At 37.2% G+C, this 71,020-nt stretch overlaps 4 protein-coding genes across 11 annotated transcripts; 1 reads left to right on the forward strand and 3 right to left on the reverse strand.

Moving 5' to 3' along the window:
• Window positions 1-4,117: 4,117 nt before the first annotated feature.
• Window positions 4,118-21,644, reverse strand: dnai3 (dynein axonemal intermediate chain 3). Of its 6 annotated transcripts, none has more exons than XM_044129962.1 (23): window positions 21,571-21,644; window positions 20,699-20,773; window positions 20,499-20,528; window positions 17,562-17,746; window positions 17,176-17,280; window positions 16,804-16,911; window positions 16,512-16,708; window positions 16,245-16,361; window positions 15,899-16,095; window positions 15,636-15,739; window positions 14,379-14,468; window positions 14,103-14,192; window positions 13,139-13,255; window positions 12,302-12,375; window positions 12,006-12,159; window positions 11,797-11,875; window positions 9,765-9,886; window positions 9,463-9,523; window positions 9,013-9,143; window positions 8,016-8,223; window positions 7,328-7,419; window positions 6,258-6,380; window positions 4,118-5,144 (listed from the first exon to the last, which is right to left on the reverse strand). In XM_044129962.1, the coding sequence occupies exons 2-23, from the start codon at window positions 20,751-20,753 to the stop codon at window positions 4,980-4,982; spliced, it is 2,604 nt and encodes an 867-aa protein (XP_043985897.1). In that variant the 5' UTR covers window positions 20,754-20,773; window positions 21,571-21,644; the 3' UTR covers window positions 4,118-4,979. The 6 variants fall into 6 exon arrangements, with proteins under 6 accessions (XP_043985897.1, XP_043985896.1, XP_043985898.1 ...); XM_044129961.1 differs by lacking the exon at window positions 21,571-21,644 and adding an exon at window positions 21,458-21,560 and having other exon boundaries at window positions 20,699-20,791; XM_044129963.1 differs by lacking the exon at window positions 21,571-21,644 and adding an exon at window positions 21,434-21,560.
• Window positions 21,645-21,766: 122 nt separating this feature from the next.
• Window positions 21,767-31,437, forward strand: mcoln3b (mucolipin TRP cation channel 3b). Of its 3 annotated transcripts, none has more exons than XM_044128767.1 (14): window positions 21,767-21,929; window positions 23,190-23,457; window positions 23,526-23,693; window positions 23,999-24,152; window positions 26,320-26,395; window positions 26,501-26,597; window positions 26,784-26,883; window positions 26,976-27,088; window positions 27,513-27,662; window positions 27,782-27,883; window positions 29,280-29,402; window positions 29,502-29,708; window positions 29,828-29,958; window positions 31,081-31,437. In XM_044128767.1, exons 2-14 carry the CDS (start codon window positions 23,242-23,244, stop codon window positions 31,118-31,120), a joined length of 1,677 nt encoding a protein of 558 aa, XP_043984702.1. In that variant the 5' UTR covers window positions 21,767-21,929; window positions 23,190-23,241; the 3' UTR covers window positions 31,121-31,437. The 3 variants fall into 3 exon arrangements, with proteins under 3 accessions (XP_043984702.1, XP_043984701.1, XP_043984700.1); XM_044128766.1 differs by adding an exon at window positions 22,114-22,189 and having other exon boundaries at window positions 21,792-21,929; window positions 29,828-31,437; XM_044128765.1 differs by having other exon boundaries at window positions 21,792-21,929; window positions 29,828-31,437.
• On the reverse strand, window positions 31,365-48,514 carry LOC122838258 (G-protein-signaling modulator 2-like). The gene is made up of 16 exons (XM_044128764.1): window positions 48,294-48,514; window positions 48,164-48,205; window positions 40,532-40,753; window positions 40,266-40,401; window positions 39,891-40,030; window positions 38,840-38,963; window positions 38,355-38,470; window positions 36,228-36,383; window positions 35,730-35,838; window positions 35,389-35,551; window positions 35,118-35,209; window positions 34,862-35,038; window positions 33,791-33,950; window positions 33,153-33,338; window positions 32,947-33,062; window positions 31,365-32,182 (listed from the first exon to the last, which is right to left on the reverse strand). Exons 1-16 carry the CDS (start codon window positions 48,299-48,301, stop codon window positions 32,015-32,017), a joined length of 2,115 nt encoding a protein of 704 aa, XP_043984699.1. The 5' UTR covers window positions 48,302-48,514; the 3' UTR covers window positions 31,365-32,014.
• Window positions 48,515-49,441: 927 nt separating this feature from the next.
• On the reverse strand, window positions 49,442-54,655 carry si:ch211-262h13.5 (uncharacterized protein LOC571127 homolog). Its single transcript, XM_044128768.1, has 7 exons — window positions 54,330-54,655; window positions 53,614-53,724; window positions 52,904-52,991; window positions 52,369-52,535; window positions 51,787-51,894; window positions 50,615-50,701; window positions 49,442-50,015 (listed from the first exon to the last, which is right to left on the reverse strand). The coding sequence occupies exons 1-7, from the start codon at window positions 54,555-54,557 to the stop codon at window positions 49,530-49,532; spliced, it is 1,275 nt and encodes a 424-aa protein (XP_043984703.1). The 5' UTR covers window positions 54,558-54,655; the 3' UTR covers window positions 49,442-49,529.
• Window positions 54,656-71,020: the final 16,365 nt, after the last annotated feature.

A 71,020-nucleotide genomic window follows, 5' to 3' on the forward strand; every position in this document is an offset into this window, starting at 1 on the left:
GCTTATATAACTTGCTCAGACCTCGCAGAACAATCTGTGTGTCCCAGGATCCCTCACACAATGGCTTTCTTTGGCTGAGGAATGCAAATATGATACATCAGTGTGGCTTTCCTGAAATATTTTATTGTAACATATTTCCAATGCTACTGGCTGCCCACTATATTTTAAGTGAACTGTAACTAATTTAATTTCGACTTCATGTTCAACTCAGCAGGAAGATCTTTTTTTTTGTAGTGATGTGAATTTTATGAAAGAATCATGTTTCCAAACTGTCAATTCAAAATAAGAGCTTTAACTGTAGAAACAGTGTTTTTATGTTTTGAAGAATACTAAGTGGCTGTTAAAATGTAAACATTGAATAGAGTGCCACTCATACACCTGACTTACTTTTATGTGGAAGAGATCCAGTCTATCAAAATTTGTGTCATTCACAAAACTGCAATGGAAATCTTTTTTTTCACATCAAATGAGTCAAGTCAAAGATGAAGAAGAAGACAGGAAGTCATAAGGGGATGATGGTGCGGTATGTATTTTAATCAGTTTTGAACAAACTTATTCTCGTGTGACTTTAACTGGGTTTATTTAAGCACTGCAATTACAAAATGGTGTTTTTCTACATTGGCAGAATATCATCAAATTTTTGCATACATTTGTCATGGAAACACAGCTACTGATGCTATCTAATATAAGAAAAAAAACATATGAATGATCTTTTTTCACTTGCCTTTATGTGTTACAAACACATAAAAATCTAAAACAGTTAAATCACAACTGGCTTGGTGTGGTTCACAGAGACAAACCAGTTCTGTTCATCCCAACATCCATTTCTTATCCCCTGAGATGCTCAGACGTTGTGACCCTCGGTACACATTCCTTACATCAGTACACGTCAATAGTAGAGCTATTAAACACAACGTACCAAAGTCCCAGGATTTCTGGTGTGGTTTTTGGGGGCCCTTTGTTCCCCCGCGGTCCTGCCCCTGTACTTGGCAGCTCATCTGAGGGCCTGGGGGCAGATCTCTTGACGCAGTGCTGAGAGATCCGGCTGTTCTGAACCGCCGCGATGATGAGAGTACAGAACAGATGAAAAATTGGAAAGGAGATGAAGAGAGAGTGAGAAAAAAAAGAGAAGTGAAAGTGGAGGATGGAGGGAAGGAGAACACAGGAGCGGTGCCTCAGATCTCCAGGGGCCAAAGCCTCACATATTGTAGGCCCTCTCCTCTGTCCTACCAGCCTCTTCCCCGCTTCACCTCCATTGCTCTGTCACTCAGGACTAGACCATTTCATTTTAATAAGGCTAATCCCTCCTAAAGGTAAGCTCCTCATCACCTCTCACCCTCCCTCCCCTCCAGAAAAGAGCATTCTCCCTTTGAGCTCGAGGACAGGAGGGTTTGCTCTGCTTGATAGGAAAGAAGAATGTGAAAGGTGAGACAGAAAAGAGGCCTTGACAGCAGCTGTGCTCAGATTTAATGAGATGATTCGGGCCTGACTGGTTTGATAAACTTGCAGGTGGCGCACTGTTAGTCAAAGTTCTTCCTCTGGGCTCCAACACTGAGCTGATATGAAGCGCAGAGAGGATGGAAAGTTATGTGGAGGAAGTGTGGTGATCCAGCTGGTATTTTAGTTTATAATATTGCCTTCCTGCTGTCAGCAGAGCACTCTCCGGCTGTCAACAGAGAAACTTTGGCTGTGTAGCCACCAGCGACTCTGTCCTCTGTAGGAGCAGGTAGATATTTTGAAAAGAAAAATGTAATCAGTTGAAAAAGTAGAATGTGAATGATTCAGTTTCTGAAATATTTGTATCATTTAGAAACAAAAACTTGCACCAATAGAGTTCTTTCAAAAGCACCTTAATGCAGGACTCTGCCCCTGTCCACATTTGCAATCCCCTAGATTTAGAGAATATTTGCTCAGAATTAATATGACATTGTATATGGAAACGGTTTTTGAAATAGTTGATTATAATCAGCACAAAAACATGGGAGTTTTAAAAGGGGTGTGCAGACTTCTGAACAATATCATTCTGTTTGTTCAGATTGTTTCCTCTATTTCCTAATAAACACCTTCAGCACTGTTCCTTTGCTCAAGTTTTGTGAGACCTCATTCTTCTTGTTTATATTATTTTTTCCCACAATAGTCTCATTATGCTGTAACTTTCAGAAAACCTTGACAGGAAATGATAAAGACAAAAGAACGACTTTGCAAGACCTTGACAAAGACTGAAGAACTACTTATCAAGACCAGATGAGAAGCGCATCCTGACATGCATAAAAACGATGAACTGTTGCTGTTTAGAAGTGTTACATATTACCAAAGAGAAGACTACAAACCGCTGAGAGCTTTAAATTACAAAATGAAAAGGAGTCAAGGGGGTAACATTCCACAGCAGTGTCCTGGCCACCTGATCTCTTATGAGGTCAAGGGTCAAATAATGAAACCTACCACCTACCTCACAGAGGCTCCAAGGAGAAACAGCTTGCTGCTTTTCAGCAATATATCAAAAGCCTGATGAAATAAGTATAGATTGTTGTAGCAACTAAGGTTTACTCAGAGGAATGTCTCTTAATATGTCTAAAAAGAAAGAGAAACACAACCAAGCAGTTCCGTAATCAATTTGTAAGATTTTTTTTTTTTTGTTTGTGTAATGCATCAACTCCCTTGTACTGCCCTCTCTCTGCAGCTGGGCTCCAGCTTGGATGAGCATGTGTTGAATGTGCAGGGTGCCCCCATGATGGGAGATTTGTGGAAGTGGACCTTCACAAAAAAAGAAGAAAAAACAAAAAGAAAATACACCCCACCTAACACCCGTCCCAGCAGGAGCTGCTGAGAGGCCGGCCAGAACAATACCAAGGCAATGGCTTAATTCGCCAAGCCAGATTTACAGCTCCTCCTACACAGCACCTGCTTGCTTTGTTTCCCAGGATCTCACTAGGAAACTTTGAAGAAGCGGCGATAAAAATTGAACCCCAGGCAATCCATTCTGTACTGACAGCCCCTTTAGTTACAGATCTCTTTTTTATGTTTGGGAAATCTCTTGGACGTAGATGAAGAAGTCAACTGAGGAAAATCTGACATCATGAATGCCCCCCTCATGCCAGTGGGAGCCATTGGGTTTATTGCTGCGCTGCTGACCATTGTCCCAAACATTAAAGAGGCGGCCAGCCCAACAGCTTCTCTACACGTCTCTTCACAAAAGTTTTTGCTGCAAAAAAATAAAAATAATAATAAAAAGGTGCAGGTTGTTACATAAGATTCAGCGCATCGGCCATAAAAACAATAACTAGCCAGTGAGTGTTGGATTGCAGGCGGTGCATTCCTGAGCTGGCCCACAGAGAAAGTGAGAGGCACTCTGAAACAGATTTCCCAGAGAGGTTTGAAGAGGAGACGACTGGAGAGCAGAGGCCCCTTTTGTCACCGGGACCTCGTTGGAGCCTCAGGGGCCATATGGACGCCTGTCTCTGTGCACCCTCACATCAGCCCATTCTTCACCCTCCTCCTCTCTCTGTGCGCTTCGTGACAGGGCCGTCCACGTGAATGAGTCATGGGCAGAGTGAAGCAGAGCCCGGCTCTCCGCAGAGCCGTTTCCCTCTCTGCCACCCCCGCTTCCCCAGAGTCTGTGCTTGTGCCGTTCATTGATTCTGTCAACCCTTGTGCTCTCCTTCTCCTTTTGAGCGATCGTGAACACAGTGTGAAAACTTGCCAATAGACAGCTGCCCCTACATTATGCAGAATTTGACCTAAAGGTTTGCTGCTTAGCTTTTTTTTTATCAACATGAAGAAGAAGAAGAAAAACTGATGGAGACAGAAAACAGACTCACAGCATCAAACTTCTCAGTAATACCCAACATCACAGAAGTAGATCAGATTTAATTTACCTTTGAGTCACAGTTACTGTGATAAATCACCTGCCTCTCTGGTCGTTTAGAGATACTTGATACAAATAGGCTCAAAACTACTCATACCTCTGGAAGAATTAGATTAAAAGCCAACATATATTTTTATGATAGAAAATGACAATCATCCCCCTGAAGAGAGAAATAATGTCTGCTTTTATTTATAGATAAACATAAAACAGAGTATTAGGGCCATAGTAAGAAAATTAAAAAATAAAATACAATTACGAGAATACACTCGAACGAGAATGAAATCATAATATTATGGGAATATAGTGGTAATAATGCAAGAATAAAGTCATAATATTACCAGAATAAAGGCATAATATTCTACATGATCCAATCATATTGAGTTACATTCTAATTAAATCCTGGTTACATTGAAATGCAGACAAATAAATTTTATAAAGTGAGTTATATTCTGAGTTTAACAGGGAGAAGATCAAACTGGAAAGATTTCACCTCTTAATTTTAGAAATCATGCCAATATTATTTTGGATAAGATAGATGGTTTTTACTGAATAATCTGTGCTTCCTCATAAAGAATTAGTGGAGAATGGCCTTGAAGTAACAAATGCATGGAATAACTTTTCAGCATCACTCTGGGACAGGATGTTTCCAACTTTCAGAGTATTCTGGAGGTGAAGAAATGGCTTAGAAAATTTATTTAAAAAAAAAAAAGTATTTATTGAAGAACAGAAAAACTACACTTTAATGTTTAATTGGAAAAAACCCTTAACATTGTAAAGAAATCTCCAATTAAAATTAGCTCTTGAAGTTAGCTTCCAAACCAATAAACAGAGGGTTTTCAAAGCTCATGAAACAAAGGCATCACAATTTATAATAAATATGAGCCATAAAGCTAACCAGAGGACACAGTTTTACTTCTGAATAAAATATAGATGTTATAAAAAAAAAGTTATGGTTATTTACGAAAAGTATTTCGAAAACAACAATAAAAATGCAAACTTTGACATTTAGGGGTAAGAGACAAAATCTCTATACAAATAATGTCAAAACTGGACAAAAATCAGACAATAAAACAACAAGCCTCTGCTTTGTATATAAAAATATTTGTGTAAATATTCATGAATGTGGGTGATTTTGGGTATTCTGCATGTCCGACTCTACAGCAATGGGCCACATGCCCATGTCCTGTAAGAGTTGTTCCTCTAGTATCAGGTCATCGCTGTACTCCGTTAAGTCCAGACGATGAATTTCTTTTGGGGGCGTTTCTGATTTTTCAGGTTCCTGGAGACACAGGAAGATTTGAAATACAGTCAATCAGGTTTATTTCTATAGCACATTTTAGCAACTAGGTCGTTAATTTACATACACAGCTCTACATTAAGATGTAGCCAGGTGACCCTGAAGCCATCCAAGCACTGAATAAATTCTTAGAACAGATAAATGTGTGGATGTGCCACAACTTCCTCCAACTGAACAGAAACAAAACTGAAGTTATTATCTTTGGACCTAAGAGGAACGACCTAGAATCAATGCACGGCTTCAGCTATTACAACTGGAAACCAGTGATCAGGCCCAAAATCTGGGTGTAGTGATGATTCACATCTCCCCAAACAAACCAGAGATTCCAGTCAGACAAACTGCAGATTGATTAAAGCTTACCAAGTGTGGCTGGGTGTGAATGCACCCTTGGATATCAATTTTCTGCAGAACTTTTATGCTAATTATCAAATATAATTTGGGTCCTTTGTTATTGTTTTTCTAGTAGAAAACCAAACTATTCTACTAGTATGTTTCCTCCCTTCCTCTCCACATATGCACATAATGATAAAAAAAAAACAACAAAAAAAACATCTCAAGAAGAATAAACATGGAAGTTAACTTGCAGCTCTCCTTTGGTAGAGAAACAAACATCACCTGCCTTCATACTGCAGCTGCTATATGAGACGGAAACACTTATCCCTTAATAGATTTAGCCTATATAGTTAGCAAAGAGCTTGCCAGACACTGCCTGGTAATACATACACTATCCTCTGTGGTCAGTATCAAATAACATGAAGAATGAATTAAACATGAGGCTAGGAAAAAAGAAGAGACACTGATAAAAATGCAGACACACAAAGAGGGCCAGGCTGCTGCCTCTTTTTTCAGAGTGTACTGACAAATGTTTTATTTGACTTAAATACATTTAAATGTTGCTCAAAATGTTGTTGGAGAGCACCGTGGAATCTTAAATAACTGTACTATGTGCTTTTCCATACAGCTAAACATATAAACTTGTTAGCAGCTTCACTTCAACAGATTTTTTTCTGTTCTGCATCTTCTCTATCTATACCTTCTTTGTTCAGATTTCTGCACAAATGACAAAAACTGTTCAGGACAGAAAACATGTCTTACCATTTTCATTTTTATCCTGAGTTCATCCTCCTCCTTTTTCTGCTTAGTCCAGAATTCTTCCCTCTTTAAATAGTCCTTCAAACTATCTACTTCAAGATCAAAGTATTTCTTCATGCTTAAACTCTGCAAATAACCCCAAAAAAATCAGATTTACAAATTCATACCCCTTCAATTGTTTAACATTCTTTTAAGTTGTGACCACTAATGTCTGTGCATTTTATTGGGATTTTATGTGACAGACCAACACAAATTACAGCACAATTTTGAAGTTAAAGAAAAAGGACAAAATAATCCTGCCACACCCATGTTTCATGCTACTGTTTCGTGTTAATTTTCTTCCACAGGTTCTTTTTAGATGTAGGTCAAAGCGTTTAAGTCAGGTCTCCAACCACAGGTTCTAATTTGACATTTCTGCTGTGTTCCCAATGTAACTTGTGTCAAACATGCCTGTTAACTTAGGTTTTGGGAAGTTTAGAATTGTTCAATTCTCCTCTTGCAGAGAATTGAACTGTACTGCAAATTGTTCAAAGCTTAGAATATTGCTTTATAAGCTAAACCTATATTAAACTTCTTCAGAAGTTTATTCCTTAGCTGTCTGCTGTGATCCTTCATCCTTTATGATGCTGTTTAGTCACTAATGTTCTCTGACACACCTCAGATCTTCACAAAGCAGCTGTGTTTATGAGATTAAACCACACACAGGTGGACTCTATTTCCTGATTAGAGGACTGCTGAAGCAATTGATTGCACTTGAGTTTAATTATTGATATCAGAGTAGGAGGGGCTGAGTACATGAGAATTTTGTTCTTCACGCAACATTTTCCTTCAACTTCAAAATCATGTGCTATTGTTCATAGGGTCCTGTCAAAAAAGACAATAAAATACATGAAGTTTTGTGTTTGTAAAAGTGCAAACAGTAAAAAACGTCAAATGGAAATGTATATTTTTGCATGGTTATGGTTAGGTGAACAATTATCGGCTGAAATTTGAACATGTCATGAGAAAGGTTTCTCAGAGCTATTATTATAGATTTTTTGAACAAACAAACCAGTCTAGTTGTGCCGCCTCACCTCATGCCTGGAAGGAAGATAGAGGGCCTTTGGTATTTCAAAAATACGAAGAACCCCAATATCATCTGCAACAGCCAGGAAGTGCTGCTTGGCTGGAGGCAGAGAACAATTTAAATAAGCAGCCTGCTGACTTATTGAACACGGAGCTAAACTTTGAGAAAATAAACAAAACATGTAGAGGTGTAATCTGACAACAGCAGTAGAAATAGTAGTGAAAAATATCTTTAAATAGTCAATTTAAGCTCCAACACAGGTAGGAGCTTGGAAGTGATATTCCCAGTTGAGAAACACACAAATTAGCTTTCATTTGATAATTTCTGTCATTCATGCCGTCAATCATGCCATGGTACCCTCTGCTTACAGCCTTCCCTTTTCTCTCTGCTACGCTACAGCTTCTCCCCATCAGCAGAGTCTGTTATGAATGCCCAAGCGTGCACACAAGCATGATTGACAGCTATGAGACCCTCCTCCTGGTTCTGATTTGGTTGTTTTTGCATTTCTTCAGACACCAACAGGAGCACAGAGAGGAGGTGGACAAGCTTAATTGTTTCTGAGATTATCTGTCTCATATTATACTGTCACGACATCATGTCAGTTTTAACAAATATGTAAAAAGAAAACATCTTTTTTTCAAGAAAAGCTACATTTACAAGTTTTAATGTAACTGGAAACGCATGTGTTTTCTCACCCGTGAAACTGCAGGCTTTCATGCAGGTAATCTTGCTTTTGCTGATATGAGGGTGGAGCTGTAGAGGTTCACTGCTGTTTTTTAGCAGGTCCCATATCTCAACACTGCCATCTGTTTTTCCAATGAAGAAAACTGCCGGTCGGGACAGCGACCAGCATCCCACAGTGCACTCCTGCTCAAAGTATTGCGATGCAACCAATGGGCCATCCTGCATGCAGCAGTTTCAGGGAAAAAGTGAATGCAACTTTATCTATTTTAACAGCATATCTAAAGTTATTTTTTGGGAACTTGGTCAGTTATCTGTATGCTCCCAAAGCCCTCTGTCAAATACCTAAATGGTGTTTAGTTGTTTTACTGTAGATATGCAACATACAGTAAGTTAAATGAAGCTAAGGAGCAAATATTTTACGTTACACAAAACATTTTGTACTATGTTACTTTTCAAGGTGCTGCCACTGAGAGAAACATTAACGTTCTCTACAGAGTCAATCTGTAAAGTGGATGTGGACTGAAATTGTTTGTTCTCATCGGAAAAGCCCATTATAAATATCAAAGCCAAATATTGTTTTATAGTTTAACTGTGCTTTAACCTTCTGTCTGCTTTGTTCCATAACCTTTGTCGTGCTGTTATTATTTACCATTATTCTGGAGGTATTTTGAGAATGAATTACACACAAGTCAGTTCTAGCTGATAGCTGGGTGACTTCTGAAGGCAGTCAGATCCACTGGATTTTATTTAGGGGTATCAGGGCAAAACTGGCATAAGCTCACCACATTCTGCAGATTATAATCTCAATAAAACACACAAAGAACTGTTCTTCTAACGTGACAAAATTTGTAAAATTTCAAGAGGTGTGAATCCTTCTGCAAGGGACTATACAGTACATCAAAATTTCCCCTACTGTTAAACAATATAACCAATATAACCTGGTACGGTGCATGTATTTACTCTGGGCACATAATTTATGCTCAGTGGACTTGTTTTTAGTGTAGTTACCATGACTCCCTCTTTCCAAATGGCAAAGTTCCAGCCTCCTGTTGACAAAAGAATGTCTTTGAAGAATGGAGATCGCTGCACTGTGTTCACCAGCCAATGATGGCTGTTGAAACACGCGAAGGGTTTGGAACCTGGGAGCGCAGCAGCACATTATGAGAAGAGGCATGTTTTACTTGGCAGAACACTGATTGTGATTTCCAGTCTCAGTCACAATAAATGATGAAGACAAGTCAAACTTCTGCAATCCTATACATTCCTGAGGGTAATTAAAGTTAGCATGGCTGCCAAAAGGGATATAGGTGTCAGATTTATTGTTATAAAACTGAAAAAAGTTTAATAGTTCAGTTTATTGTGATGAATGTCTTGGTTTGATAAGAAAGTGCTTACACATGGTAAAGAATATATTGTTTAGGCCCCTTTTAAACAACCTAGAAATATGGCAGCACTCACTGTGCGGGCGCCCAGAGTCGTCGCTTTCCAGTTTCCAGTCAGAGTAAACGATCTCTCCATTCTGGCAGTGAAAACATGACAGGTTATATAAGATTCACCACAGAATAAACCTACACATACCTGACAGTTTCTTAACCATTCAAAGCCAATGTTCTGTCATGATCTTAGCTTTAAAAAAAAAAACTTCAGCAATTTCACAAAACATTGTAACGTAAACTGAAGGGAGTTTGGGAAAAAAAAGAGTTGTAGAAAAAAAAAACCCTGAAAAAATGCTGCTGTGGATTTGGTTTTTGAAGTTTTACCTCTGTCCCAACAAAAAACTTGGTATTGATGTTCTCCATCTCCTTCAGTTTTTCAGATGCAGGTATCTTGAGTTTGCTGTAGTCAGGAAGACCCTCTGTCCCCTTAATTTCTTTGTCTCTTTCTGAGTGGGAAAACAAGATTAAAGTGTGAATCACTATTCTACCATCTAAGAGAGATGGCTTAGCTCCTTAGAAGAACACAGAAAAAAGAGGAACAGTTTGAGTCGGTGGTTTATGCTTAATATAAGAAAATGACAAAGATCGGATTGATACCATTTGCATTGTACTCTCATCATTAATGACATGATGGGAGGACAAAAAGGGGGAGATAAGGAGAGGTGTATCTGGTGAGGGGTGGGAAAAGAAGAAGAGGAAAGAAGAAAAAAGCTGGGACAGAGGGTTCTCTAAAAGAAAAAAAGGAAACTAGCTAGGAAAGGATACAGCCAAATGTTTTTTATTAAGGAAAATCGTTATCCAAAGCAGCCTTTCCCCCATTCATTTTAATCATCATAATGAGAGTAAAAATAACTAACTTTGAGTAACTCTTTTAAACCACTAAATGGTCAAAGCATTGAGATTTTTGATGACCTTACTGGTCAGAAACATCAGAGTCGTTCAAGCCAGAAAATCAGCTTCTTTTGCTCAGCAGCTGATTTCTTGGTGCATTTCTGTTGCACATTTTCCGAATTCATTTCTCCATTTAAAAATGTGTGAAGAAAACAGTAAAACTATGTTGCACCGTGGCAGAAATTGATTCAGTGCTGCCCAAGGACATGGCTGTTTAACTGTTACACAGTGACCGTGAAGTCTGCTGACAATAACGTGGAGTGTAAAAATCATGCAGAGTATATCTGTGGTGCTACAAATGACTGTTAAATGGCTCCACTTTTAGAAATAGCAGTGGTAGCAAAGTGATGAACACCGGAGTCAACACAAAGACTTACCTTGTCAGTAAGATAGGCAAACTCCTTAAGCTGAACCAAAATATTCATCATATTCATTAAAATCTTAATTGGTGAGTGTTTGGGTTAAGTGAACTCCCCAACCAGCCAGCTACCAAAGTGATGTTTATGGAGCCGGACCTTCGGCCAGACAAAGACAGGTCTCTTCTTGACCAGCATGGACACATTCAACCTTCCTCAAGCTTTCGGAGCAAGATATTACCAAGAGCTGACAGTGAGCAAGGCCAGTGCTTTGCTACCAGACATGAGTTTATTTTAGAAAAAAGACTCTTATTAGAGTGGTGGGAAACTCAAGGAAGACAGCCTTTCCGTGCTCATCAATGAAATCAGCTTTTCAAACCAAAACTAAACAAAATCTTTGTTAAAGGGAAAGTATTATGTATTTTCCAGGCACATAGTGTCATTTTATAGCATAATCAAGTAACTATGTTTGGCTGTTACAATATTCTATATTGTAACAGCATATATCAAATATGTCCTAAAAGAATTTAAAGCTTGGAAATTGGATCTCTGTCTCTTTAAAAACTCCTGCTTTTTCCAAAGCTCCGCCTTCAGGAAGTCATCACAACATGACTCCTCTATTAATCCTTAAACAATGTTTGACCAGCATTGCTCTGAGAAGTAGCTTGTATAATGAGCTCAGCTGATGCACAGCAGGTTAACAGCAGGTGTTTGCTAATTACTGATGGCTAGTCTGAAGGAGCTAAGTGAGAAAGTTGTAGTGGAGGGATACGCTCTAATGCTAGAGCCTAGACGTTTGAAAATTGTAGGACCGTGAAGGAGCTGCACCTTGAAGGTGTCGCTAAGTCCAAGCAGGAATTTTGAATAACTAAATGGTTACCATAAGAGATTAAAGGATTTCTCAAAAATGCTTAAAAAAAAATCAAAGCAACACTACAGTTATGTTTTTGATGAGGGAAAAACATTATAACCTATCATAAAGGTGAAAAAAGTCAATTTTACACAATACTGCCCCTTCAAATAAATGTTAAATTTGTAAAATTTCTACATTTCTATTGTAAAAGTTTTAAAATGAATACAAAAATGAAATATCTCTCCTTTGGCCCTACCTGTAGGAACGTTGAAATTTTCAAAGCTGAACTTCATAGGAACATATTCTCCTTTGGTCTCAATCTTTGACAGTGAAATCTGATAAATGACACAAGATAAAAGATCCGTGATTCTGCATCATTCTATTGCCTTTCATATTTCAATTCCTTATGGAATAGGGTGTATATTAAAATTATCTTAGGTTCACAAATTCCCAAAGCTAAAGTACTCTGAACAATGGTTTCCATGTCCTGTCAAGGTGTTTGAAAGTTTCCGGAACGCTGCAGGTCGTCAACGGGGTCTTTTGGTCGGCTGTCGGTGTGCTCTCCGTAGGTGTGTTCGTAAACACAGCTGGAAGCCTCACGTCCCAAAAACGAAGAGTGCTATGGACAAAATGAAGTAAAAAGGTCAAACCAGGAAATGGACAAACACACACTGAGATGGTGCCTTGAGTTCCTTTAAATCTATCTTTCAAACATTTTGTGTTTTTCAAAAGATGGACAATGTTTTATTCCTCAGGCCTACCAGTCAGGGGAGCAGGTGATAATCTGAACCGAGACTTTCTGCTTGTTCTCCACTGGTACGCCCATCGTAGTAACCTTATCAGAGAAAAAGTTACAAAATCAATATCAAAATATAAGCCTTGCACAAACCAAATAAAATGCAAATCGTAATTATCAGAATTTCATTTGTAAAAAAATTTGAAAAATTATGCATTCTTTTCCTCCTATTTCACAATTATGCTTTCTGTTTATCTAAAATACCAATTCATCAAAAACTAAACAGATGTGTTTGACAATGTGAAAAAGTTACTATTTTGCTGTACAAAATAGTAACTTTTTTGCTGTAGGATGTTTAACATCTGTATGTTAATCTACAGATGTTTGCTGTAGATTAATATGAAGTAGGATGTTAATCTTCCCCCTGAGGGAACTTTAATGCTTACGTTTTTCATCCATCTTGATGAATACAGGATGTGAAAATGATTTATGACGATCCTCTATAGAGGCGAGGAGTAGGCGCCAACAGGAAAAAAGAAACTGCAAGGCGCATGCCAACACTTTTATAAACGTTGTTTTTTGTTATCTTGGTAGTAAGCAGTATATCCCAGAATTGACTTTGAGGAACAGTCTAATTCTTCCCCATAAATCTCTACATGCACTTACATAAACAATGACTCTTTAGAGTTTACATTTGGTCTATTATTTACATTAAATATAATGCTACATTCACACAAAAAGAACATTCTTTTCATCAAGAGGACATTTTCTACTTACTGACCATACTCTAGTTTAGAACATGTCTTTATTTCAAAGTTGCCTCTAATTCTTCAACGTTTAACTGTTTAACTCTGTTCTGTACCTCGAATGTTGGCGGCAGCCACTGCACATCAGTAACTGGGGCTTTGTGGCTGCTTTCTAAGGCTGACACCGCACAGAATCGCACAACAGGAATATTCTCTTTGCTGTCGTTGAGGTCCTGGAGAGACAGCAAACACAAAAAGGCACTGTACAGTAAAATCTGACAAATCAATAAAATCAGGCAGATTGTGTTCAGCACAAAAGCCATTCAAAATGCTTCAGCAGGATATCAAAATACACAAAAGTCCAAAGAAATCAAATTTAACCCAAATACTTGATGAATGTTTTTTTTTTTTCTTCGCTATGGCACCAATATGTATGCAAGGGAAAACAAACATTCCACATGCAGCCTTCAGAAAAAGAAACAAGTTAAACCAAACTGATTTATCTGGAAGGCCGTTAACATCTATGGATGTTGGGATCCATAGATCCCAACATCCAAATTAAGCCCTTTAAACCAGCACAACTGCTATTGTTTACTCTGCAAACAGCAGAGAGAAAAGTGGTCTGATTTACCAGAACGTTATCTTGCATAAGGGGACAAACCACGGTGGTAGATGGGGAGTTGTGTAACAGCTGGCACTATGCTGTGTTGACTCAAGAGAATTAAGAGCAAACAAAGATAGAGAAAGGGAGAAGGAAGATAGGGGAGGAGTAAAGGAGAATAAAGCAGAGAGGAGAGGGATGGAGACAGCTGTTCCACTGTAGAGCCCATAAAAACACACAAAGTAAATGTGGGGACTTAGTATATGTGTCTGTTTAATTACAGCAGCATCAGTGCAGTTAACCAAAACTCACTAAGTCGGACACAATTCCAACTACGGCAAAAAACTTGTGGATGGTTAAATGCAAAGTCTGCTTCAAGCCGTAAATGGATTGAGCTTTAGAAAAGTGGAAATGAAAAAGTTAAAAAATTTACCTCAATATTCTGGCATTTGGCAAAGTCCATATATATTTGTACTTACAAACTTGTCCGAATTTGATGATTCCTTCCTACTGCTGGGTTGTGTTGCTTGTATGAAGGTGACATGAGCAGAGATGTCCCACAGCAAAATCTAAAAAACACGAGTTAACGAACAAAATGAGTCAGTAGAGGGCAACACCTGAGCATGGAACATAACACTTAATGAGAGTAGTATTTTATAGTGGGCTAAAGAGCAGACCTGTGTGAAGAAAGAAACAATTTTGAACTTTTCAGAGTATAAGAGACAGGAAAGGTGGTACAGAAAAACAAAAATCACCTGGCCATTCAAACAGCCGCCAACAATAATATTTGGATTGGAGGGGGAGAACTGGAATGCAAGAATGTCGTCTGGGCATTCAAGGAGAAACTGTAAAAAAAATAAAAAGTGAAAAACAAAAAGAAAATGTACAACAGACTAAACATAAACACTGCGATTCACAGAAACCAACGTGCAGTACATTGCAAAAGTACTCATATACTTTGAATTTCTCCACATTCTGTCACATTACAGTTTAAAAGGTCAATGTTCTTCACTATATGCCCATGGTAACGATGTAGGAGCTGCAGAGATCCAAAGCTCAGATGAGAGAAAGTGTTAACAGGAATCCACAAGTAGTATGGTCTTTATGGAACAGGAGCCTGAAAATAGCCAGACAACAGAAGTCCTGTACGCAATTTGCCACATTCCAAGTACAGAACGTAGCAAACCTTCTGGTTGTCTGGTCAGATGAGATAAAAATTATATTTTTTGGGATATTTTTCTTAATCAGCAACAGGGAATGTGGTCAGAGTCTTCGGGAGGATTGATGTAGCTAAACACGGCGTGTTTAGCTACATCAATTATTTTCCTGGAAGAAAACCGGTAGAGAGACTGCAAAAGTCTAGAGACTTACCACCAGAGCTGCAACTGAACAGCTTAAATCATAGCAAATTCATGTATTAGGATGGCCTAGTCAAAGTCCAGACCAGAATCTAATTGGGAACCTCTGGCAAGGTTGGAAAATAAATCTTTCAGTCTTTTTGAGCTTGAGCAATTTTCTAGAGAAGAATATGCAACAGTTCCAGGCTCCTGATGTGAAAAGCTGAAAGAACGATAAAGGAGTATGAATACTTTTGCAGGGCAGATTCAGATATCCTATGAGTTTTTATTCACTGCAGTCTTCCATCTTGTCTGTTAATGCAACGTTCGTCTTACAATACAACAATCCATTAGCATCGACTGCATTTCATCAGATATGAGTATAACGTTCCAGACACCCCCACTTTAGCCAATGAATTAATGGGTGACTCAAGCTCCAGAGAAGCTTTACATCACACAGAAGTGGTATTACATTACTTTAGCTGCTCAGATTTATTGGCTGGGAGCCTATGGTCAAATCAATGGGCGCTCTCAAATTTTCCTACAGCAAACAATAGTCCTGAATGACAAAGTGCAATTCGTTCCAGCTGTTTCTCCTAAACGATTTTCTCCAAGAGATGTGCAAGAGATTTCTTTACTTGTGTGTTGGAGGATTTTCTTGTTTGCTTGTCACACCTGGGGATTAGAAGGGTCGGAGAAACTGTAGACGATAATGAGAGGACCGGAGAATGTCTCTGGAAGCTCCTCTTCTCTTTTTGTTATGGCCACAGCAATTACACCTGCAGCATACACACACATATACACACACAAAAAGAAAAAAAACACACACAAATAATTGTATTTTCAACCATCAACATAATTAAAGCTCATCTTTGCATTACTTTTCTTTTCTTGATGGGAAAACTACAGTTTAATTGCTTTAAAATGTCGCACTTTACCATTTATTGTAGGGTGCCAGTTGAGGCAACTAATTGCTTTGTTTTTAGAGAACTTCTGATCTGTGAAGACCTGATGGAGCACCAGAGTATCGGACACCTGCCCTGACCAGTCACAAGTTTCAAGCCCCGTCGCCAGAGCCTTCCAGTCATCCAGAAACACGTTTATGATCTCTTCCTGCTGCAGGGCAAACAACATCCTAAAACCAAAAAGCAACACAACTGACTGTGCTATTAGGCAATCTTATGCAATGTCACTGTAATGGGTGGGAGTTTTATATTTTCTCAAATCTAGTTGGTTGAGTGTGATTGGATGAGAAAACTACCAATCAAACCCATTTATTTTTACCTGGGAATCTGTGCGGCACAAAAATCCACCAGGTCCTGTTTTTTAAGAATCATTTCTTTTTCCTCAGTGCTGAACTCTCTTGGTTCATACTGTGTGAAAGTGTCCTTTGGAACCATCCTGCAAAGCAAAACAATGTTCATAAGAAATATATATGCTGTTGTTCCAGGTAGACTTCTTTCAATCTGTTTCCAACTCAAAGGCCAGAACCTTTCAGTCTTTTTGTGCTGATTAAATCTGTTTTAAGCCCAAAGGTTCATCATATTATACCTCATTGTCTGGCAACTGTTGGTCTGTAGAATGGGGACAGCCTGCACCCCGCTATCAGTCAGCAGTTTCTTGATCTTGAATTTACTGTCTTCATAAGAAGTACACTCCAAGTGGCTATCCTTTGACTCTGAACAGTCGCGGTCTGAAAAACAGACCTTTGATTGAACGGCCCGGTCCACTCTTAATTTGAGCCTCAGCTGATGAGGACAAGAAGACAAAATCAATACAATAGCAGCAAATGTATTTTATTTAACTTTACTCTGCATATGTGTTTTTTATTATTGTGGTATGCCTTTTCTCTCGTCTCCTTGATAGGTTCTTCTATTTCCTTCTCGCTACCAAGAGAAATCCAAAATTGTGGTCTTTTGTCAGACATAAGCAGATCTTCAACCTCTGGTGTCTGGATGACAGAGACAGAATAAGATTGGGTTATGGAGATGAAAATAAATGTTTTATAAAATCCATTAACTCTTACTGTAGTAGTAAATTTTCAGTGTCAAAGTTTTGGAAACTAAAGTCGAAGCTCTTAAGAGTTTTATGCTAAATTACACACTGCATCAAAATATGCATAGTATATGAAGTGTTTTTGTTATTCAATGGCACACATAGAAGTTTTTGAACATATTTTGTGAAAGTAATGAACATAAAAAAACTGTATTCTCACTTTCAGTATTCGATCCTTGCTTTCTGGTTTCAGAACCAAGTAGAAGCACTGACCGTAAGTGAGGTTGAAATCAAAAACCAACAACATCTCTTCCTCTGGGTATTCCTGTTCAGAACAATGACGCCAAGTTCACACTAAGACATGCAAAGACATCAACGAAATGTAGGAGTTAGATTCTAAACATGAAAAAGATAACCACGCCTGATGAGACTTCATCAGCCCCTGAGGAGGCGCTAACATCTAATAAGAGTGATGTGCTAAAAGAGATTCTGGCAAAATATGAGGAAGCTTCAACCAGCTCCTTTGCTCACACAATCCTTGTTTTATGATCCATGTATTGTTGTAGCAGCTCAGTTTTTGTGTTTATTTGTCTGGTTGACTCTTACAAGCACTTTGTGTTTCACTGGGCTGAAATCAGAAATTGCAGCTCTTTTCTTCATGTCGCCCACGATGTCGTCTTTCTTGAGCAGTTTGAAAGGGTTCTTCTCTGTGACGTCTTCATCGATACGGCAGTTGAAGAGCTCCTGGGTGGCAGACGTCAGGACCAGTGGGAAGATATCCTCAGGGTGACCTGGAGGAGTAAATTCAGAATCACGTTTTAAATCTTATTCTCTTGAAAGTTTGTTGTTGTTCACAAACCTGTAATACAATTGAAATCAAATATCTAAAAATTCAGATATATTTTCACAAAGATAAATGTAATTTCTGTGCCTTATTTTTGTATTGTGAACTTGATATTGAAAACACACACTCATATGATCTCTTGGTTCAGATTACATGAAATGAGTTAAATGGGAATTACAATGTAGAGGGTTTGAGTTTCCTTTTTCTTGAAAATTTTACAAAAGTTGTGTTCTGTGGAAATAATGTACAGAATGGTGTGAGACTAGCCTACACACTTTTCCAAAATGGGCCATTGTCTGGAGAAAGTGAGGACGATTCCCTGACCTGCTAATCCCAAAGGAGTGTAAAACAAAACCCAAATGAATGTTGAGGAAGTATTTCCTCTATAGAAATCAGAATCACCCACATACAAGTTAGTCCTAAAAAACACAAGACCTCTGTTTTCATTTATTAAGTGGAGATGATGGTCAACTTTGAAATTTCATACAAACAAGATTCAGCTCCAAAACCCTGAACGTCCGAAAGAAAGAAGAACAAACTTTGGCTGAGTGACATTGTGAAAGATTTCTCACCTACTGACTTTTTCGCAGCATGTTAGTTCATCTGTCTTATGGATCCTTACTAAGTCACAGCAACATGACAAATACGTCAGGAATTATAAATAAGAAGTGACTGAAAAGGACAACAAAATATGGAGCTCAAAAGCAAATAAAGCATTTGTTCTCATGGTGTAAAATACACAAAGGAAAGATTTTTCCCTTATGTTTCATATCAAATATACATATTATAATATGTATATTTGTATTAGTATTTGTGTTAGTATTTAGTATTTCTTGTCGAGCTTTTCCAACATGGTGCTCAGCTTCGTCTGCATGCGTGGAACCTTGTAGAAGTTGCAGTAAGACTTTCTTATATTTATCCATTTCTTTCTTTGCACCTGCCCCTCCTCAAACATCCAGCTATTACTGCTAAACACTGTCACCTGTAATAATAATGTTACCTTATATTAAAATACTGCTGAATGACTACTGGAAGACTTTTTTAGCTGTTGTGATTGTTTTTATTTTACACGTTTGATGTCTTTGTACACTCCTCCATATCTCAGCTGTGTTTCAGTCAAGGGGACACAGAAGTGAACAGGACTCTGCATAATAACAGTTTTCCTCCTCCTTGCGGTCTCTCTCTTCAAAGTCTTTCCACAAGGTTGCTGAGAGGACGGGGGGAATGCTTCAGTAAAGCTGGAGTAACCACTTCCCACCTGGGCGTGTCAGCCTTTTCCACTCACACCACTTAGGCCTCATGCCAAATCATTGTAGTGGAAACTCACACCCCTCATTTCAGAAAGATATGTGACAGCCATGGTATTTGTGTTCACAGAGAATGTTTGTTTAGGAGAAAAAAAAAAAAAAGAGTATGATGTACAATGTTTCTTATACCCTGAGTGTACAATGAAATTGTATTTGTTGTCTGCTGCTGAAAATTATTCTAAATTAGGCCTGTCTTTTCTTGCTTAATTCACCAAAGGCTTGCCAGCACACCATGTTCTCTGTGTTTACATCAATCTCTATGTTTCTCAGGAATTAGAACCCGAGTTTCAGCATTTCTATTGTGTTTAAGTGACCCAGAATGTGTTGGAAATGTATTCTTATTGATGACATTTTCTTAAACTTTGTCACATTACAATCGTTAACTGTATTATTGGAATTTTATGGGACACAACTTGAAAATCGTAGTTCATAATTGTGAAAATGGTAGGAACAGAATAGAATAGTTTTCAACAAATTTTAAACTGTGGCTTCTTTCTATATTTATTGCCCAGCCCTATTGTTAACTGTTTTGTAGATTTATTTATTTTTTCCAAGATCTTTTCATCCATCCTTCCAATTGACTCTAACCTTCTTCTTTGTTGTGACTGAGAAAAAGGATGATGACAGCAGCAGATAAAGTTCAAGGGCTTTGGTTGCTTTTACAAGATACATTGCTTTTAGTAAACAAAACATAATTGTGTGAGAAGGCCTAGCCTATATTATAGCTGATCAGAAGATCTGTTTTTAATTTCACAACTAAAAGTCAGCGCATGTAAGATTAACCACTGACTTTTGGGTTAAAACCCGGGTTTAGGTTGAGCGGAAGGGTAAAATTAAGGCTTGGCTAAGTCCCTGAGGAATGTGTAAAAGTCTTAAAAAGCAAATCAATAAAGGTCTGTTTCTGAGAAAGAAAAGGAATTTGGTAAAAACTGATATTAAAGAAAAACAAAAATGGACAAAACAAAATATAGCATAATAATGAAAACAGTTGATGATCTATTTAGTGTTTAAAAAGCCTGATTTCAAGGATGAATGCAAAACTAAACTAAGAGGGACCCAACGCTGAGAGAGCATGTCCAGAGGCAACGCAGTAATACACACATGTTATTGTACATTCTGTGAGTCCTTAAAGGCACATCGAATTACCTTAAATGAACTGGCAAAATGGGAAAAAAATACTCTCAAGTGTGTTTTGTATGAATTCTGAAGAAAAACCACACTAGCAGATGTGTCAAGAGACCAATAGAAGATAACAAACGTTTTGTGAGTTTAATATGAAGTGTGTTTTCCAAACTTCAATACAGAAGTAGTAAAATTACATCTGTTTTTTTTTATTATTATTAATTTGTTTCTTTTGCTGCAAAAATTACAATTGTACCAAAGTTCTCTTACCTAAACTTGTAGAACTCCGACTGGACTTGCCTAAAATGGAAATAATTCCTTCTATTAGACATTTTAAAAGAGTAAATATACATATAGTCATATTCAAAAAAATTACATAATGTCTTTTGATTTAGTGCCTTATAACAACATGAATAATAGCAATCTTTAAGCAGGTATTCAATATCAACTTTGTCTAATTAAACCCTTACCTTTCCCTTTCCCTCTTCCTTTACTTGTTGACCTTTTCTTTGCCTTAGGAGCCATCCTTCTTCTTTGGATCAACACTGAGGATAAAGTGACATCTATCCAAAAGAGGCAGAGATTCAATCAACTATTTTGAAAATCACTGTCTATTTGTGACTGTAACTTGACTTCGGTCAGCGGGATTACGAACAAAATCAGTGTATATCCTGACATCTTGTGGAGAATACATGAATTGCAATGAGTTTAAGTTTCTCAAGGTCAATTAAATCGATGTAGGAATAAAGAACATTAAGGTTCCTTATTGGTTAGAAAACTGTAGTGTACTAAATTTAATATTTTCAGAGAGTTGACAAAACAGTATTATGCTCAATAGTACGTTATTTGATTTTTATTAGTTGCTTTCGGCCTTGAACAATAAACAGTCAATAAATGAATACATGTTCTTTCTAAGAAATAATACTTCAACAAGGAGTCAGAGGAAAGTTAGGTATTAAAATGAAAGTTTGTATCCTACAACCAGGATACCGATTTTATGAAGCGATTTATTAAATCTTAATTTTTCTTTCAGGATTCTGTGTTTTCTATACAACTCTGCCTAGGTCTCACCACCGTGTTTAAAATGAGCACCAATGAGTTACTTTGGTGTTACTTTTAATAACTCTAACAGCTTGCTAACAAATATTTGCAACCAAACAAAAACACATGTAGTTTGAGACAAAGTATTAAACTGTTTTGCTCACCAGGACACTACTGTAGCAATTTACCTCAGGTTTTGGAGACATACCGTGCGGTTTGTTTTGCCCCAAAAAACCTGACTACCGTATCCTACCTTGAGTAAATTATCTTCAGCTGCTGATGCTATATAAATAACTCTTACCGGTAGTTTAAGCCATATATTGAACTCCTGTATCACTAAAAGTAACTGCTCGTCAGTTGTGGACTGTTTGGTTGCCAAGGGTTACAAAAGAGGGAGGAGAAACTCATTGACAGAGTGTTGTACAAGCCAATCAAGTCGCTGCTTTACAGTGACGTCAAAAACAGTGCTATAAATTTACCTGAGCAAGCTTGAATTTATAGTCTCGGGAGATCAGTCATCTGAAATATGAACGCATTCATAACTCTAACACCAAACCAGACATCCCGTAAGATGTATTGTTTTTATTGAATCGAAGCTTAATTAAAGTTCGTGTAATCTGCGGTGGGTGCTTCGGAAATTGATTGAAGTGGAGAACATTGGTAAGTAAAAGATTTATTGCTTATATTTGGGACTATTACATTTATTCTTTTTTCCTTGGACGCTTATTTCTAAACGAGAAAACAGTGTATTAGCGGTAGAATCTGCCCAAGTCTCTGACTGGAAACTACAATGAATTATTCAAGTTCAGTTCAGATGCACCTGATCTCACGTCTTCTGCACTAGGTCATTTGAGAAGCAGTTCCTCGTTCATTCCTGATGGGAGAATCAGAGATACTTAGAACAACGCGTTGATAATACGGCAAGTTTTGTAAATAAATTCTTTACTCTTCTCGTAAGAAGCTCACTTATTTATTTCCTGGTTAAAGCGTCTTGCGAAAGTTGGTTTAACCTGTTCACATTTTGTTCCACCACAACAGCAAGCTTCAGTGTACTTCATTATGATTTCATACATTTAAGAGGTGAAAGAAAAATTGTTCAAATTAGAAAAAAATAGGCATGCATGCATTTTTGTCGATATTTAACTTGATATGCCTAAACACATTCTGTTCCTCCAAATGTTTTCATCCAGAAGTAACATTATTAGTGTTTGTAAATTTTATGGATTTAAGGTTTGAATTAAGTCTAATTTTGATTTGGGTCTGGAAGATATGCTTACATATCCTGCATGATACTGCCACTATCATATTTTCCTGTTAAAAAACAGCGAAAGTGGCTTCTTTTGGATTTATTTGAGCTAGTACATTGTTGATGCCTCTCATCCATAAGTAAAACTCTTTACAGTTTATCTCACTTCAGCTTTGGATCTCTGCAGCTCATCCAGAGTAACACAGTAACCTCTAGACTTCTTCTCTGAATAATTCTGTTACAGCCTGGATGCTCAGTTTAGGTGAACAGTCATAGTTTGACAGGTTTGCAGTTGTTTAATTTTCTTTCTACTTTCCGATGATGGATTGAACACCTCATTAAAATCTAACTTACTTGTGGGCATAAAATGCATTAAAACTTCAACTGCCTGGACAAATATGTCTATATACTGGCCTGGAGAGTTTCAAGAAATTTAACCTGAAATATTCTGATGTACCATAATTCATCCAAGGAGTTGATTGGGAGTGCAATATTTAACTTGTAAAAATTTTGATGACCGTTCTGTTTCATTTTATTGAGCAGCTCTGAAACTCACTGGCTGTTTTCTGTTTCACTTTGTTTATTACCTAAGCTGACATTTTGTGTCACATTTTTATTATAGTCTGCTCCACATATGCTTATTGCATCTTGCTTATTTGATTACCGTTTTTTAGGCGCTGCAGTTTACTGCCTTTCCTGGGAAAAAAAATCAGAATAATTTCAGACATGGAAGAGTCCAGTGAGACTTATGATGTCCTTGAGACAAACCATTCCATTTCGTGGGAAGACCACCAGTGTCAGAGCACGGAGGAGAGAACTGAATGCCTCCGAAGGAAGATCAAGTACTACTTCATGAATCCGTGTGAGAAATACCACGCGCGGGGACGGAAACCTTGGAAACTTGTGCTGCAGATTGTCAAAATTGCTATAATTACCATGCAGGTTTGTAGCTCTCTCAGATGGAATCAGAAGAATAACACTTCATCTGAAAGGATTTTTGGTCTTTGCAGCTGGTCTTATTTGGCCTGAGCAATCAAATGGTCGTTACTTTCAAGGAAGAAAATCTGCTGACCTTCAAGCACCTCTTCCTCAAAGATTATGTTGACGGAGGTATGGAAACCCACGCCATTTACAGACAAGCTGATGTTTATGATCACATCGACTACGTTATTACTCAGGTGAGAGATATTGCTTGAATAAAAATTCATGTGACATTACCAGTATTTTTGCTTTGGTGATGTTGTTAATTATTGATGGACTTTTACCACTCTAGAGCCTTATATAACATGAAAGCCTGCAGATTGTATGTCACCATGGGGCTGGACTTTGTTCACCTCCCTTCAGTTTTTCATTGATCATGATTGTGTTGTTCTGTCAAATAACTTGGTTTATGGAAGATACTGAGTTTCTTCTCCACTGTACTTTGTTATCCTCCCAACCTTTGCCACACTAATATGAATGGTTTTCAATTGCCCATTTACAGTACGGACTTCTGCACAACAACACTGTTGGGAATCATGAATATGAGAAAAATGGCTCTTCCTACAACCCACTGCTTCTCTGTCAGGACTTCTACAAGAATGGCAGCATCTACCCTGGAAGTGAAATTTTTGAAATTGATGCTCACGTGGATACGGGTAAACGTTGTTATTGTTGTAACTCATGATTATAAACTGGCTGCAAGCGATGATGTGCAGTAATGTTCATGACTGGTGAGGGACTGACTCCGCTGGGGTTGGATGTGAAGCTTATATTTTAATTTTGAACTCACACTTCTACTATGTACTTAAACCGGCAAACCTAAAATTCAGTTGTGGCCTTTTTTAGCAATATATCACAAAGTTAATAAGCTCAAGATTATGAAAATGTGTTTTAAATCACAAACGTACCTTGAAAATAAATTAATTAAAGTAAACTACAGCTATAAGAAAGGTATTAAGCATTTATTGCAACCCCTCAGTGAAGTAAAATAAGATCGAAAAGTTAATTTATTTCTGTCATTAAATTCACAAAGTGAAACTTGTAGTTTTATTGTAAAGAGTGTGTATTTCTGGTACATATTTCTGGCTTACAGCTAAGGACGAAAAATGGTTCCTCAGAAAATTAGATTATTGTTTAGACCAAGGGAGTCATAGTGTAGACTGCTGACTTCACTGGACAGTTTTATGGTGAGCTACAAAAGGCCATTGCTAAAGAAGCTGATTGTGCAAAATCATAGCTTTAAAGAAAAGTGGAGGAAAAAGCAAGAATAATAACCAGAGTGCTGCGAGAATTGTACAACAAAGCACTTTCTAGAGATTAACGCCTCTGGCGGAGATCAGTGCATCAAAAGCCACCAAACTTTAACACACTGAGGAAGTTTTAGATGCATTCTGACAAGCTTTATAAAAATATTGGTTTCATTTTCAAGCAGAACACTTGACACTTTGTCACACTGTCAAAAATACCAATGGCCTCTTTATTGACCATGTATGAGGAGCCCATGTATTGATTGCATATGCTATAGAGTGCAAGGACATATTGATAAAAGGTCTTAAAGACACTTCATTAAAATATACTAATTAAAAATATATCTCTTCTTAAGATTTTATATTTATGCTTAACTTTCTGTGAAATGGAAGTCAAATTTCTTGCTCATGTACACAAACTAGACTAATAAAGTTGATTCATATGTCTGATTTAAAAAAAATCATACAAACTTTTCATATTCAAATACAAACTTTTGGGTTTTTTCAACTGAACTGTGATCATCAAAAGTAAGAGAAATAAATGCTCGAAATGCGTCACTCTCTTTGTAATGTTTATATATATATATATATATATATATATATATATATATATATATATATATATATATATATATATATATATATATATATATATACACACACACTTGACAGTGGAAATGATTTGACCTTTTAGTGATGATGAACCTCCTTTCCAAAACAAAACAACATTCTGGTTTTCCTTCCATGTAAAATATCAAAGCATTTCTCCATGACTCATTTTAAATGGGACGCTGTTCTGCAGAGACAGTGTTTCTACTAACAACTAATCCAAACACAAAACGGTGGAGGTTTTCCTTAACTTCTTGTGGTTTCTGGAAATGCAGACAGTTCCTTCTTCACAGTCTTGCGTTGTCAGGAGCTTTTTGTTTCGCAAAACAAAAAGTGCACATCTAAAAAGAGGAATAAATACTTGGCAAGTCATTTCAGAGAAGCTCCATTTAATTTCAAAAGCATTTAATAAGTAACCTTGCCTTTCTTGAGAATGTCTGTTCTGGTTATGCACAGTAAGCAAACTTATTTGGTTGCAGTATTAACTAATATAGTTCAATATTTTAACTATGTTACGTGAGCTGATTCAAAAATCCTAAACATCAGACATCAAATATCTTAGAACATAAAACTGAGGAATTACCCTGAGGATTGTGTAGCAGGAGTTTTCTTATTAAACAGTGTAAAGAAGTTCTGAAAAAGAGCTCACGTGAGCATTTTTGAAAAAAAAAATAGAAAACATCTAATTTACCTTCAGCAATCTGAGTTGTTGCTCTGTAAATCTGGACAACATGAAACTGTTAAACAGAAAGCTTATTAACTGGAACCACATGAGATTGAGGAAGCAAACAAGAAAAGAATCCAGTACAACCTGGGTGTATTAAAGCTACACCCAGGTCAAGATAGCTTGGCAGAGAGAAAGAAAAACAAAGCTAGCATGTTGAATGCATCCTAGAAGAGATGTTCTACAATGTAGAGAATCACATTCCTGATGGATAATCACGTTTTTGTTCTCCCTCTGTAACAGAATGCCTTAAAATCTATCCACTCATTCCTGTACCGCTACGTGACATGCCTCAAAACTTTGAACTGCATTTTAAAAGGTTGGTGATAAATGTTTGTCTCTTAATGAAATAAAAAATTCTTTAGTTTTCTGGTAACATGTAGGAGTTTGTTTTGTTCAAAGTTCATCTTGTTCTCTTTCCCAGGCTGCTCCTTGTGAAGATCACATTCACTGTCAAGGCCATTAATCTGCAAACTGTGAGATATCGAGAGCTGCCTGACTGCTACGACTTCACTGTCATTGTATGTTTTTTTTTGTTTTTTTTAACAGAAATAATTGGCATTTGTAATACTACAAAAATTACTTAACTATAACTGTAATAATACCAGGAAAGAGTTTAATGACTTTTCTTCCTTCCTGGATTTAATTAAAAATTGTGATTTTGGAAAAAATGATATTCCCTCTCACTGAGAAACATCTGTTGACAGATTACTTTTAACAATCAAGCTCACAGTGGCAGAATGAAAGTCGACCTGGAAATGGATGTGGAAATCAACGAATGCAAAGACTGGAAAGTCATTGGAGCCTGTAAGTTCACCACGCTGAGCACACATTAAGTCTATATGGGTATTCTTTAACCTGAGACTAGAAGACGTCTTATTTTCATTTCATTCCTTTAGCTGCAAGAAAGATATACCTGACTGTGATGTTCGACTGCCTCATCATCATAACCTGCATCACCTCCTTTGTGCTCTGCACACGCTCAGTGATCAAAGGGATTCTGCTGATGTGTGTGAGTAAAATACATTTTTCTTAATAAATTTAAATGTATGTCGATGTTTATTTTGTTTTGTGAAAGTTTACTCAATATAATAAAGTAAAACTGTGCTGAGAGATCAGTGCTTGTGGTTTTTTTGACTTGGGATTTATGGTTCTGGTTCTGTCAGCATAAACAGGAATGCAACTTTGTGTTCGTATTCGTTTAACTTAAAACTTCCAAAGGATTGAAAGATAATTTTAAGTCATGCATGAGCTGCCTGGTTCTAATGTAACCAGGTGGGAGTGATCTGTTAGCTATTAGCTTTACAGACTCCTTTTTTGTTTCACGTTGTTTTCGTTTCAATACATTTAAAAGTAGTCTGCCAATGAATGTTATTGCTGGTTTTCTCGTAGGGCTTAGTAAAAAAACAAAAACCTTTTTTCTTTTTTGTAAACAGGAGTACAGTCGTCATTGCAGAACACACTCTGGTAGAGACGTGCCGTGGTCGGACAAACTGGAGTTTGTGAACGGCTGGTACATCCTGATCATTGTCAGCGACACGCTGACTATCATAGGCTCCATTCTCAAGATAGAGATTGAGTCTAAGGTAATGAAGACTTTAGAAACTTCATGATTATCAGTTTCTGCATAATCATCAGACCAAACAGAACTTTTTTAATACTCAGGTATGCAAGCTAAAGCTCAACTATTCCACTTTTCTTCCAGGTCTTTACAAGCTACGATGTGTGCAGCATCTTCCTCGGCATCGGCACCATGTTTGTTTGGATCGGAGTCATCCGTTACCTGGGTTACTTCAAGAAGTACAACGTATGAATCCAAGTCTAATCTATCCATTGTCTACGTTTAACTTTAAAGAAGTAAAATCAATAAACAACAATGACAGTAAAATTAGACCAAAATTCTAGTCACTTCTAAAATATTATTAAAAAATAATGAGAATCATGAGAAAGTCTTGGATAATAGCTTATCAAGTGAATGGTTTAATTGTGAGGTTATATTAGTAGCAGCATTGTTGAATATTTACCTCTTATAATTAATAAGGTCAAAAGACTTACATTATTTTTTCTGTTTTGACATCATCCAGTGTCTGAAGAAGCTGGTTGCCTACATGTGGAGTCCTAATTACATAATTGACTTTATTAAATCAGGGTCAACATCAAAGTTACACAATGCATAATGAAATAACGGGTGTTTGCATGACCTGTGGCCCTCTGGATTATGTGCATTTGCGTGTGAATTAGTATGTGTGTGTGAGGAGTGGTCTGTTTGTACAGTAAGTGTGTGTTCAATAGATCTGTGTGCCAATTTGTCATCTGGAATTGAGAATTTATAATGTTGGCATTCAGCACCCAAGTTTGAGTTGACAGTAATAAATTTTAGTTTATTACTTTACAACACTTTCAGAAGTGACCAATATAGAAGTTACTGAAGGTTTTGCTCAGATTTGATCATTTTACAGAGAAAAATAATTAATTCATTCGTTTGGATGCAACACATACATCAGCAGCTGATGGGTTCAATTCATTTATATATGTTCCATATTAATTAAACCTCATTTATGCATTTACTGAGACACACTTAGAGGTTTTGTTAACCGCAAGAAATACTTTGACATCTGTCTAAACAGATAGTATTTGATTAAAACAGCAGCAGAATGAAGATATTTTAGTGTTATCTGCACAAATACTCAAAAAGTTAAACTCTTAAGGTTTACAATCACTGTGTAATGAAACAGTTCAATTATCAATGGAAAGATCTATTAATGAAGTGCAGTGAATCCTGTGTCAATGTTTATATTTTCGGTACCATGAATAAAATGAGATTCAGACCAGATTTATTTAAAGAGGTTACAATGAAGATTTTTAACCCGGGAAAAAGAAAATCTGTTATAGTTGGGAGTTCTGAATCTGTTTAAAATCTATTAGTTCTGACTGAAATGAGCTTTTCTTGATTCCGACTAACATCCTCCAACACTTTTACTGGAGTGTGAAAGACTGCTGCTTCCGCCAGTGCATGTAAAAATGTCTTCTTGAAGAGGAATATTCAGACTATTGAAAATATAACCAAAATAAAGCAGTCAGTAATATTTGTCATTCTTACATTGACATGCACTTGGCAAGATTTGCTATGACTCCATTTTGAAAATTCAGTTATTTTAGGTTTAAAATAAATTCTTTTATTTTATTTTTTTGCCTACTTTTAGGTTCTCATTGTGACGCTCCGGGCAGCTTTTCCAAATGTTATCCGTTTCGTCTGTTGTGCTGGAATAATATACATAAGCTACTGTTTTTGTGGCTGGATCGTGATTGGTCCGTTTCACGAAAAGGTAACGACACACTGTTGTGTATTAGGATTACTGTCAACAGAAATCTAATGCATTTGACAGTTCTTCATTCTGACCTGGAATACTCTGACTGTTGTTTAGTTCCGGACCCTTAACACCGTGTCGGAGTGTTTGTTCTCATTGATCAACGGAGACGACATGTTCCCCACATTCAAAGAGATGAAGCAGAAGAGGAGCCTGGTGTGGCTTTTCAGCAGAGTCTACATCTATACCTTTGTGTCGCTCTTCATCTACATGATCCTCAGTCTTTTCATCACAATAATCACCGACACATACTACACAGTCAAGGTACAGACAGCAGTAAGCGCACCGTTTGCAGTATTAATAATTAATGCCCTGTTAGTATCTTTGAACCATAACATTCTGACACTAAAGTCTGCCCCCTTGTTTTGGTTTTCTTCATTTAGCAGCAGCAGGAGAACGGAGTCCCAATATCAGAGCTGCAGAAATTTCTCTCTGTGTGTAAAGATCTGCCAAATTCTGGAGTTTATAGACTTGAAAATAACAACAGCTGCATCATTAACTGCTGCATCAACAGGTACAATCACATATCTACATCTGTTCATTTAAAATGGATTTTCATATTCAGTTTCATTCAGAAATATCCGACCCCCACAGATGATGTATATAATCTACTAATTAAATTCCAGACATTTCTAGACTCAAACCTCTGGTCATCTTATTCATTTTTGTACAAGTTAAAAAAGGGCCGATATTTGAAATCTATTAGTTCTGATTGAAACTAATAGCAAACTTTAAATATGAAACATGGACAAACCAGAAACTAAAAGAAAGTAACAAAAAAATAAAAGAAAGAGCTAAAGAACAGGGAGAACGAGGAAACAGCCAAAGAACAGATGGAAAGAACAAAAATGTAACAAAGGTGGGAAGAAGTCCTTGCTTGAACAAAAAAGGATGGATGGCTGGTCCATTTAGAAAAAAGGATAAAGTGTATAAAATATGAACTTTTTTACATGTACATCCAGACTCTGCAAACCCTTTCAATACTCAAAGTCTGTACCTTTCCAGACTCTGTACAAACATTGTTTTTCTTTAACCACACAACTGTTTGTAAGGTAAAACTGAAACATAATTAAGTTTTTGGGAAACCTAGAATGAGCTGCAATCACGATCAGGACAACAAAGCTTCCACAACAGATTATTTCCTCACACCAAATGGGCCGTGGGAATAAGAAGACGCATTTTTTTAAGTCGACATTCCAAGAATCTATGGAGCTGAAAACCTGTTTGACTGAATAAAACCTCAACATTTTTATCAAACCTTAGCTGTTTAGCCAGGAGACGTATAAAAATCAACCGCATGACCTGATAAAGGCTGCTATAAAATGTTCAGATTCCAGGGAAAATTTGGACAAGACTGAAAAGATTAATTTCCTGGATTTACAGAAATCATGACAGGGATGTTTTGCCATATATGTTCCAAATGCTGTTATTCAACAAGGCATCATCTTTCCTCGTCACAACAATGTCTTAAAGAATGGGAGTTGATTTATATATTCACTGTATGATTGATATTTTTTGACAAATATAAATAAGAGTCATCTTCCAGATGAAAGCACTTCTTTAAATCAATCATCAGAAACAGTAATAAGCTATAAAACATTAAGATCAGATTTGTTTTTTGTTTTTTTCATTCCAGATGCAAGACTCACCAAGAGAGGCTGACATCAGAGGCATAGCAGTTTCTGAGTATTTTATACTTTAGGGATTCCTGGAATCAAATTAAATAAACTTATAAAAACCTGCTACAAGAACAAACTGGAGAAAGATAAACTCAAAATGAGACACAAACCTGAAAACATCTTGTAAATAGAAAATATAATGATATTGTAGATATAAAAAATGTAATGCTTGTACAGTAACTATGTAACTTTGGAGAAATTCCTTTGTTGTACACAAAAATTAATCAGTGATGCTGAAATGTACATTGAATAAGATTTTATTTCTCCGTTGTGAGGAGAAAGAATCAATATAAAATCCATTTTTCCCATCATTACACTGGTTAACCTGTAAGTTTGTTACAATACATAGAAGTCTTTCATATTGTAATAATACAACAACTCATACAATCTTTGACAGTGAAACTGAAAATCATAAAGTGATGTGCTGTAAATGGCTCCACTGCCCAGCAGCGTCACAACATCTTGGCCTCCATTTTCCTCCAGTTTGAGCCACTGGACCGACCCCAGCGCCGCCGAGTCAAATCAAACTAGAAAATGTGCAAGGTGGGCCATGCTCCTTTCAAGTGTGCTGTCAAAAACTGAAGGCTCACAAAATATTCTGTCTGTAAATAAAAAATAGATTATATTTTTGATTTAGTCAGTGGCGTCTCAATGAACTGTTTTGGTGTCATCCTCCAGAGTGAGTGGGAATCACCAGGAGGTTCAGCTGATTAAAGCAGCCAGTTTGACTCAAAATGAAGGCCACCTAAAAAAAAAAATGTTTCCTTTGAGCCATTTCTGAAATCTTGACTCCTTCATGAGATTTATGTCGTCCAAACCGACTTTCAGGAATGTTGTCATGACAACTGAAAAGGCACGAGTTGGGACACTTCATTTGACAGCTGCCTGTCGTCAGCCCGGTTTGCTCTGAGAGACTCTGGGTGGAGCGGCGACCCGCTGCTCTTCCATCCGGTTGGACTGGGAGCGCAGGATGAGACTGAAGAAGTCCTCGTTTGGGACAGTTGGGCCTTTCGCTTTGGAAGGTGGAGCAGGGCACCGCTGGTCGTTCAGCCTGGAGCCCTGAGGAGTCAACATCAGTGGTTTACTAAAAGGCAACAGCTGGGTTGAAAAAGAAAAAAGGTGACAGAGCCTAAATCATGCTCTGAATTCTCTAGTTTTTGTAAAACTGGAGATTTTTTTTGATGACCACAAAGTAAATACGATTCTACTCAACAAAATATTTTGAAAACATCAGGGGTTAAGCTTCTGACAGATATTTAAAACTTAAAATGAATGATGCATTGAGAAACCAGTTTTCAAGCACAAACTAAAAGAAACAAAAATATATTGTTAGATATTTAGATATCATGTATATGGGAATGCCCACGTTAAATTCAAGAAAGACATGCAGTGAGTGCTGGTTAGCTCTCCGAGGGTTACATATAAAAAAAATACAGGTAATGAGGTAATCATTTCTACCAGCCTCCATTTAAGAGACTAAACATCAGGAAGTGGATCAAACTAGCAGGAGGCATTTAACAATTCCTTTAACACTTTCTTATTTTATTAATATCAGCATTTTTTTCAATTTCTTATTACATTTGTGGGATGCCTAAGTAAAGAAATAGCTTACTGCATAGCTAGAAATTCATTGAAGTTGAATCTGAACATATATTCCTTCACATTAAAAGTTTTCTGTATAAATTTGCCAATCAGTTACTAGCATCTATGTCATAATTGTTAATGGTGTGAATCATTTGGCATGAGAAAAGGAGATATTCCATTTGCAAGAGACAAGTGACATAACACTGAATCTATCCACCACCTCTCATCTCTCTCTTTACCTGGCACTTCACGAGCATGTCGAAGAAGACTTCATCTCCCTCTGGCCCGTCAGCGTTTTCCTCGAGATGGCTGTACAGGGAGGGTGCGCGAGGAGTATCTGCACTGGAGATTAGGACTGCAGGGACAACAAAAAAACGTGATCATAAAGTGAAAAACGTCACCAGAAGGCTTCACTAAAATGCACCAAGCCTCTCACTCCAATCACCTTGAGATGGGGTTTGGTCTTTGCTGGAGGTGGAGGGCATATGAGGCGGGTTGCAGCTGCTGAGACGCAAGCCAGGCAACTGGTTGAGGCTGACTCGTTGGTCGTCCAGACGATGGGCCTGGGAGCTGGCCAGCAGCTCCGGGAAATGACCAGGATCCTGTGATGGACTTTCGTGCTTTGAAATACCTAAAAACATAAAAACTGTGGCAGGTAAGTAAATACTCACTGCCTGGATAACACTGTGCGATTGAGGCAGAAAAGCAGGATAACTTAATCTACAACAAATATCTAAATGAATATTTCACCCAAAATACAGCATTGAGTTGAGATTAACTTACAGAGTCAAACAATATAAATTGTGCCACTCTCCTCAGTGTAGGATGAAAGCAAAAAGTCTTTGGGTGGAATAAACAAGCACAACACTGAACTATTGACATGTTGCATTCATACCATATGTGCTGAAGTTGCAATGCTTTCTCTGAAGCAGGCAAAACTAAAACACATCTCTTACATTTAGTGAGAAAAGAGCAACAGAAAAAAATTACCCTGGGTTTTCTTTTGGTGTGTATGAGATCATTCAGAATATGAATGTTCTCACATATGGTGTGAACACTTCTGAAAACACAGGACACACTCACATTTCTCCTCAGCTACAGGTAAGGAAGAGGTAGGGGAGGGTTGGGCAGAGGAACGGTTCAAGCCATCCAGTGTACACCTTTGGTCGTCCATTCGGTTTCCCTGGAAACGGGAGAGGAGGTCGAAAAAGGTGTCCTCCCCTATGGTATCGTGTGGCGTTGACTATGAAGTTAGGACAAAAAGATATTTAGTAACTATTGGGAAAAAATAAATACATTTAGAAGAAGAAAAAAAAAATCAGATTGTCTACTAAGCACTTAATCTGAAAATACTTTTCTTTTGACCATTGTGTGTTAGTGAAATCTGGGTCAATTTATTCTTTTACTTTAATTTTTGTATTAAATAAAATCCAGTTTTACTTGTATAGCATATTTCAGCAACAAGGCAGTTCAAAGTGCTTTACATCATGAAAACATAAAAAACAGCAATGAAACATTACATTTTTCCAAGTGCCGTCATTTACACGTCAAAATGTTGGTTAGTGCTTCATTATTACGGTACAGAATTGTATTTCACCAAATCACCACTAAAGAATATATAATAAAAATAAATACATTTTACTTGAGGCAATTTAATCCAATTATTGGATTACTAATGTGTATTCACAGAATAATCAAAAGTAATAATAAAAAACAAACTGTTTTTTAAGGCGTACGACTTAATGCCGACAGTTTGCAACCTTTCATTTTTACAAAAACAGACTCAAAAACTTTTTAGTTTCTGCACATTTTTTTCATAAAAAATGAGACTTTGTATTGAATTCACTTTGTATTAAGGTAGCACAATCCACACATAATGAAACTTTAATGGTATTAAAGTAATGGTATTTAGTGGTTTACAAAGCCTCAAAATAAATTGCGTTATAACTTTTCTGATGTTTTGTAACAGACATTTTTGATGCGAGTCAGAAAGGATCTTCCCACATGGTCACATTACTTCCTTTTATTCACCCTAAAAGAAGCAGATGATCTCAGAAATGTGTGACCAATTCTGTGACAAAGCTTCAATTACTGGAAACAAGTGAAGGGTTCTAGAAATAAGCATTATTAGTCATTTCTTCATCTGAGAAATACCTTGGACAGAGGCGAGTCCTCCTCGGAGGCCGGGTGCTCACTGACGTTTTCCAAATTCTCTTTAGATTTGCTGCCCTTATACTTCTTGCTTTTCAGGCGGTGGAAGAAAAAATGCTTGGTAGATGCCATGATTGTGTTGTTTTTTGATGAGCTGGTGAACAGATGCTCATCCCAGTCCTGCATACACAAAGCAGATGTTTTAAAAACATATTTATCAATACAAATAGCTTAAGTTAATCATCTGTCTTTTTCATACCTGATGTGGTTCGACTTTTTCAGTTTCAACAGGACTCTGACTACGCTCCACGTTTTCTGGACTCTCTTTTCTCCTCAAAGATGACTTGCATCCTAAAGCAAGAAAGAAAACGTAACCACCTAGTAAATTTGAAATATTTTCACAGCATTTTTACAAGCAGACAGAGAAAAGGTGAAACGTTTTCCGGAATAAAATTCCCTGCTAGGGTTGAAAACATTTGGACGTTTAAAAATGGCATTGTAAAAACCTCATTGCTACCAGAGAACTTTACCTGGCAGGTTGATGTAACCCTGAATGTTGTCTGCCACACCAGAGCTGTTTGTGTTGCTGTTGCTGAACATGTGATTCAGGCCGGAGTTTGCCTTCAGGTTAACAACGATCCGCAAGTCGGATAAGTTCATCCTGGCGGTCATCTCGCTGCTCTTATCTCCAGTCTGCCACGTTACAAATGGAACAAAGAAAACAAGTTCCAATAAACTGCTGCTGATAAAAAAATACTGATAAATTCAACAGTTATTTCCTGCAATTTACTTTACAACCACTAGATGGAGATGATGGTACATAAATACAAGCATACGTCTAGGAAATGGGAGGTGAAGTATAAAAACACACCTCTTTGGCAATTTCCAGATGTTTTTCAGCGAAGAACATAGCTCGCTCATGATTCCCCAGGGCGGTGTGGGCATTTCCTAAGCTCCAGTACGCTCTTCCTTCTCCCACTCTGCAGGGACACAGAGGAAAACTGGCTTAGCAACTATAACTGACAGAGTGCAAACACAAACACTCCTAATCATAAAAAACAATCTAAAATATGTGTACATTTATATCCTCCATCCATCTCTATTCTAACTTTACAAATTAAGGACTGGTTTCCTACAGAAACTTGTACTTTAATAAATCTTTAAAATACATAATGTACATTTGTGTACATTGTGATATCTGCACCCTATTAAAGTCTTTAAAAGTCCATTTCACATCACCGTCTCCACTTTAGTCTTACAGGTGTTCATTGCACCACCACAAAAAATGCTCCCAGTTTTAAAAAACAACTTGATCACTATTAGAGAAAGTCAAAGGAAAGTGAGCAGTAAGGAAGTGCTGATGTCGTACCGGTCATTAAGGTCCTGAGCGATGACCAGATGTTTGAGGTGAAAGTCTATGGCTCTCTCATAGTCTTGCAGCAGTGTGTAGGTGTTGCCCAGGCTGTAGCATGCCTGAGCCTCCACTGCTTTGTCCTTAAACAGTCGGGCCAGCTGCAGAGTCTTCCTGAGGGCCAGAGAGACAGGGAGGAACAAGGTCAAAGAGTGGGCGCAGGAGAGGGATCGGCAACAGCTTTTTCATTCCCTCTCTGTTAACTTTTTCCAAGCACTTCTTCAGGAGAAGAAAAACAAATCAATCATGATAAAGAAATTGTGAACTCAAATGCATAATTAATTTCTCCCTAAAGGTGTGATAATCTCATCCTCCAGTGCAAATCCAACTCAGTCTTTAGTGAATAACTTTCATTTATTCGTTATACATTTTTGGATTTCATTCAACAAAAAAGGATAGTTCCACTTTTTTGTTTAAACAAAGTGTATAGTAATTTTTTTGCAGTAATTCAGTTTTAAAAAGCAAGAAATTCTTTACAGTAAGAAGTTTGATTTGAAAGTCTAAAATTCTGTTTCTCAGAATATTACAAGCAGTATTTTTTTCTTTAAATATAGTTCTATCTCATCAGCAGTAAATTAAATATGCAAAATTTAAAAATGAAGTAGTCTGAATTCTGAAGAAAAGGACTAATTATTGTAAGTTTGAAAAACAGTCTGAAAGTGTGTATAGTTTTCTTACTTTTTGGGGCTAAATGCTGTTTTATTTTATTGGTCTAAAATGTTTTTGAGTCAATCCCAGCAAAAAAAAAAAAAGAGAACTCTCTCTGAAAACATTAAGTATTTAGCCACATTTAATGAATGGGTGTGGCCACGAGTACTTTTGAGTAAAACACTGCTGCATGTTTGTTGTCCTGAAATGTAATTTCAATTACCATAAAATTGAAATAAGTAAAGAAAACATGGACAATGAAAGACAAAAATATTTGTGTTGTAACAAATATTTAAGATCATTTGTCAGTAAAACCCTTGTCCTTAAAGAAACACATTTATATTAAAAGAAGTGTATCTGCATCAGCTCCATTTCTGGCTCGTCCTGCCACTGCCACTCGTTCTGTCCCTTCTGTTCACAACCAACAAGAGGAAGAATGTCCAGGGATTATTGTGATGCATTAATCCTGGTTCTCTTTGCTCTGTGTTGTTGGTTCTTCCCTTAGCTTACTTTTCAGTTTGGTAAAATGTTCACAGTTGTCTTGATTTCAATTTTCTTCATTTTCTTATGACAAAATTTTAATTTTAATTTCCTCTTCGCAGGTTCTCTCCGTGCGCTCTGGCTTCCTTCCACAGTCCAAAAAGATTTTGTGCGCATTAGGTAATGGATGGATGATGGAAGTTCCAGAGTTAGTAGGAAGAGTGAAGAGTCATAGCATTCAAGATGCTACAGGTCCGTTGTGACATTTCCTCCTCTTGCCTCTGCTGACAGCTTTATGGAAAAGGTGATTTCCTTTTTCGGAAGGACTTGCCACACCGTCAGAAATATCTCTACCCGGTTTTAATGACGCCGTGCTTGATTAGACAGAAACTGTTTGACCTGAACCCCACGGAAAATCTAACGAGTGTTGCAAAGAGGAAGATGAGTGACAGTAGAAGCAACGATACAATGAAGCTGTAGCTATTAAAGCAACCTGGGCTTCCTGCACACCTCCGCAGTGCCACACGCTGATCACATTCATGCCATGTCACACTGATGCCTGAAGAATATGCAAAAGAAGCTCTGGCCAAATATCGAGTACATATACCATTCAGTATATTCTTAGACGTTTCAGAAAGCCAAAATGTAAACAGAAAGAATATATATTTTTTCTGTTTTTATTTTAAATCTTCTTCGTGGGCAATATTTACATTTTCTGAGAATTTAAATTTGGGTTTTCATTAGTATAATCACTTAAATTAATATGAAAGCCGTTGGTAAATGGATAGAAGTGTTGAAATATATCACTATTTATTAAATCAATCCAATTCCCTTCCTGAATTTCTGAAAAAAGAAGGTATATTTTTGTGATATTCTGCCTGTACAGCAACACACAAACCCCCCAAGTTCATCTGCCTGCAGTGTGGTGAAAATGAGTAAATCCCAAGTTTTACTCACTTGTAATGGTTAGCAGCCATTTCAAACTGGCCCAGGAATATGTATGCATTCCCGAGGTTGCAGTGAGCCCTCCGCTCTGCAGATTTATCACCAAACTCTTTGGCAATAAGAAGCCGCTGGATAACAGAACAAACATGAGGGTGCAAATTACTGTTCCGAAGTCAGGCTGGTTAGGATGCTTTCTTTGTGAAAATCTAACCAAATTTAGGAAAGTATGGAGCTAAACTGAGGCTGTAAAGTTTTTCCCAAAAAACAAAACAAAAAAAACCTTCAATCATTTTCAGTTTCACATCTTTATTTTCAGTTTGAGTTTTCTTTATTTCAAAACCTTGTTTTCCCCGTTTTTTTCCCCAGTTTCCAACTATTTAGTTTCAAAATAACTTTTCATCTTCATTTTATTAGTTACATTTATTTAACCAACTTTATGACCCACATTTAGCTCCACAGGAGTGCAATGTTAATCTGAACAATGCGCTAACGCCTACCTTTTCATGAGCAGTGACAGCTCTTTCGAAGTCACCCAGGAGATAGTAAGTGTTCCCCAAATTGCCATAGGTACGACCTTGAGCTGCACGATCACCCAACTCATTCACCAGCAACAAATTGGCTCTGTATTTAAAAATAAAAAAAATAAAAATAAAATAAAAAAAAACACCAAAAAAATTTTTATATACACAAAAAAAGGTTGTTTCACAGCACATCTGTAATGCACATCGGCACATCTTACTTTTTCATGTGGAATTTAAAGATTGTTGTGTCTTTAATACCAGCAATAGGGAAAAGCACAAAACAAGATCAGTGTCTGAAGAAATAAACATACCAGATAAGATTTTAAAGCTGCAAGAACAACACTCCCTCAACTCCTCCTTAACCAAACACACAGGGGAAAATCCAAACATACGGAGATAAATCCTAAATCAACAACACAGCTTTCAATTTTTCCTTAGTCCAATTATCCATTTGTTTTGGATAATTGGACGAATTATCCAAAACTAGTGGAAAAATTAATCCAGAAAAAAGTGGAACGCAAGGTTTTTGTTGTGACATGATTAGAACAGACATTCCTGGTAGGAAACTTAATAGACTATTTTATCTGGGAACATGCAGCTTTTAACTGGAACCACACAATGGCAATAAGTGACAAGAAAGCATGTTTTTCCCTCTTCATGCAATTAAACATGGATGCTGTGGTTCTCAGGTGTATGGACTCAATAGATAACGTAGATTTTATTAGCTAAGTGTTTTATGGAAGTCTATTTTAAATGGATAGCCGCAGTCCATAAAACAGCACAGTGACTGAGCAACACTCCCTGTCTGAACAAAATGTAACTCGGTGATGGAAGAATTTCACAATCATGTGATTTTCGTCATTCTTGATTAAGGAATAACGACAACAAAGAAGTGCCTCAGTTATTGTATAAAATTTAAAGCTAAAGGCTAACACTCAAGTAATTTAAGCAAAACAAATGCCAAACAGTAGAGTTTATGACAATACACATGCATCATGTGCAACAATACACATGAATAGCAACTCACTCATAGAACTGTGCAGCTTTCCTAAAGGCGATTCTCGCCTCTTCTGGAAACTCTCCTGGCTCTGTCCCACTCCAGCAGATGCTCTTGCCCTTGGCGTGGTAAATGTTTCCAAAATTATACAGAGCTCGAGCTTGCCCAACCTACACCACCAACAGCAGATTTTAACAGTCAGAAACCACACAGACTATAGCTGTAATTATAAACTTAAAATACACAGACATCAGATTTTCTTGTTTGTATCCAGACTCTGTGAAAGTTGGTCCAGAGATTTCTGCACTGGCAGATTAACAAAAAACTATGTTTTTTTTTTCTTTCTTTCTACTTTATATTTTTGAAGTTTTAAAAAGTAACTAGTCTTTATAAGCATAAACAAACCTTATCAAACACAGCTCTTGTAATATCCAAATGTCTTTGGCAACAAACCAGAGCTTCATTATATCGTCGTAAAACCTTTAAAGTGTTTCCAAGATTTCCGCTGGCTTTAGCTTCTCCAAGTTCATCTCCAATAGTTCTGGGATAACAAATAAAAAGGAAAACAGGGAAATTAGTTGGGGAAAATCACAGACAATGCAATCGAAACTGGATGATTAAAAATGCCAAACATTATACTTAAAAAAATGTCAAATCATAAAAGGTTTTACCTGGTTAGAGTGAGGTCATGTCGATGATATTCCAGGGCTTTATTATATTCTTGGAGGTGAAAGTAAGCATTCCCCAGTTGGCTATAGATGGCGCTGAGAATTTGTAGATCCTCTGTTCCAATTTGTATGGCGGATTCGAAAAAGGAGACACCTGCACGATAGTTACCCGCCTTACAGAGTCGCTCGCCTTCGAGAGCCAGGTCCAGGCAAGAGGACTCCATCCTGCAAAAACAAAAAACACAACAAATAAAAATAATAATCTGAAAACTGATCAAACTGATCAGGAGGAGTCCAGATTTAGCAACCTAATGTATAACAGGCTAATTCATTCTCTTAATTTGCAGCGACCTTGTGACAAAATTGTTATGTTCAATGACTGAAACAACAGAAATATTTTCTGGCATTTTGAATGATTCCTCCCAGAGGAAAACCTTACAATTTGAACATTTAATCACAGAAACACACCAGCTGAAAATCTAAAATAAGATAAAACATTTCCTGTCTGTCATGACCGCAAAGCTGTAAAAATGCCTCAGTTACCCAGGAATGAAAATGCGTACTTTACATTTTAACCATAAACACAAAGTAAATTCAGATGTGTCTGGGAAGCAGAGTGATATTTTAGAACCTGCTTTGGCTCTTTTTGTAGGCGTCAAACTGATATCATACAACTGGAGGACCCAGGACCTGAACTATACAACCCAACGGTGTTTTAGAACAAAAAAAAAGACATTTAAAAAGGAAAGATTGAAAAAATAGAGTTCTTCTTGAAAAATAACCCCATGATCCTGACAATAATGTAACTGTCATCAGTATTTTCACATCATCAAAAAACTGGATGTTTTTGTTTTTAATAAAAAAGGTTTATTTAGATTAAACCTCTCAATAAAGTAAAAGTATTTTCATTTTGTGATTGATTCCTCACTTATATAGGGCTGTGAATAAGATGAATAGCTTCACAGAGTCAAATCCACTCACATCTAGTTAAAAGCAAACATCTACCCTCAATGAGTTGTGTTGAGAGTACTCTGGTTATCACTTTATATATATATATATATATATATATATATATATATATATATATACACACACACAGGGCAACATAAGTGAACCTTGAAAATCTATATCCAGCATGACTGATCTGAAACACACAGCCAGAGCTACTATAAAGTTGCTTCCTAGGTTGCGGAGCAGCTTAGCCCAACAGGAAATCTTTAGAGGGAACTGAAACTCTGTGTCCCCAGCAGCAGCTCCAAACCTTTCCAGACCTTTCTTTGTAAGAAGGAGAACCTGAACTGGTGGTGTATTAAATACTTATCTTTCCTACTGTAAATCAGCCTGGGGCGAGAATAATTTTTGGTTTACCTAAGATAAATAGTGCAGTCGGATGCAGGATATTTTTCTAGTGAGTGCATTCCCCTGATCATATGATACATCTACTGTTTGTTAACCTTAACCCTAATTGGCCCAAAGGACTGATGTCATATGAAAGCTTCCCAACCCCCCTCACACTACCTTTGGGAAGGAGCAAAAATCAAGTTGTCCAAACAAAACTATCAAAGGAGATAATGATTATATGATGACAGGAAACACATAAACCTGCACAATCCTGAAAGAAACCCTTTCTGCTCCGTTTGTGTGTGAATTCAGCCGAAGTATCAGTTGCATTGCTCCCCCTTCTCTTGTCGAGTTTCGACTTGCCCAGCTGACATACGGAGCTTTGATTCGGATTAATTGGCTTAATCATCGCAGGTCTTCGAACAGCAGAGGAAACACAAGCAGCAATCCAAAGCAAGCTTGAATTAATTTTAAAAAGTAACAGATTAAAAAACAAAGTATCTGACTTGGGTCTTCAGAATAAAAGGATCTTTGCTACTTTGAGTAGCATAACGGTCTCTCTGCCTTTACTTTCTCCACTTTGGAAATAAACTGATTCCACACAAGCCTCCACGAAATCCAATCTGCTGTAGAAGATTAGAAGTATACTTAGTTAATCTGAAACTTTGTATTCACTCTCAACTACTAACCTACAAACCATTCTGATCACATCTGGCATTGTTGCAACCCTCTGACAAGCTTCACACAGACATGTAAACATCGCCAGGACGCTTTAACCTGTTTGTTTTACTCTGACCAACAGGAAGATCCTATTTCACCGAGATGACACACACAAAAGCCAACACAATCTACTTGGAAAGCATAAACATGCGATCAATGACACTGTCGTGCAAAACTGAAAAGATGAGAAAGTCCCAAAGATTACTTCATAACATCGTCAAGCAGATCCAGTCATGAATGCCTGCAGAGGATTCAGTCCTCTGCAGAGCAAAAGCAAATGAGTCAGAACCAGGAAAAGATAAACTGCACAATCTGAATTACATTAATAGTAGTGTGTAAACAACTACTGATTGAATCCATACAGACTTTGAGATCTAATTCATATTCATTCATGAGCAACACACAGATCCACATACCCTTTTTCTCTTCCCATGTTGATGCACTCCAGGCAGGTTGACACGGCAGACATTTCAAGCTTCTTGACAACCTTGTGGAGCAAATGTCGCCCTTTCATAACAACCTTCCCTTTTTCCTTTTTGCACATACACATAACGCATACAAGACGAAGTATAGCACCGCAAGGTGCTAATTTTACTAAGTGAATAACAAAAAAAAAACCTAAATCCTCCTTGGATCTGCTGCTCTCTCTATGTGCACACTGCCAAGTGGTTGTGTCACAGCAAAACAAAGGACTTAATCCGCTCAGCCTTCGCATCGACCTTAACAGCCCAGTGCCAGAGTCGTAGACCTCTGGCTTGGGTGAACATAGATTAACCTTATGTCGTTACCGGGCTGAAATGATTTAAAGTGAGAGCAACAGGCTCTGCTGCCATGTTTGGTTTAGTGCAAGTTTCTGAAGCAATTAGCCTTTAAAAAAAGAAGATAAAAAAAAGAAAGAAAAAAATAAAACGGGAATCTATAGATCACCAGATAGTATGTGTCACTTCCAATTAGTCCAGATTTGATTGGTAATTTTTGCCATGTAGACAGGCTCTGGAGAAACCTAAAGCTGCTAGCTTGATAAAATCTGAAGCAGATTTAACTGAAATAAATGATATTTCACTGCTAAACTTTTTTTCCAGCATCATACTTTACATTTGCCTCCATGGTTTTGCAGCAACGTCCAAGGCCAGTATAAGGGACACAAAAGTAAAACAACTATATGCAAGTTAAGATAAACTCCCATCTTACACAACCAGCAACTCAACTGCTGACAATCCAATGAAATCCACTTGTCTGAACTAATTAAGAAGTCTGGACTGATGCGCCCTCTGGGGCGAGCAACAATATGTTGCCTCACCAGTAGTTCTCCCATAAGATCTGGCCCAAGCCATGTGGCGCTAAAGCACCACTCCAGTTGATCTTAAGCCAGGTAAATCTTTCAATGACCAGGACAGAATTCCAAATAACACAACATTAGATAAGATGGAATTAATTTAGACTGATGAAATTAAACTTGGAGTTCAAAGTGCTACTTTTAGTACAACTGTTCAAATGCTGATTGTATTTCCAGTCTGTGAGAATGTATGAAAGATTTATGTCCCTTATGCTTCATGCAAGCTGCACAGAAACTCCAGAGTTTTAAGTGGATCAGCAAACACCTGGTTATGACATTGCATCACTGGAGGAACATTCAGTTACTTACAACCAGACACACAGAAAGGAATTCATTCAGAGGATAAAGAAGGTGATGGTTCACTGACTTGACGGGACTTGCATTGGTTTAAATGACTACAAGATGATGCAATGTATTTTTCTGTGCACAGAGACTATTTTCCCATATCTGCATAAATTACAGAGTGAGCTACGTGAGGTTTTTCTTCTTTCTATTAGTAATATCCCATAGTCTGTGGAATGTAGGTCAGTTGAGTTGGTAGGCTAATCAAGCGTTCTGACTCAGCCTGCCAGTACCAGTCAAACCAGATATTGGTAGATTTGTTAATGTGGAAATGTGCCAAGTCCTGTTGAAAGTGAAATCAAAGTCTTCATAAAGCTCAACAGCACAGGGACGCATGAGATGCTTGAAATTTTCAAGACCAAAACACAATGGACAGAGTTATTTTTCTTGCTTATGCACCTTTTTGTACCACTTTTCCCTTCCACTAAAGTTTCCACATATATTCTTGCAGCACTCTAAACCTGCTTCTTTAGAAATTATCTTCTGTGATTATCGCTCCTTGTGAAATGAGTAACTGTCTGATGGACTTCACTTAAATCAGCAGTCTTCCCCATGACTGTGTGTCAACATCATAGCGAAACCAGAACATTTCCGTTTCTATTACAACATTCAGGAAATGATATAATTTTATCAAAATTTGTTAGACTAAATAATCAAAATTAACACAAATAAACACTTGAAATGCATATTTCTATGTAATGAATCAATATCCAAGTCTGAATTACATTACTAGGATTAATTTTGTTTAGGTGAGATACAAATTATTAAGTAGTACCTGTCTTTGGATACTTTACAATTTAAAAGTAAAATTCCTTGCTGCTAAGAGATCACATAACTTTGAATATCAGTCACAAAGAGATTTTAGAGTAAACAGTAACATACACTGCAATCAGGTGCTGCATCTCATGAAATATTTACAAGGAAGCCAGTAAAGACCTCCTGTAGTCTACTCAAAATCATTCATCAGGCAGCCAATAAGGACTCATCTTACACACACAGATGAACTTAAATGAAAAACAAACTTCTAACATTGAGGAACCCAAACCTTCAAAGATGTGAATAGAACAAAGTTCATTAGAATTTATAAATTATGATATCCTCAATACTCTGCACTAATATACGGTTAAACATCTTCATGTTATATTTTACCTCAGTTAATCTGTAAATTAAACTTTATTAGACTTTTGATTAGTGAAAAAATAATAATAATTTTACAAAGTCTGCACATATTTAATTTCTTTTAACATACATGAAATTATTTCAAGTTACATTTTCCTTGAATGAAGTACTCAACCTTTGCTACATCATCTTACAGATAATGCAGGTCTATTTATGAAGATTTTCAATGTGAAGAAAATGACATGTTTTCCCATGATCAGAAAGCACAAAGGGTCATTACATTATTTAGACGAAAAAACATAAATCCTACCTCTGACGGAGATAATGTAAAAATTCTGTATCTTTTACATGCTGCATAGAAATGAAGCAATACATGACGAGCCAGCAGTCCTGATGGGAACCAAAGTAAACACAGGAATTCCACTTTAGGAATTCCTGTCAACCACTAACACTGAAGGAATACAAGACTTTTTTTAAGCAACCCGAATCAGCACACACCCCATCCGTGACATCCACCAGGAAACCCTGAACATTGGATTCTACGGTCACACTATCTCTGTCACATATATCTTGAAACCAGAGCTTGTGAGAAAGAGGAAAAACACACACACACACACACAACCAAACACCCCCACACACGCATACACACTGCCTGACACTTAAGTCAAATGTCTGTGGTTGAAAAGCTCACATTATTGAGAATAATTAAACCGAAATCAATCCAAAAGCTCAACGTAAATACTGAAAATGCACTTACATCAGTGTTGCTGTTTAATACCAAGAAATTAAACATGATTTTCTTTTGTTTTTTTGCTGGATTCAAGTTTTGCTTCTGTTTGCTGCAAATTAAAATAATGCTCACCTGCAAGACTAAGGACTGATGAAAATCATGCAACCTGCTACTCCTCTCAATACTGTTGAGTCGTCAGAGGAAAAATTATTGCAATGCCTGCAAAATTCCACAGACCACATCTAAACAGTGCACATACCACTGCACTGAGATATGGTGTTTGCATTGCTACACCTCCCTGTTCAATGACTCTGCTTATCCTCTGACCTCACTTACCAGCTGAAGTCTTTTCACTCAAAGAGCTGACTGCATGCTTTTCCTTTTTTGTTAGCATCACTCTGCAGGGGTTTAAACTACAGAGCAGAGCAGTTTCTGCTGAAGTCAGTCAAATGCCAGATGATGAAGTCAAGTTTTAGCAATAGGATGACCTATATTCAATAAACACTGTTTAAAAGATGAAATAAGGGTAAGATGGCAATTTAAATCGACCCTGAGAAATGTTCATTCAAGATACAACTGGCACACAGAAAGGTAAGCATCCAACAACAAACTGCCAGAGTTGTACAATCTTTTAGCTTCTTCCTCTTACTTTAAATACAAGTCAAAATGTCCCTACAACTTTTTCACATTTATGTCGAGCTACAACTGACAATATATTTTATGCAACGTTATGTTGGGGTAATCAACAATCACCCTCTGCACACACATAAGCTATCCATGGTGGCAGCATCACAAGGCAGGGATGCTTTTCTTCAGCTTGGACAGGGATATATGTCAAACCTGATGTAGATGGAGCTAAGTAGATGGAAAACACAAAACAAAAAGGCTGCAAAATATTTGAAGCACAAGATTAAGCTCAACTGGATTCGATGCTTAATTTTCTGAATGTCATTGAAGTCTGGATTAAAACTAGACCAGAACATGAATATTCTTTGATTTAAACAATTTATTGGTTGTCCTGGCTGTATGTTGTCATCATCTGGCTTAAAAATTAACTCCCGCCTCATGTTACAAAAATATGCTCCAGAGGAAGAACATTGGCAGAAACAAAACCTAAAACACTTGCATGTGCAACTGCAGAGGAAAACTTGACAAATTTGTCTATAAACATAAATACCTAATTGAAAACCATTGTTTTCCTTCCATCTAACATATATGGGCTGCTTTGTGTACACCAATAAAATACATTGAAATTAATGGAAATACCAAACAATTGATAGTTTTATCAAATAGCATTATTGTACTACATTGAAAACTGTCAAGTTGAGACTAACAGAGTCTTAAAACTCTATTTAAAGACACCTTTAATTATCTAACAACTAAAAAGAGCAAAATGTAAAGAGATGTCCAAGTGAAGTCCTTTGTTAGGCATCCAAACTTCATTTAGTTACATAGTTTTGATACTTAATAAAAGGTCTAATGTGGCATTCTCCACACCATAACTATTTCTGTGTGAATACGCCCAACAAGGCCCTCTTCAATTAAATGGTGCCGTTTAGGGTGCTAACCATTTTGACTTTTGGGAAAAAAAACTGATGAGAAACCATCATTAGAGACTTTAAAACCAATCCTACTTTGGAGAGGATGGGAATAAAAGAGAAGAAAATCCGAGTAGACATCTTTGCGTCGAAACTGAAACAGCAAACAGCTCTGAAATTAAATCAAAATAACTTAACTTTAATGGCATTGCGACGTTTAAGAGGATGTTTGCTTAACTAGAATGAGGAAAACATTGTAAAGCTATTTTCCCCTGTTCAGGAGTATGAATCACCGACGTTGTGGTGGTGACGGTTTGGGAAATAATGTCCTAGAAAGCTCGGAAGTAGTCGGAGATTTTTTTTTCTTTCTTTTACACACATGCCGCGACATGTAGCTGCTCCCTGAGACGTGAAGAGAAATGTCTTAAGAACACCCAAACTTTTCACAGGGAACAAAATAAACAAACAACGATCGCCGAGGCACAAGACACTGAAAAAGTTTCACCTACTTAAAAGGGAGATCCGCGAAGATCCCACAGGAATGTCTCCAGCTTAAAAAACAGATAACTCGATTCAGAAACGTTATGAATAAGTTATTTTTGATTTTCTAAAGTTGTTTACAGTGGTCCAACTACTCACTCGTCCATCTGGGAGGAAGACTGCTACAGGGTCTCGGGAAGCAGAAGTAGAAGCCCCTCCTCGCCGTTACAATCTGACTTTAATTAGGATACGATGGCTGCTGCCTTCAAGAACTGTGGGAAGTTCTGTAATTGCTCATCCAGCGACCACGCGTTTATGATTTAAAGGTGACGTTGACGGGGAGGAGTGAGATGAGTACATTTCCACTAAGACGTCCTTCATTGCAACGATGCAGAAGTATTAGCTGGAAACCACACGCTCTGTTAGTTAGATACATTTTGATGCTCACTTCCGCCATCTGCTGTTCAAAGTTAATATTGCTTACGTTATTTCTGATCTGTTTGCTACTTTGCAAATATCCTGCCCGCCTTAAATACCCAGGCGTTGCCATTTTGTCGTTTCCTACCCCCATTTCTGAAACAAAACATGCTATTGATGTTGTACTTTATCGTAAATATATTTGAGACAATATTCCATTATGTTAATTTTACGTTATCCGGGTCGTTTCCAACTTTTGTTATGGATGGCTTTAGACCTTTTGCCCCTTTCCCGTCATCTGTTATTGCAGTTTTCATACAGGGCTTTTTGAGGTACTAAAAATGGTTTTTATTTATTATTCAATGTTATTGCTACACAAAATGCTATGTAGACTTGTGAAGGTTGTCAAGGACACCTGTAAAACATGTTTCCTTATCTTTCCCATACATCTTGGATATATAAGTATATGTTGTAATTATATCACAGGGAAAGAATAAGTGACATTAAATCCAACAAATATTCTTATACTAACATCAGGTACATTATTTAACATAAATATTTTCAAAATGGGAAACTTACTTTTTAAAAATATAGTAAATATTTGCATAGGTTTGCTGAAATCAAGCTGAATATTTGACCAGTTGAAATATTCAGGTCTAAAAAAAGATTTAAATTTAGATTTTTTTAAAAAGAGAGAATAAATCCAAACTTCTGTATTATCTTCAAGTAGTTTACTGGAGATTTATTACAATTTCTTAAAATGTGAGTAGGCATATTTAAATTCATGTTTGAGCTGCTTTGGGAGCAACAGTACAGAAGAGAGGTCGCTTGAAGGCCACAGAGAAAAAAATGCTTTCCTCTCATTAACACAAATTATTACAAGCCTCCAGTGACGAGGATTGGAGCAGTTTATCGGTTCAGACTCTCAGTGGGTAAATCATACATGAGTAAATGGATTTCTGAGCAGCAAAGAACTGGTTATGCTGTGGCATATCGAGCCGGACCAGGACAGGATCGAAAAGGAGATGACCCGCTGGGGAAATCAGACAGGAACACCGGACTGTGTGAGGGAGAGGTCTCCGTCAAGCTCTGCCGCTTGTCACGCTTACGTCTTGGGTAACGGAAGTTGAACGGTGGACGCCGGGCCACCAGGACTCCAATTTCCTCAGAGGATGAATCCAGAGTCCCTCTGTGCTGCTGTTGGCTTACTATTCTCTCAGCAGACTCACTGGAAGAAGAAAGAAGGACCGAGGGGTTAACCACAACTGGGGGATCTGTAGGAAGAGAGGGCATAGCTGTGGGGTCAATCAGAGCTGGCTGAGCGACATCGGGAGTCGGAGGGTCAGAGGGAAGGGGCTGCAGGTCAATCGAAGGATCATCAGGCAGAGGTGGAAATGTTGGGAACATGGTGTCTGCGGGGAGGTCGTGAACCTGAGGTTTTACCGGTTGGACCATGTCCACATTCTGCAGATAAACAGATAAAATCACCAGCTTGTTCAGACATGCAGGGCGCCAAGCAACATTATGTTCACTAAACAGTCACATAAACTACTGCTAAAAACAGAGCTCTAGAGCCAGAAAAAAAATCTGCTAAATAAATTATTTGAATCAGGCTTACATGACCTTTCAACAATCATCATGCAAGTCTTTCACATTTATAAGTCCCCTAAGAAACATAATGTTTGAATTTTCCCAGTTTTGTTTAAAATTCACCATAATAATTGTTGAACGATTTATTCATACATTCTTGTGGACATTTTGGTCCTTTGTAATCTGAATGTTGCATACTGTTGAAGTCTTAATGCCTTAAATTTCTAAGTAATTTCACGTCACATGGTTCTTTTAATAGTTCTGTTGCAATTTTGTTTGTAAAAAAGCTATTCAATATAAATTTGTTTAATTGCAAATGAACAAGTTTTGTTGAAAAATGTTGAAGGACTTTTCTATTTATGCTTTTCTTTATTTTAATCATGCTGATTACTGATTTGTGTTGTTTCCAATGGAAATGACTTCTATGATGTGGTGTAAAATACAACAGAACATTAACTTTTTTGTTATTGTACCTGTATCTTGTACATCTCACAGGACACCAGGACATCCGGGTGTTCGCTCACATCTCCGTACATGGATCCTGTACAGAAACCTGCCGTCTGAGGGAAGGGGAAGAAAGACAATTTATGTTTTTAGCAGTTGTTCAAATATTTAGATGGAGTGTCAGCATAATTCCAAATCCTGTCAAAGTTTTGAAGTAAGAAAAAAAATCCTACACTGAAGCCTTTTAACAACACAAAGCTTAAAAATAGAGAATAACTTGTCATGTTAAAAAAGAACATGTCCAGGAACTGCTCAGGTGGCAACAAATAAGATGCAAACTGAAGCTTTGACAACATTAATTACCTTCAAAATGTTAGGAGGGTTGACGGCATTATTTACTCTCTGGAACAACTTTGTTTAATCTATTCATAGAACATAGTGAATTCATTCTTTGTTGGGTGTCTCCTTGTTGTGTGTTAGTTCTGTTATTTATTATTATTTTTAATTTTAGACTGAGGTTGTAGACGTTTTTGCTAGGAATAACAGCAGCTGTTACATTTGTTTGCTCACCTAAAAATTTCACACTGAGAAAACTGACAGTTCTCTAAAAAGGATCTAACTAAAGCAGAAACAAGAAAAATATATTTTATTGTATTTGCATTAGTTAAAAAGCATGTTTTCTTGTCTTTCCATTTTTGGAGAGTGGTGGGAATAAATTGGCTTCTGAGCCATGTCAAATATATACTAGGAAGCATTGCATAACTAATCTCTTATGTTTTTTAAAGAATCTAAACCAAACTATAAACTAAAATTTTATTTAATAATAATTTTCATTTTAAGTGTGTCTCTAAATGTGATAGTCATTTTTGTCTGAAGGTTATTTCTTAGTGGGGGAGTTATTACTACATGTACCCAAATTAAAGTTTAGACTTTTCCACATTCATAGTGCAAGTTTACATACTAATTTATTTGACTTTCGTTTGTGCACTCAGACATACACAATAGTAGATTTCTAAGTTGAAGAACAATCTTACTGTAATATGTTTAATATTTTCCAGCAGGATCATCTCTTAGGAATGTAAAAAAAAAAATAAAATAAATGTGCAACAGCAAATTAACAAAAAATAATATACATTAGTCACAGATGTTACTAGTGGAGCGACCCTTTGACGTTTGACCGGGTTCATGCCTGCTGAAGTACCTGTGTGTCTGACTTGAGAGTCAGTCGCTGGCAGGTCCCTCTCTCCGTAAATCCCTCTGGACACTGCTGGACCGTGTACTCCACAAACACGGCTTTTTTTGGCACATTCTGTGTAATAAAATGATGTGACAAACTGCACAAATACATTCACATGTACTGTCAGGCGGAGAGTCGTTGTGTTTTTATGTGAAATGTTCTGTAATGACCATCATTGGCCATAACCCGTTAGTTTTCATCCCACAGCTACACGGCCATTTACCATGAGAGGCAATATACAAAGATTTAGTTTACAAATAAACTATTCTGCTCTGTATTTTCTCCCCAAACATAAGCTGGACAAGCCATAAAGGCGTAAAAAAAATCTTCATTGATCCTTTGAAACCTTGTGCTTCCATCGCATTATAGTTATTGCTGAGTGGTAATGGTTTTCAACTGGCCCAAAGAAGCTAAAACCTGCCCTATAATGTCTGCCCAAACACACCCAAAGATTAATCTTCAGTGTAGTTTCCCCATAAAACTAACACTCAATACATTGTTGAGCAATGAATTCAGGAGCAGAGACTCGTTTGACCACTGCAGTACCTGAACCGCAGCTCGGGTGATCCGTTTCACGCCAAGCCCAGCGCCCAGAGTGGACTGCCTCTTATAGGCCTCCAGAGTGATCCCTGCAGTGTCCATGGCCACCGGGCTGTCTACGGAGAGCAGGACGGGACAAGTTGGACAAGTCTGCTGGAGCTTCTCTGGCGGATCTGCAGCGACAAGAGCTTGCCTGAGTGATCTTGTGCACATCTTGTAGATCTAACAATAGGTTTATTGATCTATAAAGATATGGGTTAAAACACAAACTAGAGCTTACAGAAAAAAATTGTGAAATTAAAATAAAACAATTAAAATAAGGACAATGGTTGAAATCAGCTTTAAATTAGTGGATAACGTTTTGACCACAACTGATTTAGAAAGACAAACATTTGGCGCAATAGCTGAAGCTTTAGCAACACAGTTTATATGGCACAAAGAGCAGCCATTCATCGCATAACAAAGCTACGTAGTTAATTTTTTAAATATGTTGACATGTTACTGTATTATGCTCATTGTGTTTGAGAATAAAAAGCTTTACCTGGCACAAGAGCGCAGTCATAGCTGTAGAGGTAGGAGTAACCCTCTGGTGTGTGCAGAATGGTGGTGTTGCAGTTACCAGAGATTTGCTGAAAGAAATCAGAAAGACAAGTTCTCTGGTTTAATCATTCAGTCATAACTGACATCTGTCTTTGAAAATAATTTTGTCAAATAAATTATTTGATAAAATATAATAATTTTGTCAAAACTTGAGTCATTAATTGAGTCATGACGCCAATTAATGACTCAAGCCAATTAAGTTTAAAGTTCCCTTTGTCACTCGTGCTTGTTAAGGTCTAAGGGAACAAGAGAGGTAATATAGCGTGTCCAGAGAAACAAATGAAATTTATAAAGGATTTATTACAAATAAGATGGTTTCACAAAACCAAAACACAATATAAATTGTGAAGAATTGGACTAAAATAAACTAAAGAATGCTAAGTGCAAATTAAATGATGAAATGCAGAAACAAGTCTAAAGTAGCTCAAAATAACCCTAAAGAACAAGGAACACAAAAAAAGCACCAAGCCTCCCAAACTTGAGCTTCTAGCTTGAGTAAAATTAAGCTAGAGCAGAGTCAAACTGCTTAGCAGAACAAGCAGAAACAAGATATTTCAAGCAGAAAAAGAAGAAGTCCAACAACATGAGATGTATAGCACAAATGCAAACATTTGCATCTGAACAAAGCGTTCGTGTTTTTGTGTGTCCTACTGTTTCCATGAAGGGTCTGACGTCACAACGCTTCCACGGTTTTGGACTCCCGATGTGACATTTGGTCTCCAGGACATCCAGGTCCAGATAATACACATTACCCCCTGGTCCCTGTTATTCACAATGCAAACACAAGTCGCAGATTACATGAGCCACTGTCTTTTTTCTGGTTACTGTAACATCTGGCAAATGCTGAGTGTATAGTTCACATACATGGAAACTCTCATATATGCTGTACATTGTATGATATTGATTTTAGCCATTGCCCTGAAAATAAATGATTACTTTTAGGTTAGAAGGTTAAATAATATCTGTTAAAACCTGATCGATTTCACAGTTAGTTCTTAGACTTCGGCAGCAGAGCATAAAGTTCATTAAACCGCTTTGCAGAGGCAGGTGTGTACTGAAATGACCTGGACTTTATTAATAGTTACTCCAGTCCCACTGACCATCTTTTATTAGGCTTCAAAGGAATTTTATTTGAACAAATATTAAAAGTGAGATTCGTCAGAGGAAACCAATTACAGCAAAGGATTGACAGCAAATATTTCCTGTTGTTTTTAGCTACAGATGTCCCATTATTGTTTCTTTTATTAGGCCCAGAGCAGCAAAACTGCTGTAAAAGCCTATTGGACACATTGGACATTGGACTACACTACTTTTTGTGTGTAGCTGAAGAACTTCCCACTAGTTGTTGATGTTTTTGCTGACCTGACCTGAGCGTGCAGGTAGACATTGGCGATGCGGTTGAGGGCAAACTTGTAGCCTTCGGTGCGATCCTCGTTGATGTAAGTGACAGCCAGGCGAGAAAGCTTCTCCACAGCTTTGTCGTTACAGGGAACTGGAGCGAGCTCGATGGGCATCAGCAGAAAACCCTCCCCGTTCACATGGAAAGAGTGAAGAGACAAGAGCGATATTAGCAGCAAAAATGTGCAGATGTCCATGGCCACAGACGTACGGATGGAAAGCTAACGGTTCTGAACTGAAGTTTGTTCTTCTGTGTTTGCCTTCCAGCCAGAAAGGGACTTTTGGAATCAAAAACAGAACGCTGAAAGGAAGTCAAGGACAATGTTTGTTTGAGAACAGAGGGGCTGATATATGTGAATGAATATCTAAGTGGTACTTTTAACCCCTGCTGCACAGATGGAGCAAAACTGTCACTGAGCTCAATTTGCAATTAAAGGGCTGTGAAAATCTTGTTGATTCCTTGTTTTGTTTAACTAAGTTCAGATCATCAAGTTTTGATACTATGCAAAACTTGATGTTTTACTTTCCAGACGATTGTGCCTCCATACAAAGAAGCAATTTTCCCTTAAAGTTTGTTCCTGTTGTTCTAACCCTGGTGGAAACAACTTCTAAAAAGAATTTGTGATAACTGAAATGAGTCTGCTTTTTGGACCTCTGCTCTTTATAAAAAATTACAGCAATTTAGCCACATCAGAGGGTTTCCACCAAGAATTTCTTCACCAAGATCAAACCACAGCATTTTAATTACATTAGCGTGCTGACTTTATTTTGACCAAAACAAAACCACTTAAGTTTTATTTGAGCTAAAGGAAATTTTATGTATTCATGTTTTCATTTATCAGCTAAATACATTTCATTATCTGTATCTTAAAATAAGGCAGTTTGAGCAAACCCTTGAAATTTTGTGCTTTCATCATTTTCTATGTGGGTTAATTCCCTGCCAGTCTCTCATTCTCATCTTTCTTTCTCTCCCTTCTAAGACTAAAACAAATAAAATCAAAATTAAAGTTAGGTCATCAAACTCCAAACCTGAATCTCAAAAGCTATATTCACTTTTACACCTGAGAATTAAACAGATATGTTTTAATCAGCTTAGTTTTTGATTAGCGATTAGCACTAAACACAATTTATCTGTCAGCAAAATTGTACATCTTATAAATTAATCGTCTTGCTTAGAATTATGGTAATAAGCTTGCTCAGTTAATTATGTTTGCTTGTTTATTTACTTTAGTGATCATCTAGTATTTTAACAGTAAATAGACGGATTTGAATTAAGAGACGTTTCTTCCTGTAATTCTTAGCAGGCAAGTTTGTTTATTTTTTTTAACACATCAAAAGTTTTTGAACAAAATGAAGAATAATTAATCTCCTCTTTTTGTTTTAATCACATTCATAACTTACTCGGAAGATTAGGAATTTATCTTCAGATGAAAGTCATTTCCTTTATAAGACAAGGTTAATATTTTGGTTACAGACAATAGAAATTATTCACTCAGGCTGGTAGTTTGTCCAGGAACCAAGACGATTTGAACTGCGCTCCAGTTTTAGAGGTTGCAATGTTACCAGTACACCAGTAGGAGTCACTGTGCACTTGCAATGATCTGAGTTCTGTTGTTCCAACCTGAAGACCTAAGTAACCGGTAAACCTTTTATGGATGCAAAAGCAAGAACCCCCACTTGATGACTTTGTGTTTCTGTGTTTGATATGATGTAAAGCACCTTGCTGCTGAAATGTGTTATACAAATAAAATTTGATTTGGTTTGATTTAATAAGTTAAACATTGACCAACATTCTGAGACTAAATGAATCCATATTTGAGTCCTGCTTATATCTTGTCACTCTGAATTAACTTAAGTATCTTAAAACAGAAATAAATATAAAACATATTTAAATTGAACTTACCGCTCTATGATAAACATTTATAGTCTTTGTTATGCTAAGCAAGTGTTTACTAATAAAAAATCTATTTATATAAATTGATTTTGAAATAATTCAGAATGTAAATTCTGTGTTATCATCAGATATGTTCTTTGTTTTTCAGAAGTTCTGCATAAAATGAGAAAGCAGGCTTGGCTGTCTGTTGTGGGTGGGGTTCACACTTTGGAACCAGTCAGATTTTATTTCCACCATTTTTGACAGATCAGTTGATGTCTGTAATAGCAGCTCAGACTCAGAGCAGACTGACAAACACAAACACAGTCTCTCTCTTCATCATCCTCTCCCACACAGGCGTTTAATTCATCACAGATTTGAGACGAGATGAGAGAAAGTGCAGCAATTTGACTAAAAATCTAGTAGCTATGAGAAGGGTGCTTAACCCATTCACATGTAACTTTCTGTTTGACTGCATAAACTTGAAGCTTTGAAAAAAAAAAATGCTTTCCTGACTCTTCAGTAGTGCATCGTTGCAAAATGCACATCTTCACATAGGTGTCAGAAATTTTGCTGTGCCTGCAATCTCTACAAAACAAGAACCGTTTGCAGCAGCACCGACATCTTAAGCGTGTGTTGTGTTTTTAATGAGGCAGTAGATCGACAGAGGTTGCATTTATCATACTGTGAAGTGCTGTGTGATCTGGGTTTGAAGGGCTAATATGAAGAGAATCAGAGCAACATTAGAATATGATGACAATAAGGAATAAGGTGAACTGTGTGAGGACGATTATTTGGAGACAGACATCAAGTCCTGAATGGAAGAAAATCACCTTTTATAAAAAGTCAAAAACAACAAAAACACTGAGGAGGAAAGGGAGTCTGTGGAAGAGAATGGAAACTAAAGACAGATTTGTGCAGCAGGTAGGAATTTATGGACAGAGCAACACAGGGAAGAAAGATCCACATGTAAAGTTCAAAAGTGTCTCTTTTATATATTTTCTCTGAAATTCTTATAGTTAAGATGGAAATATCAAAAACAATTACTGTTGACTGAATGCCAGCTTTACATGAAACTCTGGATTTAGCTGCTTTTGCTCCTTTGCTATTATATTTGCATTATTTAACAATAAGCAACAGGAGCAAAAATAGCAGGATTTTTCCTCACAGCAAACAAGGTTTCTCATTTAAGTTTTGATAGGGATCAGTGAGGTGATGTGTGGGTTTTCACAGTCTAAATTGACTTTTTAAATTGCCCTATATTGGAAGGGTGTGTTTTCACTGTGGCTGTGTTGTGTGCAGTGTGAACGATAAAGTTGGTAAGGGAGGAAAATGCTGCTATGATATGAATAAATTCTAGAAAACAAAATCTCTCCTACTTCAAATAATAAAATGAGTTACTAAAAATAAAATAAATTGGATTGAGCGAGAGTTAACTGTTGTTTACTTGACCCCAATGAATTAGGCTTTTAATGCCACACAATACACACTGAACATCATATTCACAAGTAGAGAGTTCTCTTTCCACTCATCTGTGCCGTGATAATCCGTTTTCCTTAATCCATTTCACATATTCACTGAACCAGGTTCACCTCTCAGCAGAGCCTGGAGAAGGGAGGCAGAGATACTGGCTCAGCAGAACAAATTCTACTAATATCAGAAGAAGAAAAAAAAAGAGCTGCCTCAGTGTTGTGCGTCTTTGTGTGTTTTCATACGAGGGGAACGGGAACTTGTGTTTGTGTGCGCGTCTCACTGTACAGAACCACAAATTCATGCGTCAGTGTTACCGGGAGCCAGCTGTGCTGCAGCAGAAAGCGGGGAGAATCTGTGGGGGAGAGATAAGAACGGAGAGGCTGCACCGAGGGTCTGCTCTACCAGCACAACGCCAGACCCAAGTTAGACAAACCTCCTTTGATGTGAGCACAGAATAATCTCCCCCCTTCTGCTCGCTGAGCTGAGATGCCATGCTGCAGCGATGCCCAGGCGCAGATATGAGGGGGCCGCCGCCGTTCACTTTGTACTGCAACGCGCCCGAGGTGGGAGGGGAGACAACAAGAAGAAAATAGAACAGAAGTGATGAGGGGGTGACTTCCATTCTGATGGAGTCAAACATGCTGCTAAAGGAAGTTGCATTGAAGTGTTATGTTAACACTTGGATTCTTTCATAGTTGAAAAAAGAATCAACCAGGGAAATAGAGCTAAAAAAAACAACAACTGTTAGTTCTTTCCAACATGATAATAATGGATCAGGAATCTTTAAATACATGGAAAAACAGCATTTAGTTTTTTTGTTCATGGATGGTTTTGACTATTTCTGAATTCTACTTGTTGACAAAAACTGCGTTTCCATTGACAAAATAATCATTTCGCATTTTGAAAATAACGTTGCTCAATTGAAACACGCCCATTTTGAAAAAAACCTCTTGTATTTTGCTAAAAAGGTTTTGGCACTAGGATGAGGTGGGTTTTTTATGGTGACATCAAAATTGGTTTATTTTGTAAAACTGCAATGGAAACACTTTTTCATATCAGATCATGAGTCACATGATCAATAATCAAATGTTGCCACTGGCACAAACCAAGAAGAAGATGACAGGAAATAGTTGGACTATCATAAAATAGAATGTTTTGATAAATAAAAAGGTCTGGCTCCCAAGAATGAAAATATACAGACACCAAAAACTTTCTGGTAAGCTAAATTAATGTTTTCATTGTTATATGATTTTAACTGACATTGACTGAATACACAGCAGGATTGCTTCTGTTTTTAAGGAGCACCTCTTGATATTTATTCAGGAAAGAATAGATTAAAAAAACACTTTTAACAGCACATTTGCAATAAAAAACACACCATTTTGGTCCTAATGTGACATTATCACTTCCTTGTCCATCTCAAAGAGATTTAAATGGGTAATTAGAGCAAAATCAGAGAAGCTCTTTAAGCTTTTATCTGTACTGAATCATTTTCTTCATCTTTATCTTGTATGCTTTCATAAATATACAATTTGTCTTTCCTCTTGCATTTCAGATAACTTCCAGTCGCTGTCTCCGCTTTTCTTTCATGTGTTTTTAATCTTAATAATTACATTCTGCTTTAAGACGTGATGACATTAGAAAAGAAAGAACGAAGAACAGAGATGTGGTTCCCCCTAATAAGTTTACATTTTCCCTCTGGAAGCTGTTTCTGACTCATTCTGTGTTCAAAGATCTGGACTTTGTATACATCCTAAAACATTTCACTGGAACTGGTCAAAGAACAAGCTCCTGTAATGCAGAACTCACAGCTGCATTTATCACCACAGTGATCCAAAAGCTAATTCTGCTTAGAGTTAAAGTGAGTTTTGTGCTTCTTTAATTGTAAGTATTGCGTGAGAAAGTCTTTATACACCACCTGGTCAAAAAAGGCACTTAAAAAATAGACCATACACTCCAATATATTTTTAACCACCTTTAACTTTATTTGCTGTGGCATTGTGTTGATTTGTTTGTTTCTCTAAAGTCACATAAAGTATTTCCATCCAGTGGTGCATCAATTTTGATCATGGTTATTCAAGGGGCTTTTTTTTTCTCGACCACATAATGGTTCCCACTACCGATCCAGTTTTCAAAGATGCATTGGACAGTTCTCATCACAATTTTAGGGGTTTCTTCAATCTTCTGGAATTTCTGGAATCTCCTAATATTTAATGTTTTCTTTGCTTGATTCTATCCGTCTTATGCAGATTCACACAACCACTGAAGTAAAGAATGGACATTTACCTCTCCGTGTCTGCAATGAATCTATTTATTAGTTTAACCTTTTGTACTGATTACTGAAATACACAAACATTTTAATGACTTTTCTAATTTACTGAGATACATCTGTGTTTGCATAAACACATATAGAACAAAAATCACTGCTGCCAATAATTCTCAATGTTCTCCAGAAAGTATTCCTGGACCAGTGTTTATCTGTTTATTGCGTGTCAGTTTTTTAAACCCCATGTTGTTCACTGCAGATTGTACTGAAGATTTCTGTCCACTGTCGCCACATGCATGCTCAGAGTGTGAACAGTGATTGCTGCAAAGTTAATAGCACAACAGTTTTGAAATTGCCTAATAATTGGGCTGATTTCCATTTAGAAACTGAATGTGTTCATTCTATAGACATTTGCTGCAAAGTTGTGCTATAATGTCAAACTGAATTAAAAAGATTTTTATATGCTGTGTCATGAGCGTCACAAGTTCTTGTTGCCATTTTTCTAGAACGATGTGACATGTTCACATAAATGATTTCTGCAAATTTGTCAGCAGCATAGTCATGCTGCAAATCTCCTGTTCTGTCACATCCCACACAAGTCTTAGGAGGCCACTAAAGGGCACTTATGTCTATGTTTATGAAACCAATCTGAGTCGACTTTTGCTGTGGGACCTGCAGGAAGCAGCTGTTAGTAGCAAAAGCAGTCATAAGAGTGAAGCAAATGGACAGTGAAATGCGTGGCGTTTGCACCAAACCCAACGTTACTAAAGAGCACAGACTGATGCACGACTAACGCCCAGCTGCAGAGTTCTGGTCCGTGGATTAACACCAGATCCATGCGATATCATCTAACACCTGAGCTAAGGTTGCATTCTGAGCTATCAGTTGATCAGTTGATGTAACTGTATATTTCTGTACTTAGCTGATGTGGGTAGAATGCCAGGTGGTATTTTGCAGATGTAGCCAAAGGTTTCAAAGTATTTTAGTGTCATGGATTATTTTCTGATCACACTGACAATAAGAAAACTTAATGCGGGTGTCAGAGTAAGGCTTTTTAAGCCATCCAAGGTTTATTTGGAGTTGATACATTGGTTTTATGGTAGATTGCCTTATTCTTTATTTTTTTTTTAAACCTTCACAATAAAAGAAAAGTAAAAATAAAATATTTTCAGTGCTTTTGAGAAATTCAGACTACCTATTTTAGAACTAAAACATATCAAATCTTTCTGATGTCTCTTACAAAGCTAGCTCAACCAGTAAAAACTAAACTTACAGATCTTTCATATGGTAAACAGAACAAGGAGCATGGACAGAGAAACCAGGAAAGAAACAATGAAGAACCAGGAATTTAAATATTGAGGCAGGGAAAGAAAATGGAACAAAAAACCAAATAATCTAATTAGAGGCAATGAGAAACAGCTATGTAAGCAAAAAAGGAGGGATACTGAGGGAGAGAGAGACTGATTAACAGTAAGAGAGCTGAACAAAGAGTCAAAGTATCTGCAAACCAAAGGGACAAGACATGAAAATAATCTAAGCAAAGTTAAGTCTGAACACAAGAATAAACTAAGAAACTACATGCAAAGAAAGACATATTACACCATCATGAAAGAGCAAAAGGGGCAAATTGATCAAAACCCTTTCAAAATGAATTTTCCAAGAAGCTTGCATGAAAGAATTTCCTTCTAATTTTAAGGGATACACTGTAATGTACCTCCAATAAAATTGTGAAATATTTAGGTCTATTTAAAAAAATGATCTCTGTTGCTACTGGTTCTCCTGGCATACAGTGATTTTTTGAAAAACATTTTTGCAGAAATTTTCCCTTTTATATTTCACACAAAATAAAGTGATTTTGTCATGTTCTTTAAAAAACAATAGCCCTACACCTGTGTTTGTGTTACAAAAAAAAAAAAAACAAAAAAAAAACTTACAACAGAATGAAAGCAGTGGTCAAAGTAAAACATCAGGGGTCTCATTTTGGACTCATGTTTCCCAGACAACATTGTGTAACCATCTGTATTCAGATACATCTCCGCTGGTCACGAATCATGAAGATACCTAAGCTGTTTGCAGATACACATACAATTTAATTTCGATAAAAATCAAACTATTCCACAAGTCTCCAAAGATAATTCCACCTAAAATTTGCTGGACAGCATGGCTTCAATTTGACTTCCTGAACAGAGCTATCTTAGGGTGCAATAAAGAAATCTAGAGCCAGAATGACGACGGTCAGTATGAGGGAGCGGCTCAATCACAGAACGTGATTGAAGTGCCATGTGTGGTGTTTCAAACTTCAGTTGCCGTGATGCATTGCCCACTCTTCATGTTGCCTCCTTGACCAACTGTAAAATGCATCACAGCCAGTAACCTGCTACCTGCCTCCCTGCAGGAGGTCAGCGCCTCTTGTGGTGAGGAAAAAGAAAGAAATATTATTTTGCTGAAATAGTGAAGCTGTTTGGAAAATGTCATAACCTTCTCTTGCTTCTGGGTGTGCATACATTTGTATTTAAATGTGTTTGTAAAACAGTATTGTTTGACAGCTAGCTGCTGTTTGCTTGTGTGATGTGTGTTTGTTGAATCATCTCAGCATTTGCATGTTTTTCTGTTATGTGTGCATGCTTGTGTGTGTGTGTGAGCGAAGCAGAAAGGGGTAAGGGAGAAGTTATTCAGTCAGCACATGGCCTTGCCTAACCAAGTGGTTATCAAGCCCATGACAGCTACAACTGCTCCAGGCCTTTAGCTTATTTGTACACCCATGCAGAGTTCTTTGATCTCAGCACTTAAAAGCACAACTAAGTCACCCCAGAGGCCTGGCACATGAAAACCTCAAGATGCCTCAAGTAGTCTGGTTCATATGTGTCGGCGCGCGCGTGTGTGTTTGCATGCTGTTGCATTGGATCAAAGTTTGTGTGCCATGATGTCCAGCACCATGCAAAAATGTTAATATTGCTGGAATGTCTTAACATTTTCTGTTATAACTACAACTCTTGAAGGGAAGGTGTTATGTAAAATCAACTTTTTGAGTTTTATATTATGTTATGATGTCATCCCCCTCTACCACATCTCGCTCACACATTTCTAAACATCCAGTGGAACTGGTTCTGCTGAGCTGGTCATGCGAACCTCCTTCCAAAACACACATTTCCAGTGGTTGTAAATGAAGCATTGTTGTGATGACGTGCTAATTGGGGATTGTTGGACAGGTGAAGAGGTTCTTAAAGGGAAAGAGGCCAATTTAAAGGCATCAAAAACCGCAAATCAAGTTTCTTTAAAGTTGTTTTTGATATATATACAGCATTTTCATGACAATAATTACTTGTTTAAGCAAAGAAATGGCGCTATGTGCCTGCAAATACATAACACCTCCCAGTCAGACCTCAGTTGACCTCATTGGGTCTTTGTGCATTTGTGTGCTGGCCATAATGTTGAGCCATAATAAAGTAATCTTTTATATTGAGGATTATTAGTTATTTTGAATCTGCTCGCTCATCTGTGCTGCAGGTTTGTTGTTTTATTTTGTGTTTAAGCCTTTGGAGTTCTAAGATGTTGTCATTGGGCTTTTTTTCTACTCTAAATCTGTCAAGCAGTTCCTCCAATTGTTAAGTAGAGCTCTTGAATCTCTGTGTATCCTCCCAACAAACCAGTGATCTGCTTGCCTGCTTTGTTCCTCATCAGTCTGCTTTATATCCCATAGAGTTGGTATGTGCTTGGCAGCAAGCCATTTCAATTATCTTCTGCTCTCGCTTTCTCCAAAGCAATCTTATAATCTTTCTGCTACCACCACGGTCCCAGCACAGTCTTTGAAAATCACTTTGCACTTTTTCAATTCTTTAATGTTGATCAAAAATTAGGGTGAGGAGTTCCTGTTGAATACGTCTGTGTTGGAGACTGTTTAAAAAATGTTTGCTTTGTATTTTTAGCTGTTGTCATTAATAATTCAGCTTGTTGCAGCTTCTTAAAATCTTAGAAAGATGCAGGTCTGCGAGATCACGTATCCAATTTTCTTATCCATCCATCCATCCATTATATTCCAATGAATCAAGTTACAGGGCAGCAGCCTAAAATCTCCCACATGCTTCATTCAGTCAATATACAGTCATCATTTCAGGATGTCCATATTCACACACACCTTTCATAAATTCCTCAAAAAATATTCCTTCTGCTGTGAGTAAAATGCCAGACAGTGGAAGCTGACTAGTTGAAGTGAAATATTAGCATTGCTGTCTAAGAAAAAATTCTCCATAAAACACTTCTCACCAAAAACAAAACACTTTGCACAGAGCTTTGTCAAACAGGTTTGACTTGGGCCTGGTGTCCAGTTTGTCAAGCGGATGCATCTCTGCAAACAAAATAATTTTGCAATGCGACTACATCAATGAGAGCTGATTTCAGGATTTGTGATTAACTAACTCCTGAGAGAATATTTCTCTTTGTGTTGGAGAGATACAGTTTCTCCAGCATGTCCTGGGTCTTCCTTTGGGTCTCCTCCCGATGAGACAAACACCTCACCAGGAGCCGTCTGGACCAGATCCCAACATGGAGGAGTAGCAGCTCCATTCCGAGTCCTCCAGGATACGGAAGCACTGGATCTCTATGCAGGCTGACATTGTGTTAAACCTTTGGATATCTTAGTGACAGACTTCTATGTCTTTTACAGAATTTTTTGTTAAATAAAGGGGTCATTTTATATAAGGGCTGAGGAGTTGTCACATATTAATGCATCCCACATGTTATAAAAGTCAGTGGTTTTATCTCAGTGTACTTATACAAAAGGACAAGCCTTTTTCCCAGGCATCATTGCCACCAAAGGGTTGTAAGTTCAACTGCTCTACAGAGGTAAAAGTTTCATACTTTCACTCTGCCTTGGGGAAACTGACAAGATCATATCTGAGTTTGAGGAAGAACAAAAATGTCCTTCCTGTCAGGAGCATTAAAAGATACATACCTTTTTCACCTTTCATTCATGTCAGCCGAATTTATCTCTGCTGGATGTTTGCATCAAAATGTCTGGTTTTGGCAAAATAGAAATTCAGGTGACGGTTCAACTCCCACACAGTCTGTCTTGTTCCCTGACTACCACTCTTTGCTTGGCTGCCTCTGACCAACTATCTGGCTGATTGCACTCCCTTTTCCTCCTTCTCTGCCCATCAGATCGGTGTTGCTCACAGGCTGAGAGGGAGGATGTGTGAAAAGCTCCTGCAGAGACAGCAACCCCAGGAAATGCCAGCCAAAGAATGACTGAAACAAGAAAAGTGTGTGCCTCCATATGTGTGTGTGTTACATGTCATTCTGTTTTCTCCCCGTCTGATTTTTCTCACTTGAATGGACAAAATCCAGACAGCATTCTAATACATGAAAGGAATATTGAAACTGTGTTCTAGCAAAAATGGATCACTATAAATATGCTAAAGCATTTGCACAGATGTTTGCATCAAAATTCAAGACCCTTCATAGGAAATCTTAAGTTTTTAATCATATTCACATTTAGATATAAAAGCTGTACATAATGTCTCAAAAATATGTGCATTCAGTATAATGGAACCATAAGATATGGCCATTTTCACAGTTTTAGTTATCCCAGTTTCTACTTTTGTCAAGCAGATTATAATCCAGGATTATCCTGGGTTTAGCTACATGATGCTGTCACTTCTGCATTTTAAATCTGGAGTGGTATTCTCAGGGTGAATTGTTTTAACAGAAAGTTCCAATACTGAGAATGAGAGTAAATACAGCAAAAAAAGAAAACAAGTGATCCATTTTACCAGAATTGAGTGAATTTGTTAAAAGTAATCAAATTAAGACTATCCAAGTAAATATATTAAGTTTATTATATTATCATGTTAAGCAAATATAAATAAAGCAAGTTTGACAAACTTAAATTGATTATACGTGGCAAATTAACTAAATATTTTTTAAGTTGGAGGGCCAGTGTAGGTTCACATACCAAGCATTTATTTTAAAGTCAGTGACTTAGGTGTGAATTATCCTCCGTTTACAGTTACAGCTACATTAACTGAGTTGAAAAAATAGACTATGTTTAAAGGTGAAATGAATGCAATGAACTATTTTAAAAGAAAAAAAGTGAGACAGTTTTACACAGTTTGAACTCTGGATCTAGGATTTTTATTTGTCTTGGATTTATAGTGTTGTTGAAAGGTGCCTCAGCAGACTGGCCCATCAAAAGAGGACCACAGGTGAAGACACGGGGCTTGGCTGCAAAAATGCTGCAGCCATTGTGTTTCTGCAGGAATAAATATGCATAAATGTAATAATACAATAGTGAACTGTGTGGGTACCTCCTACTGGGGTGCCAGTCCCTGCGCCTCTACATCTGGCTTGAGCTTTGAAGTGGCAGGTGTGCCATCAACATGCCACACACATACAAATGCGAAAATATGGACAGAGATACACACAAACACCCAGAGACACACAGCCAGCAGCAGATTGTGAAATGAGAAAGATAGGTCTTTTCTGGCAAGTACAAAGGACATGCACATTGTCAGCCTGGCACTCAGGGAGTGTTTTTGAGACGGTGTAAACAGATTCACACATTCTTTAGGGGCTTTATGGAAACAAAACAGGCTATAAACTGCACACTTGTCTTTTAGAAGTCATTTGTGATGAGCAATGACTTGACTGGAGCCTCGCTACTAATGCGAGGAACATTTGATCCAACACGATTCCCACTGCCAATAGCATTTCCTGATTGTATTTCATATAAAAACATGAGATTCACACTCATACAGAAGAAAAAAACAAACTGAAAATCACTTTGGAAGCGAGCCACAGTGGCCATAGAGAAAACAGAAAACATTTATAAAAAAAAAAAACATCAATCGCTTTGGGTTGTCACAACTTCATAAAAGGCTCTCATACATTTCTGTGTTTAGAAAGATTACACAAGACAAAACAAAATACAATTTTGTCAAACACTTTTTGGACAGCATGTTGAGTGTTTTGATCCCCAGTTGTTTTTTAAAAAGGGTGGTAAGCTCAAAATCACAATTCTATTGGAGTCTCTTAAATAAACTATTTTAACAATAAGAAAAATCAACAACTAGAGCTAATTTGATGAAGCTACTTTCATAATGCCATGTTGGACTTTAAATGCAGAGCGTTTTACCTGAGGTATGACTCATTTCAGAGCATTAAGCTCATTAAAACCATCATCAGCACTATTTCTGATTATTACCATATTAATGAAATATATCAGAGCATAATCATCATACCGGTTCAAGCAGAGCAGAAAGTAGCAGTAACTCAGGTTATCACATGTTGCAAAAGGCACAAAGTGAATCAGATGGGCTTCACTCTGATAAAACCACAGGTTATGTTCAGGAGAAAAGTGACGAAGTGAAGAAGGTGATCAGCAGCAGGCATTGCAATATTTGAAAAACAAACCGCAAAGTTTTATCATTTTTATATGGAAATATGCCATTTATTTAACAGCATAATCAGCTGTAGAGAATACTTTAAAAACAATTTATGGAAATGTCACAGGAACAATGTACTGTCATTCTTTGCATTAATGAGGATTTTCAGCCCATCTACCTACTTTTTATTCATGGATGATGAGACTGATACTGCAGTCATTACTCAGTAATTAATAGTAGGCGTTGGAGTGTTTTTGAAAGGCACTTAAATGCTTTGGTTAAAAAAAAAACAACAAAATTAACCATGGTAACAGAACATTATTATAATAAAAGGAAGTGCTCTGTAAGATATACATTTTTTTTCGTCATGTAATAAAAAGTGAACTCCTATTATCAATAGTTTTACTTATTTTACAATTTGTAGTGTCCCTTTCTTTGTATGGACTTTTATTCACATTTTGTATATTTTTACCACCAGTTTCACTTAAATATATGTGATGTAACCATTAACTGTATGTGTGTGTGTGTGTGTGTGTGTGTCTGTGCCAGAGATTATGTCTTTTAGTCTGTCTAGAAAATTCTATTTTCTATTTAATTTTATTCTGTATATATTTTTGGAACATGTCAAAGGTCAAATGGTGACATTTATGTTTGAGCTGTACATTGACCCTTTTAAATAAACTTTATTTTTGTTATTTTTTTTTTCATTTGTTGGTATTGAATGTGATGAACACAAAGTAAGGCAACGTAAGTAAGGCAAGCTAGTTGTATAATTCCCTTTAGTAACATGACAATTCAAAGTGTTTTAAATAATGAAAACATAAAACAGAAATGTTATGAAAAGTTGGAATATGGACTGAAATTAGTGATGTTCCAGTTATTAATCAAATGCAATCCTAGGCAATTAATTTTTTTTAGCCTTGATTTAAAGGAGTTCTGTGTTTCAACAGTTTTGCAGTTTTCTGGAAGTTTGTTGCAGATTTGTGGCACATAAAAAGCAGATATTGTTTCTCCATGTTTGGTTGTGACTCTGGTGATGCAGAGAAGACTTGACTTGAACCAGAAGACCTGAGTGGTTTGAAAGGATGATACAATGGGAACCAATCTTTAATGTATTTTGGTGCTAAGCCATTCTGTTATTTATAAACTGGACAAAGTATTATATAGTGTTTTCTCAGAGCTACAGTGTAAGGACTTTAGAACTGAAGCTGGGTCACGATGAGTGGAAAACTTGGCTTTCTCTTTTCAACACGGTCCAGCCTGTGGGGTCTTCCGAGGATGTGGCCTTCAAGGACCAGCAGGGTCATGTGTTTTGAAGGATCCAGCAGCTGAATTGAGATACAGATATAATCTAATGGTTGTTATGGGAACTTAGTGACCCCAAGATGCCACACTTTGTTGCAGTTCTCTATTAGAGATCTTCAAAGCTCTCTAAATATCTTCTTCCTAGTGTGTGGTGGCAAGATACACAGAAGTCGATGTCCAGCTTAGCTGTTGGAATGGGTCTGAAAGTCAATTAATCATGAGTTCCTTGGAACTTTTTTTCAACTTTTTTTTAAAGACCAATTTGATGGAAAAAAATTTGTTACATTCATGCAAGTGGAATCTTTTAAGGCTTGATTGTAAGCATATCATCTGTAATTTTGTGGGGAAAAACAAAACAAACAAAAAAAAAGAAAAAAAAAACATTGCTTTTATTTCTCACCTGAAAAATGTGAACTTCAATAAGGGTCAGATTTTTAAAAAACATTTTGAAGAAAAGCCATTACAGACAATCTTATTTTAAATAAATAAAAATGTTCATCCTCTCACCTTAAAACGACTACCAATTCTATAATATACTTCAATACACTGCAAAAAATAACATGCACGGTAAGAAAAGACAAATAATAGATTTTGTCCACAGTGTACCAGTCTTGTACTGAACAGTCAATAAAAGCCAGGCTCAAAATAAAAAAGACAAAATGAACACTGTCAGTGGCGTTATTTGATTTACTGTTCTGAAATTTAAATTCAAGTAGTTGACTTGAAAGCCTAAAAAAACTACACCAACTTTGAAGAATATGTGTTGATTTATTTGTAACTAAAATTATTTCTCAGAAGAAAGAAACATTTTGTGGAAATATTGATGCAGCAGCTCATTCAGTTAAACCTTGGGAATAAATTAGAACTTCTTATAGAAATTCACTCACCAGATATGTTACAAAGTAGCAGATTTTGCAACATATACAAAATATGTTCTTAACATTTGTGGGCAGACCTAAAGATGTTTGTGCAAGCACAACCTTGCTCAGATACTTCAGTTCTTTCTAAAGGATTTTGCCAAAATTACTACAAACTATTCAGAGAGTTCTGAGGAGGGAGGTCTAAAATTTGATCAGAGAATGTTCCGGTGTGCAAATTTCTCCTGGCACAAGTACAAATATATTTACTAATCCTGACTGACTTAAAACAGGAAGAGTTTAGTCTTGAAAATGATCTGTCTTTTCATGTAGCATATGTGAACATCTGCTTTTTTGTCCCCCTGAGAATGTGTTTTCCAAAGGGATTTTACACTAACCTGATGTTAGACGTAAAGAGCACTTCTCAATGCTTAGAGGGAAAAACGTAGAACCGCACTGCGGCATCAGTACAATTCAGAGTTCAGACGGCTGTGGCATGTCAGGCAGCAATAAAAAAAGTGTAACTAATAAAATAGCCAGTCAGGGCAGCGGTCATATGCTAATCCCAATCTTGAACTCAAACACCACAGAGAAACTCTCTCAAGAAACCGTGATCCTGCGTTCAAAAATAACCCCGTCCTAATGAGTTTTCTCCTCTGTGTGTGTATGTGAGGGCAGGATAGGGCTTCAGCGACAGAGTAATTAAGAGAAACAAGTCTTTGATCTTAATGAGGGCTTTCTGCTCTTGTCAGGGAGAGAGGGGATGTGTACATATGTGAGAGGGCGTGTTTGTGTTCATTCTCCCAGCAGCTTAAAAAAGAAGAAGAAGAGGGGGAAAAAAAAGGAGCAATCCCAAAATAACCCACTTTGAAATGAAAAGTAAACTCCACCACTGTTACGAAGTAGCAGGGAAGTTTTATCCCTCTCCGTCTGTTCTGGCGACTGTCTGCTTTTTTGGCCACTTTGCTTCTGTCTGTATTTAGGTCATTCTGTGTCAAAACAAACAAAAGGCATCCTGTATGTGCACTTTCTTCTCAACTTAATGACTAATTGATTGGAAGATCATTTGAATGCTGAGAAGCAGCAGCAGCAGCAGGAGTCCACTCTATTCAACGGTGAGAGTGATGCATCCAAACAACACCAACAAACATGGCCTGCAATCACTCTGGAGGGGGTGCTCCGCTGAGAACATCATTACTAACCATGTGCTGTCTGTGAAATCAAAGCAAGCTTTGTTAAAAAGAGCCTGGTAGTGGGAGTGTGTTGTCTGCTTAATCAGACTGTCCGATACACACACAAGATCCTGTCTGTTTTTTGGCCACATGAAACAAAACAAATCAACAGAAAAAAGACAAGAAACAGAATTAAACACGGAGAGGCAATGGTTGCCCTGTTGATGATAACCCTGCTATCAAACAGAATAGAAGAAGAATGTGGTAGTGCTTGAAAAGTACTATCAAGCTGAATAAAATATAAATCTTTAGTGGAGAGCATGATGAGTGAGATG

Source organism: Gambusia affinis, linkage group LG10, assembly GCF_019740435.1.
Source record: "Gambusia affinis linkage group LG10, SWU_Gaff_1.0, whole genome shotgun sequence".
In the NCBI taxonomy this organism is placed as follows: domain Eukaryota; kingdom Metazoa; phylum Chordata; class Actinopteri; order Cyprinodontiformes; family Poeciliidae; genus Gambusia; species Gambusia affinis.

Excerpts from the sequence above, each read along its gene's own strand:
- mcoln3b (XM_044128766.1), top strand. The coding sequence starts at position 23,242 with ATGGAAGAGTCCAGTGAGACTTATGATGTCCTTGAGACAAACCATTCC. Across the intron at positions 23,694-23,998 it reads TCGACTACGTTATTACTCAG|TACGGACTTCTGCACAACAA; the intron begins GTGAGAGATATT and ends GCCCATTTACAG. Across the intron at positions 26,598-26,783 it reads GCTACGACTTCACTGTCATT|ATTACTTTTAACAATCAAGC; the intron begins GTATGTTTTTTT and ends ATCTGTTGACAG.
- dnai3 (XM_044129962.1), bottom strand. The coding sequence starts at position 20,753 with ATGGCTCCTAAGGCAAAGAAAAGGTCAACAAGTAAAGGAAGAGGGAAA. Across the intron at positions 11,876-12,005 it reads CATGGAAACCATTGTTCAGA|ATTTCACTGTCAAAGATTGA; the intron begins GTACTTTAGCTT and ends GTCATTTATCAG. Across the intron at positions 8,224-9,012 it reads TTTGGAAAGAGGGAGTCATG|GATGGCCCATTGGTTGCATC; the intron begins GTAACTACACTA and ends TGCTGCATGCAG.
- LOC122838258 (XM_044128764.1), bottom strand. Across the intron at positions 40,402-40,531 it reads CATGACCTCACTCTAACCAG|AACTATTGGAGATGAACTTG; the intron begins GTAAAACCTTTT and ends TTGTTATCCCAG. Across the intron at positions 36,384-38,354 it reads ATGGCTGCTAACCATTACAA|GAAGACTCTGCAGCTGGCCC; the intron begins GTGAGTAAAACT and ends TCTGGCCCTCAG.
- si:ch211-262h13.5 (XM_044128768.1), bottom strand. The coding sequence starts at position 54,557 with ATGGACATCTGCACATTTTTGCTGCTAATATCGCTCTTGTCTCTTCAC. Across the intron at positions 52,536-52,903 it reads TGACTGCGCTCTTGTGCCAG|ATCCGCCAGAGAAGCTCCAG; the intron begins GTAAAGCTTTTT and ends TTGTCGCTGCAG. Across the intron at positions 51,895-52,368 it reads TCACCCGAGCTGCGGTTCAG|AATGTGCCAAAAAAAGCCGT; the intron begins GTACTGCAGTGG and ends TTTATTACACAG.